This window comes from Dioscorea cayenensis, chromosome 5, assembly GCF_009730915.1.
Source record: "Dioscorea cayenensis subsp. rotundata cultivar TDr96_F1 chromosome 5, TDr96_F1_v2_PseudoChromosome.rev07_lg8_w22 25.fasta, whole genome shotgun sequence".
In the NCBI taxonomy this organism is placed as follows: Eukaryota; Viridiplantae; Streptophyta; class Magnoliopsida; order Dioscoreales; family Dioscoreaceae; genus Dioscorea; species Dioscorea cayenensis.
In genome coordinates this window covers 24,340,193-24,410,338 of record NC_052475.1, presented here as the reverse complement: position 1 = coordinate 24,410,338, position 70,146 = coordinate 24,340,193, and the positions used below count along the sequence as shown (strand labels likewise).

The 70,146-nt window shown below is 35.8% G+C and overlaps 9 protein-coding genes across 11 annotated transcripts; 4 read left to right on the top strand and 5 right to left on the bottom strand.

The window, feature by feature from the left end:
- Window positions 1–448: 448 nt before the first annotated feature.
- On the bottom strand, window positions 449–2,417 carry LOC120262106 (metal tolerance protein 7-like). Its single transcript, XM_039270164.1, has 6 exons — window positions 2,199–2,417; window positions 1,983–2,095; window positions 1,650–1,895; window positions 1,461–1,541; window positions 1,037–1,267; window positions 449–903 (listed from the first exon to the last, which is right to left on the bottom strand). Exons 1-6 carry the CDS (start codon window positions 2,386–2,388, stop codon window positions 559–561), a joined length of 1,206 nt encoding a protein of 401 aa, XP_039126098.1. The 5' UTR covers window positions 2,389–2,417; the 3' UTR covers window positions 449–558.
- A 7,162-nt stretch (window positions 2,418–9,579) lies between these two features.
- On the top strand, window positions 9,580–10,887 carry LOC120260550. The gene is made up of 3 exons (XM_039268043.1): window positions 9,580–9,708; window positions 9,937–10,157; window positions 10,270–10,887. Exons 2-3 carry the CDS (start codon window positions 9,984–9,986, stop codon window positions 10,543–10,545), a joined length of 450 nt encoding a protein of 149 aa, XP_039123977.1. The 5' UTR covers window positions 9,580–9,708; window positions 9,937–9,983; the 3' UTR covers window positions 10,546–10,887.
- Window positions 10,888–28,779: 17,892 nt separating this feature from the next.
- LOC120260152 (protein NEGATIVE REGULATOR OF RESISTANCE-like) lies at window positions 28,780–29,172 on the bottom strand. Its single transcript, XM_039267592.1, has one exon. The coding sequence runs from the start codon at window positions 29,170–29,172 to the stop codon at window positions 28,780–28,782; it is 393 nt and encodes a 130-aa protein (XP_039123526.1).
- A 5,877-nt stretch (window positions 29,173–35,049) lies between these two features.
- Window positions 35,050–38,881, top strand: LOC120261165 (alpha-xylosidase 1-like). The gene is made up of 3 exons (XM_039268921.1): window positions 35,050–35,468; window positions 35,554–36,242; window positions 36,837–38,881. The coding sequence occupies exons 1-3, from the start codon at window positions 35,245–35,247 to the stop codon at window positions 38,714–38,716; spliced, it is 2,793 nt and encodes a 930-aa protein (XP_039124855.1). The 5' UTR covers window positions 35,050–35,244; the 3' UTR covers window positions 38,717–38,881.
- Window positions 38,882–46,834: 7,953 nt separating this feature from the next.
- Window positions 46,835–47,717, top strand: LOC120260391. Its single transcript, XM_039267865.1, has one exon. The coding sequence runs from the start codon at window positions 46,946–46,948 to the stop codon at window positions 47,516–47,518; it is 573 nt and encodes a 190-aa protein (XP_039123799.1). The 5' UTR covers window positions 46,835–46,945; the 3' UTR covers window positions 47,519–47,717.
- A 3,312-nt stretch (window positions 47,718–51,029) lies between these two features.
- On the top strand, window positions 51,030–52,826 carry LOC120262354 (ethylene-responsive transcription factor CRF4-like). 2 transcript variants are annotated; one of them, XM_039270454.1, is made up of 2 exons: window positions 51,030–51,397; window positions 51,494–52,826. In XM_039270454.1, the coding sequence occupies exon 2, from the start codon at window positions 51,707–51,709 to the stop codon at window positions 52,601–52,603; it is 897 nt and encodes a 298-aa protein (XP_039126388.1). In that variant the 5' UTR covers window positions 51,030–51,397; window positions 51,494–51,706; the 3' UTR covers window positions 52,604–52,826. The 2 variants fall into 2 exon arrangements, with proteins under 2 accessions (XP_039126388.1, XP_039126387.1); XM_039270453.1 differs by having other exon boundaries at window positions 51,488–52,826.
- A 1,401-nt stretch (window positions 52,827–54,227) lies between these two features.
- Window positions 54,228–56,434, bottom strand: LOC120261023 (stem-specific protein TSJT1-like). Of its 2 annotated transcripts, none has more exons than XR_005536540.1 (6): window positions 56,352–56,434; window positions 55,476–55,682; window positions 55,154–55,394; window positions 54,941–55,030; window positions 54,745–54,851; window positions 54,228–54,625 (listed from the first exon to the last, which is right to left on the bottom strand). XR_005536540.1 is itself a non-coding variant. In XM_039268679.1 (6 exons), exons 2-6 carry the CDS (start codon window positions 55,676–55,678, stop codon window positions 54,599–54,601), a joined length of 699 nt encoding a protein of 232 aa, XP_039124613.1. In that variant the 5' UTR covers window positions 55,679–55,682; window positions 56,352–56,434; the 3' UTR covers window positions 54,229–54,598. The 2 variants fall into 2 exon arrangements, 1 of the variants encoding a protein (XP_039124613.1); XM_039268679.1 differs by having other exon boundaries at window positions 54,229–54,625; window positions 54,941–55,061.
- LOC120261021 (carbon catabolite repressor protein 4 homolog 5) lies at window positions 56,133–61,290 on the bottom strand. The gene is made up of 15 exons (XM_039268678.1): window positions 61,033–61,290; window positions 60,678–60,841; window positions 60,462–60,527; window positions 60,337–60,389; window positions 59,874–59,955; window positions 59,000–59,058; window positions 58,714–58,795; window positions 58,267–58,359; window positions 58,133–58,165; window positions 57,955–58,046; window positions 57,722–57,857; window positions 57,194–57,279; window positions 56,966–57,050; window positions 56,717–56,813; window positions 56,133–56,452 (listed from the first exon to the last, which is right to left on the bottom strand). Exons 1-14 carry the CDS (start codon window positions 61,199–61,201, stop codon window positions 56,748–56,750), a joined length of 1,266 nt encoding a protein of 421 aa, XP_039124612.1. The 5' UTR covers window positions 61,202–61,290; the 3' UTR covers window positions 56,133–56,452; window positions 56,717–56,747.
- Window positions 61,291–67,388: 6,098 nt separating this feature from the next.
- Window positions 67,389–69,632, bottom strand: LOC120261770 (heavy metal-associated isoprenylated plant protein 37). Its single transcript, XM_039269753.1, has 3 exons — window positions 69,249–69,632; window positions 69,063–69,138; window positions 67,389–68,741 (listed from the first exon to the last, which is right to left on the bottom strand). Exons 1-3 carry the CDS (start codon window positions 69,285–69,287, stop codon window positions 67,606–67,608), a joined length of 1,251 nt encoding a protein of 416 aa, XP_039125687.1. The 5' UTR covers window positions 69,288–69,632; the 3' UTR covers window positions 67,389–67,605.
- Window positions 69,633–70,146: the final 514 nt, after the last annotated feature.

The following is a 70,146-nucleotide window of genomic DNA, read 5'->3' as shown; positions in this document are numbered from 1 at the left end:
GCTTCATTTTCCAAGTCGCGAGTCTTCTTCTTACCTTGATTATAACCCCTTCCCAATCTTGACGCCTCGGTCTTCTCCCCAAAATTGGGATGCCCAGATAAGTAACCGGCAAGAGGCCCACCTTACACTGGATGGTCGCCGCCGCCACCTGATCCGGAAGCTCACCCGAAATCGGGATGCCCAGATAAGTAACCCCCTAAAGTACCCTATTATGATTTTTTTTCTTAATTTTCCAAATAATCCCTCAAATTTATCAATTTTGTGAACCATATAAAATCATATATATATATATATATATAACAAGACGGTTTAAACGTTGCCTTTCAGTAAAGGGATAAATAAATAGATTGATGTGCTAATTACGGTGACTTATTAATTTTTTAAATATTGATTAACTTAGCCAAATATTGGGAAGTTATATACAAAGAGAGACAATTTGTGTAAATAATTCATGGTTCATTTCATCCATTCATCATAACAAGAAGAAAAAAGACAGGAAGAAAGAAAGGAAAATTATGGGAAAGCTAAAACAGTTGTTATTGTTAACATAAAGGAAACTTAGAGCATGGCTTTGTGTTCTGGCCTGTGAGTGCACTCAAAATCAATGTGAACAAAGGCACGTTCAACTTCAGGGAGGTTCTCTAGCTTGACTTGAAGAGTCTCACCAATGTCATGAGCTTGGCTTAAGGGCATGTCCCCAGGAAGGACAATGTCCACTTCCACGAAGTAATGAGACCCAAATGTGTAGGCCCTCACTGTGTCTATCTGCTTGATTTCTTCATGGTGGTTCCATATCACATATATCAGCTTCGTTAGGTACTCTGGTGGTGCTGTTTGCCCTATCAATGACCATACATTCTCCAGCACTGTCCGTGCCCATGTGCTTATTGTGTATATCGCAATCTGTGTTAATTATTATTAGTGTTATTATACAATGCACAATGGAATATATTAATTAGATTTAATAAAACAGTCATTGTATTCAATTAATTGTAAATTTCTGTCTTTATATATATATATATATATGCATATATACCAGAATGGCTCCGAGAGGATCAATCCACCAAATAAATTTGATGCCGAGGACTGCGGTGATTAGACCGATCGAGTTCGTCACAACATCGAAGAAATGGTCTTGTGCGTATGCTTTTACAATCTCATTTTTGTACATTCTGCAATACACCATAAGGATGAACTTCACCACTGTAACTGATGCCATAATTCCTATCATCCATATCTCTTTCTCTGGGTCCGAATTCGGGTGTGACTGTGTTCAATATCAATCATGATCAAGTTGAATCTTGTACAAATTAAGATCACAAGAAAATATGTTTAATTTTATTTATGTTGTTTAATGGAAATCGGCAAAGATAATATACTTAAATGGTGACATCATTTATAAACAATATGCATACATATAATTAATGATAAATATATATAGTTTTATATAACATATATACCTGCTCCATGATCTGCCGACCAGATTCAAATATTACTTGAAATCCAAGAGTAGCCATCACTGAGGCAAATACTATAATGCCCTGAAAGGAAAGGAGCACTTAATTAATAACAATATACGTAATTATTTATATATATATATATGATGGTTTAGTTACATATATATCATGCGTAAATATATAATATTTTACCACTGGTTGCATGCGTTTCTTTCCAATTGGGTAGCTATACTGATTTGGTTTTCTCATTGCGTATGATGTGATCAAGAGAATAAGACCAGAAAGAAGATCCAAGAATGAGTCCAATGTGGAGGCTATCACTGCCATGGATTGGCTTACAACTGATGCATAGACTTTAGCCACAAAGAGAACCAAGTTTGCAATGTTTGAGATGTTGATTGCCATTCTTTCACTCCTGGCAACTGCTTTCAGCTCTTCCTAAACATCATTATTAAATTAAAAAAAAAAATGTGATTTACGAAATTAAATAATTAAATCTCAAATATATGAGAGAAATAATTAAACCTCTGATGGAGCTCCTGATAGACAACCCAACTCTGAAAAGCTCTCCAATTCACTGAATTCTTTGAGAAGCTCCTCTTGCTTCCTATAATACCTTGCTATTTTCCTTTGTTTTCCTGAGAGATCAAGAGACATGTATATAATAAACACTAAACAGTTGTATATATAAATAAATACGTATGTATATACATGTAGATATATATATATATATACATATACCATAAGAACAGAGGAAAACTCTTGAAGCCAAAGAAGGATCTTTAGGTCTCTCAGGAATGCAAAAGTCACTGAAGTTGAGCCTCCATGAAGATTGCTCTGTTGAAGAAACTGGCTCGACGGAGACTCCGGCCAGCCTCATCGGAGACAAAAGCTCCGTTCTATAGTCCATAGACTCACTCTGAAGATCCATTAACCCTAGTTTCACCTTCACTTCCAAGTTTCAACCCTTCTCCTGCTCCTCCTTCTTCTTGACAAGTTCCATATTAATATGTTTATGAAACAAATATCTTAATAATATGTGGAGTTGTTACATGATAAATGCGTGTCAAACTTTTCATTAAAAACTTTTTTTAACCGATCGAGTTTTCTTTTCAACTGACACTAATTCCTTTGTGCTAAAATTAGGGTTGATGGTGCTTAACACGCATGCAGACGTAGTATTTTATATGATATGAATAGTTATATATCATGCCGCTTTGCATGTTGTGACTAAAAAGGAGTTACCAGTTCAACCTAATTCATTGGTTTTTAATTTTTTGAAACGTCATTGCATGGCTCATGGAACATGAAGGTGTTGGATATGCTGGAGTTGTAATTTCATTGATTTAGTTCTTTTCACATGGTGAATGTTAAAAAGAGGACATATATAGAACCGCATTTTGATTTCTATTGGTTGTCTTATCTAATTATTTATCTATCATCTAACACTAACACTTGAACCATGTGAAAGGAATTACTTAGGAAAAAAAAAAAATATATATATATATATATATAAAGGGGAATGGATATATATCCGGTATCTCAACATTTAGTTTATATATGCAAGAGTTTAAACCATTTAAGTATGATTAATTGGAGAAGTTTACTTGCAATCAACTAACTAAGTTGTTATACATACTGAAAGTTGAAGGATTAGTGGTCATGTTTTGGGCTTGCCCACCATCTAAGTATTAGGACAGCCCAAGACAATTACAATGTATGGGTCTTATGAATTTTTAATTGTTTTTTTTTTTTTTTGGGTATAATAAGATAATTTAAAACCACTGGTTTTTCTAGAAAACATTTTTTTCCATTACATCCAAAATTTTCTTAAATAGTAGTTCAGGAATTTATAAGATTAATTAGAACGATAAATGATTAGTCAAAACAAAAGAAAAATAATACTAAAGATTAAAAAAATGGAAATGAGAACTTGCATCTATCATATATATATATATATATATAAAAGGTTGTGAAACATTGGATAGCGCAGTGGTTTCTCAGTTTGAGAGTTGGTGGACAAGCTCTAGTTAAAACCTCTTACTCATGTATTGTATATTACTATTCATTATGACTAGATATTGTCCATTAGGTAAAAATCAGAGGTTTGCAAATATATAAAAACATATATATAAGGCTCAATCTAACAGTTCTGTAATGTTACACGAACATAATACCATATGTAGCACAGTAATGAATCATTTTCATATATCCAAATCTATTTCTACTAGATTTAAAGTTGAGAACACCAAAACTTTAACTCAAGACATAAAACACCACATCAACCCATTTAAAATAAGTACCATGGTCAGTCATTGTTCATTATATTGTTCATATACCAAGTTGATTATATCTCTCCTCTCAATTCCCTCTTACTTTAAATAATCTGAGGCCTTTTTTGGTCTAGGGCCTTTTCTGGACGTCCAGATTATGTTTTTTATATATATATATTTGTAAAATAGATAGCATTAGACTATACATTGAACGCATGCTTGGAACTTCGGAGTTCAAACTTAGGCCTAGGGCTATGTGTATATATTATAAGATATTATAAAAAATATTTCCCTTACAAAAATAAAAACCAAAAAATCTGCAAAATGCAAATAAAATAAAATTAAAATACAAAATTGTGAAGTATTTGTGAAAATTAGGCTGGGGAGACAAGTAACAAACTTTTTTTGTCAAGAGGTACAAATCACGCTCACCATTTACAATATTTTATATATATAGCTTTTTTTATTTTTAACAATAAAAAACACATTCCATGATGTTCAAATGTAAAAAACATAAAAAAAAATTAAAATTAAAATTAATTAATTAATTGTCTATTTTTTTTACTTTCTTATTTGTTTATTATTTTTAATTTTTTTATATAATAAAAATAGATAAATCATAACTATTATCTCATAGTAGCATAAAAATTTTCAATCTAAAAGTTGATTAATAAAAAAATAATTAAATCATAAATAAATAAATAAATAAATAAAGATTCTCAAGGAGCTTTGGTAGTGTTTTCCCTTCAATCTTAAATTTAATGAAAAAGAACAGCACTAAAACAGTAGATCACATTTGATTAATCTCCAAATAAATGGAATGACATAATTATAAATTTGATCTGATCCCATTGCGTACATGGACCCGACAAAAGCAGAACAAGTAGCTAGACGCGCATAATATTGCTTCTAATTAAATCATTTTAATTTTTTATTAGGTCACATGACCCACTAATTAATTCTTTATTCTTAATTTTTAACTAATTAATAGCACACTTAATTAAATCGTTACTTAATTTTGTAATTTAAAAAAAAAAGTCTGTGATGAAGAGGCCACGATTACGAATTAATGAGTGGAATCCAGCAAATCACAAGGAATTAGGCACAAAATGTCCAAATTCTTAAGTTTGGTGGCTCCCAAGAAAACAAATTTAAATAGACATGCACCCAATTGTAATGAAAGGGACTAATGAACCTGTTTGGTATGCTCCCTTGTTTATTGCATGCATGGCTCTTTATCCTTGGACCTTAGCCCTACCAAGGGAGCAACACCATGTGCTTCTCATATGCCCAACTCTCAATCATGCATCTTCTACTCGGATCCGGATCCAATCTAAATCTATTATTATTATTATTATTATTATTATTAAAAATTTAAAATAATTCATAATGCATTCAAAATATATAATTAACCATTTAATGTGTATATATGATGGTTCTGGTGTGTAGCGTGGTAGGATAATTCACTCAAAAATTCACTTGAAGATTGGACACACACATAATCAAATAAGAGAAAGGAGACACGCAAGTTAGTAACCTAGTTCGGCACAACCTTCCCTACATCTGGGGTCAGGCCCGGAGAAACAATCCACTAAAAGAGATTATCGAATAAAGATTACAACACTCCATTACTCTCTCAAGACAAAGAATACCCTCTTAAGATTAACCGTTGCCACTCTCCTCAACCCTCACCAAAAGGTCTCTCACTCCATGGCTAATCGTAAATCTTCAAACAGGATATCTTATATAGGCGCACTGGAGTCCAAATAAACCTTTTTCTTTTAGAATTCTCCGCAGCTTTCTAACTTGGACACCTTCCAAAGTTAGATGTTGCAACACTCAGTTGTAATATGGCCCACTGTACTAAACATGACTAAGTTGTAGTTAGTTGCACCCGAATCTGCGACCTTCAACCTTCCCGGTTCCTTTAGTCCGTCTCGTAGCAATTAACTTGACACAAGCTCCTCCTACCTGTAGTTGCTTCTTTCCTCACGCCACTTCAGTAGGTCACCTTCTCCAGAGGGACGTGCCAACTAAGGCACACGCAACCATCTCACCAAAGATGGTCACCGAAGATCTCCCGATCTTCTTTCCAAACTTGGTCCTAAGGCACACGCAGCCATCTCACCAAAGATGATCACCGAAGATCTCCCGATCTTCTTTCCAAACTTGGTCCAAGTTTGGTCTTCTCAAATGAGCATGATCTTCAATCATACATGCTTGGATCTTCAAATCTCTAATCATATCTCATGTAATTTTCAATCAATCTCCATATCTGATTAGACTCCTTGAATAACCCCGTTCCATAATTAGCTCTTAAATCATCATTCAAATTGTGTTGCTAAATATGGTCTTAATAATCTCATTGGCTTATTCTTGCCTAACTTAATTTGTGTCTTTAAATAGCTCTAGACCAAACTAAGATTTGTGTCTTCTAATAGCTTCACACCAAACTAAGTTCCATACAATCTTCATGATCTTGAATTATTGCCAATGATAGAATATTCCTCTCCCTCTTTAAGATAGATATTTCCTAAAAGGAATTCTATCAAAGATATAGTTTATCATCCCGAATCTTACCAAGGATAGATCAAACCATACCGTAAATAAAACTTACCCGTCTTGAACAAATCTTTTTAACTTGATGCACTTTTCAAAAATAGTTGATCATCACATAACTTTATTGCGAAGAATATTTTCTAAACATCATCTTCATCATGATCTTCTAACCCTTGTAGCTTCACATATCATGACATCAACATTTCGCCACATCATTATCCTAGTCATTACTTCCTTTGCTGAGTCATCATTGCCACGCCACTTTCCTCTTACCATGTCATAATTTGGCTTGTCAAATAATGACAATCCACGATGTCAGATCTAAGAGTATATATATAATCAAATAATTTGTAGCGTACCACTGCCACCAATGTAATACAATATTTGGTATTTCAGTCCAATTCTATTCAAATGTTAAGGATGTCAATATTATTAGTAGTTTATCTATGCTTCACAAAAAACGAAAAGTTTAAATTTACATTTATTTTTGAATTTATCATGCTTGACAAATAATTGTATTTAAGACAAATAATGCTTGCTTTATTCCTTCTGGCTGCATGCCTACAAGTGCATGTATGTTTTCTTAAAGGTCTTTTTGTTTTTTTTTTTTTTAAATGGTAATCATTTTGTCTTGTATATTTATAAGTATATTTGATGTATGTTTTATGTTGAGTGTGATATTCGCAAAATCACATTGAAAGAGGAAACAAAAGGAACAAACATACAAAAGCATTCAAATGATTATTGGAATTAATGGTTAAATCAATCATGTCATCTCTGCAAAAATATAATTATAATTCATTATGTGAGTAAATAAAAAAAAAAGGTTATAACATAAGAAATTCTAAGTGCTAAAAGCACACTTATTCTCAACTATGGATTATATGGGATTTTTGTATTAATAATAGTTGGGTGATAAATAAGTGGGGGAAGTTATTATTATTTTCAGCCGAATTAGGAGAGGATTTTTTTTTTCTTTAAGCTGGCCTGATTTAAATCTATTAATACTAATAAAAACTTAAATTTTAATTTAATTTGTTAATTTAATAAATACTTTTTAATATTTAATATTTTTAAATTCATTATAAATATATTTATCTAAAACAATTAAAATATTTTTATAAAAAAAAAAATTAAACTTTATCCCAACGTGTTTGGTTAAAGCAATAATATTTATCCCTCAATCAAATAGTAGTAGACTTCTAGAGTGTAAAAATAAATTTTCAATAAACTATATTTTATAAAAATACTTTAATGGGATCAATTGTAAATCAAATCCCACATATATCATTTTAGTGTGATATACTCATTGAAAATTGTCTTTCATGGTCCTTTAATGTTATTCTCTCAAATATGTTGCACATGTTCACAAAATAAACACAAATTGAAAATGAATTGTATTACATGTGTGTGTATATGTCTTTGGCTTTTTCACTCAGCGGTTACAACCTTCAGTTAAAATCAACCTATCTCATGAAAGCACCAAAGTCATTGCATCAAATTGCACTATAAAACAACATATAAGTCTTTTTTTTAATCTCATTAATTGATTTTGATTAAAAATCTCATTGTTTATTTGTTATAAAAAATAAATTGTAAAATATAAAAAAATCTTTGTAGTTTTTTACTTTTGTAAAATAAATATAGAGGTTTTAACAGTGTTAAGTTATATTTACAAAATCATCACTTTGTTTATTATGTGACATAAATATATTTTTTAAAAATTTATTAATTTTTCTCAAAATTTCATTTAAAAAATCTTTAAAATCAAATAAAATTATGTTGAAAAATAATATTTTTTTATGTCACACATCATGGTTGATTTTATATTTATAAGAAAAAAAGTTAAATATCATTTACAGTTTTTTATTTTTATAAAGGGGAGAAATCACGGTGGCATCGAATTGAAAAAAAAATTATAATTTTTTCAAAAATAAATAATAGAAACATTAGAACGTGACAAAGGGGATGAAAAAGAACCAAAAAAAAAAGTTATGGCAATGTTGACAGTGGTGCTAATGGATCACCCTTCTATTCATGTTTATTATTTCTTGAAAAATAAAAAGAAAAAAAAAACCATAACATAATAATCATTTTCAATATGTATATATATCTAAAATAAATAAATAAAAAACTGATATTTGAAGAGAGAGAGAGAGAGAGAGAGAGAGAGACAGTTCCAACTTCCCAAGTCCATTAATGTCGATCATGTCATGTGCTTCCAGATATTATTTTTATTTTTAAATTATTAGTTTTCCTGCAGTTTGTTAAGAAGGTTTTATTATAGTACGAATATGAAGACAAGTGGTTGAGTAAAATTTAAGAAAGAAATTAAAAAGATACTCCGCATTTCATTCATTTGCATAGAGATCCACGCTTTGTATGTGTGTTTGCAGTATGGAAAAATGAAAAGAAAGAGAGAAAGAGGGAATGGTAGCCACTACCACTAGGCGGTGGTGCAAATGCAATGTAGCGGTGGTTGTGAAGAAGATATTTATTAAGCCCAAAGCCAAGAGTAGTACTCCATGCACCGTTGGCGCACGTGCCGTACAGTATGCAATTAAACGTGTGGTCACCTCCTCCTCAAATCTAATATATCATTTCACGCTTGCATGCTCATAGTCATTGCTCACAGTCACAACAATTTTTAATGTATATATATATACTTTTTTTAGTATTTTCATATTAGATGAACTTATGTTTAATATTATTCTAAATTTGAAAAAGATTCCGATTGTTTTTTCTATGGTCATCTGTCATCCATTTTAGGACACACCACTGTGATATGTTTTTTTTTTTAACAAATTAGTTTAAACATATGTTTATCAAGACGATTTTAAAGTAATTTACATTTGATTCAAATTTGATTATTAAACTAATCTTTAATAAAATAAAAATTAAACTTACTTATATATTATAAAAGTGAGGACAGATGAACATTAATACTCCGACACCAAAGCATGCAGTTAGAATATTCAACGATTTATTTTTATTATCTTATTAAAAATTTATCTATATATAACCAAATTTATGGAAAATACCAAATAATTATGTGAAGAAAATTATAAAGTAAGCATATTTTGGGAAATCATTAGACTGTACATAACTTAATTTAAGTTAAATATTCAAATGAATTTTTAAATAGAATTTATTTTATATAGATACACATAGAATATATATATATATAAAAAAATAAAGTAAAAAAAAAAAAAAGTCAAATTGGCTGGCACTTACTTACCATCCTCTATTTTATCGCGTGGCCACTAACTTTTCTGAAAATTAAATCCAAGTCCTTCACCCTCGCTTTATATATAATCTCTCAACTATTGCATCTCATCTGCTTCAACTCCGTCTCATCCTCCACTCCTTTCCCTTTCCCTTTCCTTTCTCCAATCACAAAGCAGCAGCATCTTCCTACGGTAAGCCATCTCCTCTCATCTCTCCTCTCCCCTCCGCCTTTGTTTTTTTCTCATGTTTTTCACCCTTTTTTTCTTTTTTCCTGGTGAAAATATTCTTCTTCTCACCAGATCTGAAGTTTTCCGACTTTCGCCTTCAATGAATCTCATAAATCTATCAGATCTGCAAAAATAAAAGCAAAAGAGGAATGAATGATCTGAAAAAACTGTTCTTTTTTGCTTCAATTTCAGCTGCTGTAGCTATAGACACTTGTAGGACTCACAAGATCGGATCCAAGATGAGCCGGTTCGCTATGCATCCCAACTCCGAGCGCCCCATCTTTTGCCCCAAACCTCGCCGGCTCTCCCAACTCTCCATCCCCGCAGCTACCGACCTCGACGGATGCCGCCTCCGACCGACGCCGTTCGACACCATAGCCGGCGCTGAGCTCCTTGATATTTTCCTCTCTAAGGTATTTTTTCTCTTTTATTTTATGGAAAAAGTATCCTGCCGTTGGATCAACAACCTACGGCCCTGATCGTTAGATCTAATTAATTTTTATTTATTTATTTATTTATTAAAAGGGAGGTGAGCAAAACAACGCGACACCCTCATCGCCGCCGTTCTTTACCGGATCCCCGCCGAGTAGATCCGCTAACCCGTTAATACACGACGCCCGTTTCCGCGAACCCAAACTGGGTCCGATCCAAACTAACCCGGCTGGTTCACCTATGTCTCCAACCCGAAAGGGTTGCGCCCCGACCAAGTATGGGTTCAAACCGGCTCCGGTCCGCATCGAGGGTTTTGATTGCCTCGAGCGCCGTGACCGCCCATCCCGAAGCATCACAGCCGTTGCTTGAAACCAAGCGATCTCCACCGTACATAGATAACCAGATCAAGAGGCGAAAGAGATTGTTATAAATTAACAGCCACCAACCATTATGTGAATATAATTTGTCTTGATGGAGGGTCTTTTTTTTTGTAATTAAGTTCGCTATGTATGTAGATATTTTTGTCATTAAATAATTGGGGGGGAAAACCGGGAGGGACCTTCTTTCTTTATTTTTATTTTATTTTATTTTCTTTTCCAGAATTTAAATTTCTGCGCGGAATTTGTAAAAAAAAGGAATATAGGGAAAGGTCTACTTTTGAGTCCGATGAATGTATGATGTATATATATATATATATTTCATTTTGGATTTTATTAGTGTTAATTATGAATTTATGACCAGTATAATTTGCCATTTTGTTAAAACTCTTATTTTATATATTTATGTATTTGTTTAATTTTGATAATTTTTGTGGGATGGGTGTTTTGAAAATGTGGATAAACCACTGTCATTAAAATAACAAGAGAAGGGATACAAACAGGGCGCAAGCGCCAATCAAAGATTAACAAAACACCACGAGAAGTGGAAGAACAAACGGCGCCGGGTGAGAATCAACGCAGGATTTTCATTCCAACACAATACAATAACAGACTAGCCCGATATAGGCACAAGATCAACCCCGGGGAGTGGATCACCGTCAGACTCCACTCCACTGGTCCCTAGGGCCTCCGTGCTCTGCCGAAGCATGGCATTAGGATCCTCCATCGTCTTTCGCGAACCTTCGACAACTGAAGAGAGCCAAGATATCAACATACGATCAATCTTCAAAACAAGGGCATCCGTAGACAAACAGTTGGCATTAAATACAATCATTTATAACAAGCCAAATATTACACACAATAGCCTTACCAACTAAGCCCCCAATCTCCCTAAAGTTAGCCCGAATCGAGGTTCTCCAACCCCGCCAGATCTCCTGCATAGACCCAGGAGGATCTGGGAGATGCAGTAAATGCACGAAATACCCCCACACCTTTCTAGCAACCAAACAATGTAAGAAGAGATGATCAGCCGACTCTATATCCGAATTGCATAGGACGCAGGTAGTCGTAGGGAGGCGATTACAACCCCTTTTCGCGAGGACATCCATGGTGAGAATCTTATTCTTCTCAGCTAACCAGTTAAAAAGGCTAACTTTCTTCGGACATGGCTTCCTCCAGTAGAACCGGGCAATAGGGCAACACACACCTCCATCAATTAGAAACAAGTAGAAAGATTTGACCGTGAAGATACCATTTCCGTTCAACCTCCACATTTTTCTGTCTCCTTCAGCCCCGTCAAAATCCATTAGTCTATCCCTGTAGTTCCGACTCTCATCCTCACCAGAGAAAGGGGATTGATTTAGGAGGGAACTCATCTCGCGCACCGATCCGTTGGGCTCACTAGCCCTTTTTAATTCCTCCGGCCAGATGAACATAGGTGCCCTCCCCTAAAAGCCGGCAGACAGCTCAAAACGCCTTTCCAGAAGTAGGAAATCCTACCCGTTTTCCTGGGGAACATATTCCAACGAATAACACCGTAGTTAAATTGTAAGATATCAGCAACACACCAAGTAGCATCCGTCAATAACTTCCACCACCATTTGCCCAAGAGCGCGAGATTAAAATTTGATAACTCAAGAATACCCCAACCAGCTTGTTCCCTTGGACGACAAAGAGTATCCCAACTTGCTAATCTCCACCGCGGGTGCTCAATGTCCGGTCCAGACCAAAGAAAATCCCTTCTAATTCTGTTAATCTCCTTGATAACCCAACCAGGTAAACGAAACAACGACATCCAATATGTAGGGATCGCAGATAGGACCGAATTAACGAGCGTAAGTCGCCCCCCCCATGGATAGTTGTCTCGTTTTCCAGGTGGATAATCTTCTACGAATTTTAGTGATAAGACCCTCCCAATCTTGCTTCCTAGGTCTCCTGCCCGCAATAGGAATACCCAAATAGGTAACATGTAACAAACCCCTAGCACAGCATAAGGTTTCCGCCGCCTCCCTATCTGGTAGCACATCCAGCTCAGTCGAGTAAAGGCATGTTTTTGAAAAATTAACAGCTAACCCCGACAGACCTTCGAAAATTAGCAAAATTAGCTTGACTATGCGCAAGTCTTGAAGACCACCAGTTGTAATGACAAGCAAATCATCCGCATAGTGAAGGTGACATTTACTACCCCAAACCCCCAGGGGCACACCCACTAAAACCTTAGATCTCAGAGCGTGCGAAAGCATCGTACTAACAACGTCCGTGACTAGCACGAAAAGTAAGGGGGAAAGTGGATCTCCCTGACGTAACCCGCTAAGATAACGAACATAGCCGTTAGGCGAACCATTGACTAGGATGGAAGCCTTAGAAGATTCTAGAATGCATTTGATCCATCCGATCCATCGGTCCCCAAAACCCCTGGCTTTTAGCAACTCAAATAAGAAGTCCCAATCCTCCCTATCAAAGGCCTTGGAAAAGTCCACTTTTAAGATATGACCCGGGAGCCTCCTCTTGTGGACACTAAAAATAAGCTCCTCAGCGGTGGCGATATTATCTAGAATACAACGTCCTTTCAAGAACGCCGATTGCTCCACATCCACAAGAGAATTGATCACCGTGCTCAGACGAGACGCCAGCAGCTTAGATAGAATTTTTAGAGATGAACTTAATAAACTGATTGGTCTGAAATCCCCAGGTGACTCAGGCGTATCTACCTTAGGAATAAGAGCAATGTTGGCCCAATTAATCCTTTCGATATTTGCTCTATTCCAATAGAAGTTCTCACACAGGTGCGTAAGATCAACTTTAATCAAATCCCAGAAATGCTTAAAGAATTGCAGGGGGAAGCCATCAGGTCCTGGGGCTTTGTCCCCTCCTAGATCAAACACCGCTTTCTTGATTTCATCCTCGGTAAAAGGTCGTTCCAGCATTGAAATGTCCACAGGAATCTTGAATCGCAAGAGGTTCAAAATCGATTTTGGGTGTTTCTTACCTGCTTTTAATGAAAGGTTGAATTAGTATTACCATCTTTTCATAGAAAAGGTAAGAGGATTAATGAAAGGTGGAATTAGTATTACGACCTTTTCTTTTGTAAAAAAAAAAGAAAAAGAAAATTAGTATTGCTACTTAATGAGACTATAAAGTCGGCAGCGGAAAATCCGATTTTCATTCATTCGTGTTAATTACATTGGTCATATATGTATTTTTCTTTTTTTCTTTTTTTTGTCTTTTTTTGTCCCCTGTAGTTTCATATAGGTGACCCTTTTGCACAATTAAGATATCGTTAAAAAAATGTGCCCTTTTAACCGATTGCAGTTTAAGAAAATTTATTAAAACTAATGGAAAATTTTAAATTTATAGAAATTAAAATCCATTTGTAAATTATTAGTTTTTCTAGCTCTCTATGTGAATTATTATCTTTTATTCCTTCTATCAATTCATTATCTTATATATATATAATTAGATGAACATATAAAAAAACAACAAAAACATTTTAAAAAGTACATGTATATAGTTTATATTATGTGTCCAAATTTATTTAAATTAATATAAATGGCTTGAAAATAAAACGCCAACCAAAATGGTAGGTTTCATAAAATGGGTTCTAAACTCATGTTAAAAATGCAAAATACCAAAATGAAAGTTACCGACATCAAATAGTATTAGACAATTAAAATAAATAAATATGGAGAATTTAAATAATAGTGTACATTGATATGGTATCAATAGTAGTGCCAGGCTGACAGCTATGTGTGCAATTTGGGTAGCACGTTCCGGATATGAATACACTGATCTGAGTTGTCCGTGAAGAGACATCTCACCAGCATAAATGATAAATCCCTGCCATTGCTTATCTTTCCTTGGTTCTATTGGGCCATTAATAACACTGTAAATTAATTGTTTTAAAAAGCGAAGAAGAAAAGAATATGAAAATGCAACGTCAGAAAAAGAGTGATCACTTGATCGATAAGAAGAAATCTATACATAATGTTATCATAATATGGTAAGTGGGGCACAAAAAATGGTGGATATGAAAATGCTCGTCATATCATAGACATGTTTAATTCAGTCAGCTATACAATAATAATAATAATAATAATAATAATAATAATGTTTGTCAGTCAACATATGGATCGAGTATCTTTTCTTTAACAAGTTATGTGCTTTCAACAATAAGAATAAGAACAAATCTTACATCACTTGCACTTAAAAGTGTGTTCTTTTAATTTTTTTAATTTTTTTAATTTTTTTAATTTTTTTAATTTTTTTAATTTTTTTAATTTTTTTAATGATAAGAACAAAAGGGTGCATGATTTAGTGTGATCGGATTTGAAATTATTTGTTTACTCATCCACTTGAATGGTTGGTTATTCACGGTTTAGGAACGAGAGCAGGAGAAAGCCTTTTCTTGTTTTTACAGTGAGAAAATTTATTTTATCAGTGAGTGAGTATATATATATATACAACTCTTTGATTTTTACATAGCTACAAATAATTCTCTCAAATTTTTATCCTTATCGCCAATAAGAAGCTTTTAGAATTTTGAAGAAGAAGAAGAAGAAGAAGAAGAAGAAGGACACACAAAGGTATTGAAAAGGTTTATCATGTGTTGAAGATAGGAGAAAGTCCTAATATACAGTTAACAATGGAGGAGTTGATATGTATATTCATTAACATTTGAAACATACACATAAAGATACAACACATATAAGCATCCTAATTTTTAGGCTTGAAACTTATTGTATTTTTTTTTGACAGAGACAACAAGCGTCGCCCCATAAAGGGGTATTAAAAGGACTGACAGATATGGTGATGCATTAGTTACGATAGTTTAACGATACCCTAAGAATTTATTATGTGGGGGATTAATTCACGGGGCAATCAGAGTCTGCCACATGCAACCAAAATTATATCTCAATAATTACAATTCGACAAAAGTAAATCTCCTCTGTCTTGCAATTTTAGAAGAGTAAAGAATAAGGCTTTTTCCACATATGACTTTATAAATAGTATTAATACAATATTCAATTGTTTATTTACATATCACTACATCAAAGATATTTAACTTTGCACTGCTTATTCACTATTCTTGGTGGCTTTTACTAACCTATCTAACTAAGCACAAGAGATTTTTTTTTATTTTTTATTTTTTTATTTTTTTTTATGGGATATGAATCAAATAAAACAAATAAGAAATGGAAAACATAAATATAAAGCTAATGCATTATGAATCACTATCATAGTATTGTTTTCACATCTTTTTTCAAGGGGAAATTCTCACAAAATTATATATGTTGTTTAAAAAAAATGAATTTTTTTTTTTTTGAAAAGGTGGATAAACCACTGCATTACATAAAAAGGGAAGGGATACAAACCGGGCGCCAGCGCTAACCAAAGACCAACAAAACACCACGAGAAGTGAAAGAACAAACGGCGTCGGGTGAGAATCAACGCAGGATTCTCAGTCCAACATAATACAATAACAGACTAGCCAGAAATAGACACAAGATCAACCCCGGGGAGTGGATCACCACCAGACTCCACTCCACTGGTCCCTAGGGCTTCCGTGCTCTGCCGCAGCATGGCAATAGGATCCTCCATCGTCTCTCGCGAACCTTCGACAACTGAAGAGAGCCAAGATATCAACATACGATCAATCTTCAAAACAAGGGCATGCGTAGACAAACAGCTGGCATTAAATATACAATCATTTCTAACAAGCCAAATATTCCACACAATAGCCTTAACAACTAAGCCCCCAAACTCCCTAAAGTTAGCCCGAATCGAAGTTCTCCAACCTCGCCAGATCTCCTGCATAGACCCAGGAGGATCTGGGAGATGCAGTAAGTGCACGAAATACCCCCACACCTTTCTAGCAACCAAACAATGTAAGAAGAGATGATCCGCCGACTCTATATCCGAATTGCATAGGACGCAGGTCGTCGTAGGGAGGCGATTACAACCCCTTTTCGCGAGGACATCCATGGTGAGAATCTTATACTTCTCAGCTAACCAGTTAAACAGGCTAACTTTCTTCGGACATGGCTTCCTCCAGAAGAACCGGGCAATAGGGCAACACACACCTCCATCAATTAGAAACAAGTAGAAAGATTTGACCGTGAAGATACCATTTCCATTCATCCTATACCTTTTTTTGTCTCCTTCAGCCCATCAAAATCCATTAGTCTATCCCTGTAGTTCCGACACTCATCCTCCCCAGAGAAAGGGGCCTGATTTAGGAGGGAACACATCTCGCGCACCTCCGTTGAGCTCACTAGCCCTTTTGAATTCCTCCGGCCAGATGAACATAGGTGCCCGCCCCGCGAACCAACTATCCTTCCAGAATAATGTTTCAGTTCCAGAGTTAACCTCGTGCAGCACGCACCCCCTAAAAGCCGGCAGACAGCTCAAAACGCCATACCAGAAGTAGGAAATCCTACCCGTTTTCCTGGGAAACATATTCCAACGAGTAACACCGTAGTTAAATTGTAAGATATCAGCACCACACCACGTAGCATCCGTCAATAACTTCCACCACCATTTGCCCAAGAGCGTGAGATTAAAATTTGATAACTCAAGAATACCCCAACCACCTTGTTCCCTAGGACGACAAAGAGTACCCCAACTTGCTATTCTCCACCGCGGGTGCTCAATGTCCGGTCCAGACCAAAGAAAATCCCTTTCTGTTAATCTCTTTGATAACCCAACCAGGTAAACGAAACAACGACATCCAATATGTAGGGATCGCAGATAGGACCGAATTAACGAGCGTAAGTCGCCCCCCATGGATAGTTGTCTCGCTTTCCAGGTGGATAATCTTCTACGAATTTTAGTGATAAGACCCTCCCAGTCTTGCTTCCTAGGTCTCCTGCCCGCAATAGGAATACCCAAATAGGTAACAGGTAACAAACCCCTAGCACAGCATAGGGTTTCCGCCGCCTCCCTATCTGGTAGCACATCCAGCTCAGTCGAGTAAAATCAAGTTTTTGAAAAATTAACAGCTAACCCCGACAGACCTTCGAAAATTAGCAAAATTAGCTTGACTATGCGCAAGTCTTGAAGACCACCAGTTGTAATGACAAGCAAATCATCCACATAGTGAAGGTGACATTTACTACCCCAAACCCCCAGGGGTACACACACTAAAACCCTAGATTTCAGAGCGTGCGAAAACATCGTACTAAGAACATCCGTGACTAGCACGAAAAGTAAGGGGGAAAGTGGATCTCCCTGACGTAACCCGCTAAGATAACGAACATAGCCGTTAGGCGAACCATTGACCAGGATGGAAGCCTTAGAAGATTCTATAATGCATTTGATCCATCCGATCCAACGGTCCCCAAAGCCCCTCGCTTTTAGCAACTCAAATAAGAAGTTCCAATCCACCCTATCAAAGGCCTTGGAAAAGTGCACTTTTAAGATATGACCCGGGACCCTCCTCTTGTGGACACTAAAAATAAGCTCCTCAGCGGTGGCGATATTATCTAGAATACAACGTCCTTTCAAGAACGCCGATTGCTTCACATCCACAAGAGAATTGATCACCGTGCTCAGACGAGACGCCAGCAGCTTAGATAGAATCTTTAGAGATGAATTTAATAAACTGATTGGTCTGAAATCCCCAGGTGTCTCAGGCGTATCCACCTTTGGAATAAGAGCAATGTTGGCCCAATTCTTTCGATATTCGTTCTATTCCTGTAGAAGTCCTCACACAGATGCGTAAGATCGACTTTAATCAAGTCCCAGAAATGCTTAAAGAATTGCAGGGGGAAGCCATCAGGTCCCGGGGCTTTGTCCCCTCCTAGATCAAACACCGCTTTCTTGATTTCATCCTCGATTAAAGGTCGTTCCAGCATTGAAAGGTCCACAGGAGTCTTGAATCGCAAGAGATTCTAAAAATCGATCTTGAGCCTCCTAGGGCGCTTGTTACCAAACAGCTGCTTAAAGTGCTCAGTGAAGACCTTCCCGATCTCACGAGACTCCAACAGTATATTTCCATTCTGTGTAAGACTAGGGATGAAGTTGCGATTTTTTCGTCCGTTGGCTACCGCATGAAAGAATTTCCTATTTTCATCACCCTCCTGCAACCATTGTAATCTAGATAGGAACCAAGTCTAGGTAAGCTAGATTGAATGACCCTAGAAAACCGCTCTAGCCAACAATCATTCACCAGGAACCGATCAAGTTTGACCCAAATAGGTGAATCTTGCCCATTTGTCCAAGTGAATTTCCTACCCACCGTGGGTGGCTCCTGTAAACTCAAAGACCTCAACAGATTATTGGCATAGCGGATATCCTCCAAATTAGGATTGCCCGAGGGTTTATCGCTGATATCAAAAATCGCATTAAAGTCCCCACAAATAACCCACGGTCCGTGGAAATCCCCTTTGCTATTGAGAAGTTCCGTCCAGAAGGCATGCTTACGTACCCGCTCATTAGGACCATAAACCGCCGTGCAACGCCATTTAAGGTTGTCCCTTTTGGACAGAAACTCAACAGATAAACTAAAAACACCCACTTGTGTTACCGTCCCGGTAAACAACAAGCTGTTCCATCCAATCACAATTCCCCCTGCCGAACCTTTCGCTGCCAAGACAGCGAAATGGTCCAGTCTAGTTCCCCTAATTTCCCGCCAGATAGCGGCAGAGAGCACCTCCAGTTTTGTTTCTTGCAAGCAACAAACATCCGCAAAATTGAAATTAAGAAAGTCTCTAACTAAATTCCTCATAGCTGGCCTACCTAAGCCCCTAACATTCCAATTTAAAATATTCATTAAACAACCAACTAGTTCTCGCGGGCCTCTGAAGAGGCATCCGCCTGGCCCAAAGTGGCTCTTAATCGAGGCTCATCTAGGGACCGAATTTGATTAATACAATCATGCACAGAATCAAAAAAAAAAAAATTAATTGTGTACAAAATAAAACAAAAACTTATTTTTTATAATATAAATATTATTTTAATGGTTAAAAACATCAAATGAAATATCGGGTGAAAGTAACTATTATTATGATTTAAATAGAAAACAACAGCTGCTTGCATTTTTGTTGGAGAAAAGCGATAAGCGCCGGAACCCAGGGTCGAACATGTGGGGGAGCAGCGCTCACCACCGAACCGTACCCTCACTTTGCGTGAGATGGGGATCGAACTCGGAGAGCCACGCTCGACACTCGAAACGAACACCCTACGCAAAGGACTCTATGCCAATAGACCAAATGGTCATTGGCAGCCGCTTGCATATTAGAAAAATAATTTTTTTGATTTAAAGTGAGAAATTGAAAAATGAACCTAATCACAGTTTTGATTAAAATGAGTTGTTTGTCAATTTTATCAGAAAAAAAAAATCAAAATAAAACAAAATGAAAAGTAATTTTTTCAAGTATTTCATAATTTCTAAAATCAAAATAAAACAAAAAGCAAAAGTAATTTTTTCTCTACTCTACTTTGTTTTCACATCTTTTTCAAGGGGGAAATTCTCACATGATGCAGTATCTTTTCCCAAGAAAAGTCTTACGTCCATATGCTTCTACTTTTACTCATTTTTCATCCTCAAAAGACCAAGTAATTTACACAATCCGCAAGGAAAAAAGCCTTATGAAGAGCTACAAATGTAGCCATTTATTTATTTAGAGATAGCAACTAAGAATATGGTTGGTAATGCATTGTTAAAGTCAAAGCACACTCAAAAGAAATTTTGGAATTTTCTTCCATTTTGATGCTCATGTCCTGATAGTGACCTTGTTTCCCTTCTTTCTTTCTTTTTAATTTTTCGCTTTTTGGTTTTTTTACCTATATATACACATACACATGATGTGTGAATATAATCTTTTGATGTCATGAAGAGGTGTGACCATTATTCCTATGGACCGCCACAACCACCAACTGGCCTAATGGACTCGCTTTAACACAAGACAAAAATAAAGAAGGCCGATGATGACTTTTTTTACTTTGCATCATGTTTAATTTGATTTCATATTGAATTTTATACAAAAGAATTTTATATTAGTTATTTATTGTGGGCTCTTTTCTTTCCATCCGGCCTTTGATTAGGATTGACCGGATAAAAAGCATAGATCACAAATCAAATTTTAATATTTTGTAGACTTCAAGGGATTATGGGTTCATGACTTCAATTAGGGGCAAGCCCTAATGTTAATTACCCTGGACATTGTCACAGGAACCTCCGATTAAGAAAATAAGTGTGAAAAAAGAAACAAACTCTAACAAATAAATTTTTATTCATGAATTCATAGTCTTCGTTAAAAGTACAAGAAATTTGGAATTTAATCATCTTGACACAACAATAATTGTAGCCTTTTATCTCCTTCCGACTATTTTGCCGAAAATCGCGCTTTGACTTTTGTCGACTTTTGGTCTTCGTCAACGGTCGAAATATGCATCTTGAACATGACTTAAAAAACTGGTGAAGTTGTGTCTTCGATATTTGAATTTGCATCTTGGACTTGATTTGGAACTTGATTTGAATTTTCACAAGCTTCGGCTTTCAGGCTTATGAAACTTTTTGCAACTTGTGAACTCTCCAACCCTTTATCCTTGAGGTTGTTGAATTCATTTGTTGACTTGTTCGAAACTTGGATCTTTGATTTTGAACTTGCATCTTAGATTTTGATTTGGAACTTGATTTGATTTTTCATAAGCTTCGCCATTCATGCTTGTAAAGCGTTTGGCAACTTGTGAACTCCCCAACACTTTATCCATGAAGTTGTTGAGCTCATTTGTTGATTCATTTGAAATTTGTATCTTGAACTTTGAACTTGCATCTTGGATTTCATTTGAAACTTGATTTGATTTTTTTTATAGCTTCGGCCTTCGGCCTTGTGAGGCTTTTTGCAACTTGTGAACTCTTCAACACTTTAATTTTGATGTTGTTGAGCTCATTTGTTGATTTGTTTGAAACTTGGAACTTGGACTTTTTAGTTTGCATCTTGAATTTGATTTGGAACTTGATTTGATTTTTTCTTTATAAGCTTCGGCTTTCATGCTTGTGAAGCTTTTTTTTGCAACTTGTGAACTCTTCAACGCCTTAGCTTTGAGGTTGTTGAACTCATTTATTGACTTGTTTGAAACTTGGAACTTGGACTTTTCAGTTATCATCTTGAATTTGATTTGGAACTTAATTTGAATTTTTTTATAGGCTTCGGCCTTCAGGCTTGTGAGGCTTTTTGTAACTTGTGAACTCTTTAACTCTTCACCCTTGAGGTTGTTGGGTTCATTTGTTGAATTTGAATTCTTTGATTTGATTTGAAACTTCATTTGACTTTTCATAAGCTTCGGCCTTCAGGCTTGTGAAACTTTTTGCAACTTGTGAACTCTTCAACACTTCAACTTTGAGGTTGTTGAGCTCATTTGTTGATTTGTTTGAAACTTGAAACTTGGGTCTTAGACTTTGAACTTGCTCCTTGGGAATTTGATTACGTATCTTAAACTTTGATTTGGATTTCAAGTTGTGGATTCTTTGTATTGATGAATCACAAACTTGGTTTGACTTTTCATGAGTTTCGGCTTTTATGCTTGTGAAGCTTTTTACAACTTGTGAACTCTTCAACTCTTCATCCTTGAGGTCGTTGAGCTCATTTGTTGATTTATTTGAAACTTGAAATTTGGACATTTGATCTTTTGTATCTTGGATTTGATTTGGAACTTGACTTGACTTTCCATAAGCTTCGGCTCTTGGGCTTGTGAAACTTTTGTGCAACTTATGAACTCCTCAACGCTTCAACTCTGAGGTTGTTGAGCTCGTTTATCTTGAATGTTTTGAGTTTTTCTTGAATTTGATCTGGACTTTAAGTTATAGATTCTCTGCATTGAGGAATCGCAAATATGGTTTGGCTTTTCATGAACTTCGGCTTTTATCCTTGTGAAGCTTTCTACAACTTGTGAACTCTTCAACTCTTCATCCTTGAGGTTGTTGGGTTCATTTGTTGAATTTGCATTCTTTGATTTGATTTGGAACTTGATTTGGAACTTCATTTGACTTTTCATAAGCTTCGGCTTTTAAGCTTGTGAAACTTTTTGCAACTTGTGAACTCTTCAACACTGTAATCTTGAGGTTGTTGAGCTCATTTGTCCATTCATCATTTTTTTAATGCCTTGATTTTGATTTTTTTTTTTTTCTTCTTCTTTTTTTTTTGTTTTAGAATGCTTCGCTTTTGAAGGTCTTGAAATTTCTTTGTCACTGTAAAGAGAGTCAATGACCTCAAAAACGGTCCATGAGCTCAAAAAAGAATTTTATGGGTTTTGAAATTTTTCATCCCTTCTAAGTGAGTCAATGGCCCTCAAACGAGTCCATGAGCTCAAAGAGAGTTTTAAGGGTTTTTTTGGAATGTTTCATTACTCGAGAGAGTCAATGGCCCTCAAACAGGGGTCCATGAGCTCAAGAAGAGTTTTAAGGGTTTTTTTGGAATTTTTTTCAGTCACTCGAAAGAGAGTCAATGGCCTCAAACAGGGTCCATCAGCTCAAAGAGAGTTTTAAGGGTTTTGGAATTTTTTATCACTCCTAAGAGAGTTAATGGCCTCAAACAAGGTCCATTAGCTCAAAGAGATTTGTCATCACTCCAAAGAGAGTTAATGGCCTCAAACCGTGTCCAAGAGCTCAAAGAGAGTTTTAAAAGGATTTTCAATAGCCCATCTGCTTCCGTGACTATTAAGAGGCAATGAAGAGGCCCTCCAAAAGAGAGCAGTCGACATGCATTAGACATCACGGTAAGCTTAAGGGGGTCTTGTGAAATTACCAAAACACCCCTCATCTTCGCTAAAAACCCTTTTTTTCTTCTTTTCTTTTTCTTTTTTTTTTTTTGCATTTAGATCCTCTAATTTTTCATTTTTTCACATTTTATCAAATTTTGCCAATAAACCCCAAACTTTCATATTTTTTTAAATTTTTTTCATGGATTTTTGCAATTAAACCCTCGAGCTTTTCATATTTTTCACACATTTTTCACATTTTTTTGCATATATGTCCTCAATTATTTCATCATTTTTATTCCATGGATTTTGCATAAAAGTCCAACTTTTGTACAAATGTATTTTTTTTACCACAACCGAACCCTCTTTTTTTCTTCTTTCTTTGATTGAGAAAACATGCTGGCATGTGATACATAAAAGTATGCTACCACATCTACAATTAATCACTCACTTAATCAAGGAGTGCATGGTTCGTAAAAGCAATCCAAGGTGCGGGTCCTACCATGGCATGGATTAACATGGGAATGAATGAAGATTTTTTTTTTTTGTAAAATAAAATCCAGACATTTTTTATGGCATAGATGCAACTAGAACATGTATAAGTATATATATATATATATTGGATGGAATTTTGTAAGAACATCTACCTTTTTCAAGCTATAAGCACTTGACGAGCTTCTCAAGCATGCCTCGAGATTTGTGCTAGGGTTATGAACGGTGGAGCAATTGATTTTTTTCCTTTTTGTTTAGGGAAACATTTTTTGATGAAGTCGATGATTTTTTGTATGATCGAATGTTGTCTCTCGCCGTTGATCTTCTCACTGCCTCGGGATGGTGATCGAGATCTGGGATCGGAGAAGAGAACCATCAACAAAGCTTCTTGGATTCTGCCAGGGTGGTGACGGCGGCAAAAGCCATATACGTCATCACCACCACCACTAAGTTGTCCTCTATCTTGTCCTTGGCTTCCTTTAGCTCATTACGTGGTAGTGTTTGGAGAGAGAAAAAAAAGTGTGGGAGAGGAACTAATAGAGCCGAAGGTGACCTCCTCAACCCCTTGGAATGAAGATCGGAACCTAGAATCAGAGAAAAGAGATAAAAACGATGAAGAGTAAGATCTCCGATGACACCACGGCCATCACCACACCAATTCTCTTCGTGTTCTTCTCTTTCTTTTTCTTCTTCTTTCCTCTTCTCTTCCTTCTCAGTCTCTCCTTCTTCTCTTATGTCTTTCTTCTTTTTTTTTGTTTTTTTCCTTTTTTTCTCTGTCTTTTTTCTGTTTTACCAAATCGCCAACTCCCCGTCATACTCGGAGATTTTTCAAACTTTTTTTCTTCAAATTTCAAATTTTTTTGTTTCAAAAATATCTTCCTTATCCACTTTTTTTATTATTTTTTTAAACTCAAAAAAATTCAATATATATATTCTCACTTTTTAAAAATTTTTAATTATTATTATTATCTTTTATGCTATAATTCAAAGCGTGACACCACTTTTTTTATTTTTTTTATTTTGGTCCTCCTATATTTTTTTATTTGATCCTTTCCTTTTTTTAATTATTTTTTTTTTCAAAGTCTATATAAACATTTATCAATAAAGGACATATTAGGGGAAGAATCATTATAATACATACCATGAGTACATACACATGTCATCAACATGATTTATGTCACACAGATGTCATATATTTATTGTAAAGTTCTAATATGCTTTTCCTTCTCTCAATATTTTACCACCCCTCTGTTTTAGTGGCATGAATTGATATATTAATATCATAATAATTATTTAATGATCGGATAAACAACGGATTTATTAAAAAAAATTGTTTAAAAACAAACAACACACCAAATTAAGCAATCTATTTAAGGTTTCTCAGAAAAAGAAAATCATCCATCATAACAACACACCAAATTTTATTTTATTTTATTTTTTTTTAGAAAGGTGAAAAGCACCAAAATCACATGAGGAGAACAAACCTCAACATTGACTCACATACCCTCACCTTGTGCAAACCATGAGATTCAATATTGGTATAACACACCAAATTAAACAATCAATTTATTCTTAAAATTTCTTTGTAGTTTGCTTGCCAAGAGTTGAGACAACTTTATAATGAAATGAAATATATAATTCCACCCTCTAATGTTATTTGTTTTGTTGTAGTCAAATCATAATTTTAAAAATCGTCATAATAAAATAAAAACAAGAATTTTTATTTATATAATATAGACAAACAAACCTACAGTAAATAATTTTAATTTTAATTTTTAATAATAAATAGATTATAAAAAATACTGATTTATTATAAAACTAGATAAAAAAAACAAACAACCGATAAAAATAACTATAATCACAAACTATTAAACACTAACTAGATGTGGCGTTGATCATCATGCAATGGTTTAAACAGTGTAATTACCTGACACTGAGTCAGAGACAACGAGAGAGATTGAGAAGCATTGGATTCACCGTCCATTTAAAAACATATGAGCCGGGATTCCATTGAAGTCCACTTCGTCAATGTAAAACGGCAGCATTGTTTATGGACCCCACCAGCTTTGCTAACTTTCAAACGTACTCATCAATTATTTCTCTCATTTTGCTTTTAAATTATTAAATTAAAAGGACCGCAACCTCCTCCATTCCTTTATTTTTATTTTTATTTTTATAAATCGACTAACAAGCACTATTTTTTTTTATTATATTTAAGAGGTTTTGAAATTCAAAACTCCCAAATACAAACAAGATAAAAAAACCATTAAACTATATTTAATTCATTTTTATTTTTTATTTTTTATTTTCAAAACATGCTTGTTTAAATAAAATTAGGGGTCATTTTGTTCGCGGTTATGATATATTACCACGTAACGAGATTAATAAGATTGGGAATGTTATATGCCAAGAAATGTTGTGGTAATTCATGATAACCATGTTTGGTTGGAAACTCATGTTACATAGTAATAAACTTGGTAATATTCTAAATTTCGAAAAATACCCTCGTGTCTACTATTTTTATGAAAGTTTAAATTTAAAATAAAATAAAATTTTTGGATAAAAAAATTAAATTTTTTTGAAGCTAAACATATTCAAAAAAATAATGTTATTTAAATTTAATTTTTTTATCCAACAAATAAAAGTATGAAAAATTATTATATTTAAACAAAGGCGTATTTATTCAAAAAAATATTTCGGATTACCACCCATTTTAGTAATCCAACATAGTCACATATTTTTGGTGGTAATGGGATTCACGAGTTTTTTTGTAATCTTCAGGCTAATGAATCATGGGATTACCATCAATATTACTACCACCAATAATCCAAACACTGGTAATGTGAAAAAGATTGCTGACGTAATGACGGTAATGTTTGCACATTACCGCCAACCAAACGGCCCCTTAAGAACATCATACATATATATATATATATACATACTTTGAAAATAACAACAACAACTTAAAAATTATAATAACCCAAACTCTTAAAATTTTCTTTTTATTTATTTTCCACAAACTAATAAAAGTCCAGTTTAGAAAAACAAGATTGCATAATAATAATAATAATAATAATAATAATAATAGCTAATTAATAACACAGCATAGAAAAATAAAAGTACCGGGCTAAACGGATTCGGGTGCGGGTGTCTCTAAGGCTCCGGATCCGCGTTTAGATCAATAATCAGCCTCGGGATCGGATCTGAAGCTGCGATCGGAGGATCGACTTTATCGTTCTGGAAATCCTCCATCTCGAAAGCAGGACGCCACCATGCGGCGGCGTGTTCGTCGCTGCGCTGGCGCCGTCGCAAATAAGCGTCCCTCAAACGCTGTAGGATGGCGAAGAACTCCTCCACCTCCTTATCCGGCACCGTCCGATCTTGTTTCCCTTCTTCTCGCTCGTTTCCCTCCACTTTTTTCCGCTTCCGGTTCCGATCCATTCGCTCCGCTCAAGCCTCTCTTTCTTTTGAGGGTCTGGACATTGGTCATAATGGAGGCCGTTCGGTTTTTTTTCTTTGGCTCTTTTACTTTTAAGCCCCTTGATATTATTCAAATTACTTGTTTTTTATGTTTTTGGTCTCAATCTTGAATAGACCAACCAACAGTCGATCTGTTGATAACAACAAATATAAGGGGTGGAATGTAAAAGTAATACAATAAGAAAGTTGTGTGGGTTTATTATTAATTTACTCACCGTCAAATTGTATATATATTTTATATATATATATATCTTAATACAAGATGTTAATTTTGAGAATTTCAAAGTCCTTCCTCTTTGATTTATATGTTGAATAGGATATATGATTAGTTCTGAACATGTTTTTTATTTTGTCATTTTTTTAAGTAAATTTTGAGGCATTAGAGAGTATTGGACGAGGTTTTTGAGGCAAGGGTCTAGTCTTTGTGATTAAGAAATGCTTTTTAATGAATTGATCTTTTTAAAATAAATAATAAAATATAAGACCTTGTTTGTCAAACAATATACTCCATATTTTAATGTATGGAGAAAATCAAAGATTAATTGACCTGCTAGAAAAGTAGTATATTAAGTTTCAATCGGCCTTAAAGTCATTAACAATGTTTTATTTTGAATTAACGGAAATACTACAAAATACTACTCTAGTTGAACAAGCAAGGATGAGGAGTTTTGGAGAATTGGAATTCATTACAGGGGTTTTTACAAAATTTTCAATTAAAAAGATAAATATTTATCATTACGCATCTACCATGACTTCATCACCGATCGAGACATTTACCAAAACCCCCCATTATAAAACCAATTATTCATTCATATCTACGTCATTATTTCCACTCAAAGTCAATATTTTTGTAGTTGCGTGGGTTGGAATTTTCATATTGTTATTTTTTGTAATATGTATATATTAAAATGAAATTGTTGGATAAGTTTCGATAGTCCTCATGAGATATATTTATTTTATAAAAATATAACAAACACTACTTTTAAAGTATTTTACACAGAATGATAGAATTAATATATCAATGTATTTGTGTATTCAATTTGTGTGGAGTTTAGTTCAATCTGGGGATTTATATGAAATGAACATTTTATATAAAACACACTAATATATATATTTTTTTATTTATTGTGTCACAAATCTAATAAGAGAAGGAAATTAAACAATTCCATCGTTTCCAAGGGTTTAAACGTAAAAACAAACAAATAAAAAACAATGACCCTACCTTCAAAAATAATCAATGACTCAAAGAAAGTCACGGGCCATTGCGTAAATAAATTAATAATCAACCGGTCAATGTCTTGGTCACACCGAATGCTTGCCAAACGTCACACATCGGTGATGCCGCTGCCACATTGCACCAAATTTCTTACGTCATACTCCATACGAAATATTTTTTTTCCTTTTAAATTGTCATTTTCCGATGTACTTATCCATTTTAGGTTGCTTTAATAATACAACATCTTGAAAGAACAATATCAGTAAACTAAAATTAATTTTCATTGTTAAAAAAACAAAAACACATTTCTTAGCAGTTTCATTACATCAAATGGTCAAGTTAGGCATGATACCGCGGTACAGACACCGCAACAGTGCGGTTACCGGCGGAATTGGAGGTCATAACACTAGGGCCAGGCTCAGGTTCAGCGTTCAAATCAAAGGACTCAAGGATCGGGTTCTTCGCCGCCGTCCTCAGCCTCTTCCTTCCGTTATCACTGACGGAGGTTGTCGTCTGGAAATCTTCCCACTTGAACGTCGGTTTCCATCTCCACTCGCTGACGTCACCGTTTCGTCTCACGTGATTTGCGCGTGACTCGGCGAGGCGCTTCTTGGCGTCGCGCACACGGCTGAGGATTTCGAAAAACTCGTCAACCTCGTCCTTGGTCACTTCACGCGTTTCCCCTCCGACTACTCCGGCGTTGCTCCGTCGTTCCTCCTTTGTCGTTTCCATCACGGTCATGAGATACGTTTGCTTTACGAGGGGCTGGTGCAGTGGTGTGTATATATATATATAGAGATCGAGAAGGAGGTGAATATGGTGGGTGACGTCATGAAGATATTAGTGAATGATGTCATCGTTTGTGTGACACGCGCGAACTGTTGTAAGGAACGACTTGCAGTCTTCCTTTGGGGTTTTTTTTAAGTATTATAATAATATTCTTCAAAACACGTGGTTGGCACGTGTGCATTATTATGTAGAGAAATAGTTCAATTATTTAATTTTTTTTTAATAAATAAAAAATTACGCATTCACCGAATTGGAAAGAGAGAGAAAGAGAGAGGAATCAACCTTTAACTGCCTTTAATTTTTTAATAAATAAAAAATTACGCAACCTCACGGAAGCTCCTGTTGAATATTTGTCCACCAATTCCTTTAGATTTCTTTTTCAAAGTTGTACCCGGTACATATTAATTTATAGCAGAGCAGGTAAAGTTTACCCCATTTGAAGAAGTAAGATTCGTCTTACCACCGCTTGTTTAGTGCACCGGTGGGCTTGGGATCAAAACTTCATGCTTGATTGTTTATTATATTAGTATTGTTTTATTTAATATTTACGGCATGTATTTATTACTTTGTATCAATTAGATGGAATACACCCAAAATTAGCCCAAATGACAGCTACTTGGTTTGATTCTCAACTTAAATTAAGACTTGATTTGATTCTCAACTAAATACCAGCTTATTAATTCAGACAACAAAAACGCGGAACCTCATCTATATGGGTAGTCTAATAATGTGAGGTATTGCACAGGTAAATGCATCATATCAATGGCAATATATAATACCTAACTCCCAGCATGACTTGATGCAAACTTTAATTTTAGGATTCTGAATGTAGAAGTGATCTTCAGTATAACAAACGAAGGTTAGTTTTTTTCATTATCCAACAATTAACGACAACTACAAGGTGGAAGAATAAAAAAAACATCTATATATCATTTTTAACATGCTATAGACTGATTTAAATTGGTTATAAAAAATAATTTTTTAATCAAACGTCAGATGAACTTATTTGGGACTGAGTCAACTTTTGTTATCACCCGACGTTGAAGACCAAAATTTTGTTAAATAATAATTGATAAGCGAGATAATATACCGAGTTATATAAAAGGGGAGGAAACAGGTGAACAAAATGATGCATGGAGTTTTGTAATAAATTCATGATCAAGAGTGTGTTAAAGCAATCTATGACTATCAATCAATTAAGCATTTAATATATTGAGAAAACTATCCTCAAATCAACAGAACATGAAATAAATCTCCAAATAAGCACCAAATGAATGTACTAAGCTCATATAGCTATAGATATGATGCATGGAGTTTTGTAATAAATTCATGATCAAGAGTGTGTTAAAGCAATCTATGACTATCAATCAATTAAGCATTTAATATATTGAGAAAACTATCCTCAAATCAACAGAACATGAAATAAATCTCCAAATAAGCACCAAATGAATGTACTAAGCTCATATAGCTATAGATATGATGCATGGAGTTTTGTAATAAATTCATGATCAAGAGTGTGTTAAAGCAATCTATGACTATCAATCAATTAAGCATTTAATATATTGAGAAAACTATCCTCAAATCAACAGAACATGAAATAAATCTCCAAATAAGCACCAAATGAATGTACTAAGCTCATATAGCTATAGATATGATGAAAATAAGTTGAGAACAGTAAAAATAAGTGCAAATCACTTCCCTCCCAACAAAGCACCGGAGAAGCTCGCTGCAGAATCAACGTCAGACACACATACTCTTCTGTTTTTCCTCCTCTCCCTATTTTCTTCACTTTTTTTTCTCTTTTTATCCTTTTTGTTTTGGGATACGCTCACGTAATCAAATTTTCATGAGTTCTAATTAACATATCTTTCTGTCCCGGGATTCTCTCTTGTGATCAAATTTTTAAAGTGGATAAACCACATTCATTAAACTAAAAAGGAACCAGGACAAAAGGGGCAAAGATGGAGCCGAGGCTCTACAAAAGAACCACAAGGAGTGGTGAACAAGGACTAAAACAAGAGAGAACAACAAGGAAGAAAAACACGAGAACAACCCCTACAGGAAAAGGATCTCAGAGGGGTACATCATCCAGAGACTAAATCTCACCTGAACTAGGGGGGCGCTCCAAAGGTGCCTCCTGCTCCGCATTGCTGGCAGACAAAAACTCAAGGCTACGCTTGACCTTTGCTAGTGGCTCCTCAATCTTTACCCTCTTAGCTTCTGGAGCTGCAGAAAACCACAAAAGAACCATACGCTCAATTTTAAGAATCAGAGTAACAGTCGAAAGACAATTAGCAGTGAAAATGCGTGCATTTCTTTCTAGCCAAATGTTCCAATTGATAGCACTCACAAGCAAATCCCAGAAAGGGAGCAAGGATTTAGGAACGGCGCGTCGCCAATCTCCCCATAAGTCAATAAGAGACCTAGGAGTGTGGCGGGCACCTAATAAATGAGCGAAGAAGGTCCAAATATGAGTAGCCAAAGGGCAGTGGAGCAAGAGGTGTTCAGCAGTCTCAACATCCGCATGGCACATAACACAAGTAGTCGTAGGCAAAACATTGCAACCACGCAAGGCAAGGTTGTCCAGTGTCAAGATTTTATTGTCCAACGCAAGCCAGTTGAAGAGATTAACTTTTTTGGGGCAATCTCCTTTAAGGATGACTTTGGTCTTATCACAGCGGAGACCTCCATCGTTCAGAAGTTATAAAAAAAGTTTTTGATCGAGAACTTTCCATTTTGAAGATAGCTTCAGCGCCTTTCATCAATCCCGAAGAGGGTTGAGAATGGAGAGTGTTGAGAACGGTACTCACCGTAGACAAGTAATAAAGCAGTGGGATCGGGGACCCCTGCTCGAAAAAAATCTACAATAGTTTCTTCCTTAGATTGAGCTAAAAGGAAGAGGTGAGGACAAATGTCAGCAAGAGCACATCCCTCCACCTAGTTGTCAAGCCAAAACAGAGTGGAGGACCCGTTTTTGACGATAGAGATAGAATTTTTTTTAAACGCCGGTAGTGAGTGCAAGATACCATTCCAGAAGAAGGATTTTTGTCTACATTGCTTGTGGTATAAGTTCCAAGAGGGGACTCTTTTAAAGTAATTTTCACGAATGATATTCTCCCCACACCAGTGCCTACCGGAGCTAATTTTCCACCACCATTTTCCCAGGAGGGCATTGTTAAAAGTTTGAAGATTCAAAATCCCCCAACCACCTTGCTCAGGTGACCTGCATAGTCTAGCCCAGCTAACCAGTCTGATTTTGAAATGTTGGGTGTCTGGTCCCGACCACAGAAAATCTCTTCTAATCTTGTCGATACGCTTGATCACCCAAACTGGAAGTTTAAAAATTGACATCCAGTAAGTAGAGATAGCAGTTAGAACAGAGTTCACCAGAGTTAGACGACCACCCAAGGAGAGTAATCTAGATTTCCAAGAAGCAAGTCTTGAACGGATTTTGCTTAAAAGTATGTCCCAATCTTGTCTACGTGGACGTCTCCCTGAAATAGGTATCCCAAGATAAGTAATTGGAAGGGAGCCAGAGTTGCAGTGAATTGTTCTTGTAAGAGCAGTATGGGGTTCGAGGTTTCTTTGGGTGGTAATTAAGCAAGTTTTCTCCGAGTTAACTTTAAGACCCAATCTTGTGATCATATCTAACACGTTTACTAATGTATGTTTTTTTTACTGTGCATAAAAAAAAAATATGTAATTTTACAATCATCGGTGGTTGAACATCTATCTGAAATAGCACCTGAGAAGAAAGAAAAATGAACTCTTTAACTAGATCCAAGGTTGCGCGTCATGTCAATCGGATAGGTCAGTAAGGTTCTCAAATCTGAGCTGTTTCACAAATAAAACTGGTTACTTAATATTAATTATGTTGCAAAATATTATTTATTAAAAACTTAATAAAAATCAACTAACAATAATGAAATACAAAGTATATAATGGGGTAAATTTTTCTAGTGAGTACTTAAGTTTGGCCATATATCAGTTTGAGCACTAACTTTCAATTTGTATTAAAATGAGCACCAAGTTTTAATTTCATTTCTCTAGCTGGGTAATTAGGGATTTTCGGTGGATTTTTGGTGATGTGGATGCCTGAAAACTTGCGTGGATGCCCTGAGTTCACGTCACCGACTCACCAACTCAGCCACTTAACTAATGTAGTCTTTTTTTGTTCATGTAGGACGTACACATCAGCTTCTCTTCCATCATTCTTTTTCTTTTCCCCTCTCTCTAGAATACTGTAGCCCTGGTGATGTGGACCCAGAGCATCCACAAAAGCTTTCTGATGTCCACGTCACCAAAACTCCACCGGAAATCCCCAATTACACTGCCGAAAAAATGAAATTAAACTTTGATATTCATTTTGATACAAATTGAAAGTTAATACTTAAACTGATATAAGGCCAAACTTAAATACTCATTAGAAAAATTTACCCTATATAATGTGTTGATGTGAAAGGTGGGGATGAGCATGGGACGCCATAGAGACGTGGATGTGAGGTGCCTCAACTTTGGTGTCCCACTGATTGACATCCATTCATGAATTCAAATTTGAAGTTAGATCCATTAAGCTTGTTTGAACTCGACAAACTATAATCTATGTTTGAGAGGCCCATGGTTTTTCTAGATTTATTCTTTTTTTATCTCCTTTTTATATAAATCTGATCGGAATTGAACTGACCCAATTTGTCTTTTAAAATTAAAGCCAAAGTAGGACTTGTCATGACAATTTGAATAGTGAGTCCCACCACACCCACTCATGTACATTGGATTCTACATTATCAATGAAATCATGAAAAAAAAGAACATCATGCATTTATGCATGAAAAACTTGAATTTCATTATGCTATACTAAATGATTACCTTTATCAAATGGCATCCCATGGGGACATGGATAAATAAATAAATAAATAAATAACTAAAAATGGAGCCGTTATTCATGTGGATATGGATATATTTCATTCTTTGTTATTTTGTTTAGCTCTAACCGGACTTGGTTGCATGCGCATGCTGGAGTGGAGATCATCAATCAAACAATTGCGCATGCTTTTGTAGCCATAGACAGGGACCAATTGGGTTAGATCTATAAAAGTGAGATGGTTGGACCAAGAGATTGAGACTTATCAACCAGACTACAACAACCACGTGCTTTCACTTAATATTCATATATATTTATATATATATATTAACATAGTTGGCGTCTTGGTGTGGTTACACTTGCACATTACACACCCGTCGAATAAATGAGACATAATATCAAAGATGGCATTTTATGAACTAACATGGGGATAAGAAATTAAATTAAAAAAAAAAAAATTGGAGGATAAATGGAATGGGATACAGAGGATTGGGTCTGGTTCACAAGAGACATTCCCCATGATACACTTGTAAAAGAAAAGGGCATTTCTAATCCCGAATCCCAACCAAAGTATATTTTATTATTATCTAATAAATATCATGATGACGATGATGATCACAAGAGAACAAGCACGGCTGTGATTGAAAGAGGTGAGCAATGCTGACACGTAGCACTGGTTCACGTGAAGATGTTAGACTTTTGGAACTATAAGCTCTTCCGTGGATTTCCTCACACGTGTCCTCCAACACATTGATATTTTCACTAATACCCAAAAAAGGACAGTATCAAAGCCATGATTCAAGGCTAAAAAAAAGATAAAAACAATCAAACCAAAATCATCCCAAACCGAACTTATATACACCCAAATAAGATGACAAATTTTTAATTTTTATTTATAAGTTTATAATTCTTTTTTTATTTATTTATTTTATATGAAGGGAAAACAGAACATTGAAGAGATATTAATGGTGGCAAGCAGATATGGTGTGGCCCTAACAGAGGACAAAGGCACATGCACAAGGATGAATCCGCATTCACATGAAGAAAATGGGTCATGGTGCAACGGTTCACTCACAACTTCTATATCAGTGTGTGTACAACACTGACCGCTTTTAGCTCAACACACCAGAGCTGGACTGGAGAAGAAGATAACCATGAAGGTGAACAAACTAAAGCTCTTCATGCTCTGCTTGTGCTTTCTCTTGTTCATGTCCTTCCAGCACTGTGCTTCTGCTGGAAACCAGAAGATAGGCTCAGGGTATCGTTTGGTGTCTTTAGAGGAGAACTCTAATGGAGGTGGCCTTCTTGGGAAGCTGGAACTCAAACAGAAAACCTCTGTTTATGGCCCCGATGTTCCACATTTGTGCCTTTTTGTCAAGTAAGTCTTGCATTTTTCTTGTTTTAAAAATAAAAGCCCCAATTTTTGCCATGAAAATTTAGTATGAAACATTTCTCAAGTGCAGACATGAAAGTGAGGATCGTTTGAGAGTTCATATAACTGATGCTAGTGAGGAAAGATGGGAGGTTCCTTATAATTTGTTGCCTAGAGAGCAACCCCCAACAGTGAAGGGATCTACTACTACTACTACAACTAGTAGTGTTCCATTCACAGCTACTGAGTATTCTGGTGATGAGTTGCTTTTTAGCTATAAAGCTGACCCTTTTAGTTTTTCTGTAAAAAGGAAATCAAATGGAGATGTTTTGTTTGATTCAACTGCAAAAGATGATGATCCTTATTCAAGCCTTGTGTTCAAAGATCAGTATCTTGAGATCTCTACCAGGTTGCCTGAGACTGCTGCATTGTATGGTCTCGGTGAGAATACACAACCGGGAGGCATTCGGTTGCGGCCTAATGATCCATACACTCTGTATACCACTGATGCTTCAGCTATTAATCTGAATATGGATTTATATGGATCACATCCTGTTTATATGGACTTGAGGAATGCTAATGGAGAGGCCAATGCTCATGCTGTTTTGTTGCTTAACAGCAATGGGATGGACATTGTTTACAGGGGAAGTTCTCTAACGTACAAAGTCATTGGTGGAGTGTTTGATTTCTACTTCTTTAAAGGACCGACACCACTAGCTGTGGTCGATCAATATACTACTTTAATCGGTCGTCCTGCACCCATGCCTTACTGGGCTCTAGGTATTGCTCCTCTTTCATTATTTTGTCTCCGCAACTGTTTACAATGGCTCTCTTTTTGTACTTTATATTATATTGGTTCAATGATGCTATTCCTGGATTAATTAATCAATCAATATTCTGATCTGGATAGTTGAAATTTATGTTGTAATGTATAAGAAATGGCTTTTATATGGAGTAGAGTTAGAGTAGACTAGAGTAGAGTAGAGTGGAAAGATTGTCACTGGACACAAGACGGATAGTCTTGTTTATTGAATGTTTTGTCTGCATGTCATTGTTAATATAAAAAATGAGCGTTAGACATTGTTTATTATTCTATTGATAGTGAGAGGATCAAAGTCTCGTGAATACTTGTAAAAATCTAATTAACTATTTAGCCATAATAAGTTCATATGTAGAGGAAGAGGACTGCTGCTTTATTGTTTAAATTCTGTGGTCCTAATGTCCCACATCATCACTGGTTTGATTTATTTTTTTCTGATTCATTTCAATCATATGTCACTGCTTTTCATAGTTCATGATAAAACTAATTGACTAGAAACAGATTCAAAAAGCACAGAGTAATGAGTAATGGTTGGTGTCTGTATGATTGTGTAGGATTCCACCAATGCAGATGGGGTTATCGGAATCTGTCTGTGGTGGAAGGGGTTGTGGAGGGTTATAAGAAGGCGCAAATCCCACTTGACGTGATTTGGAATGATGATGATCACATGGATGCAGCCAAGGACTTCACCCTCGACCCAGTGAACTATCCAAGGCCCAAGCTGCTCGCGTTCCTTGATAAAATCCATTCTCAAGGCATGAAATACATTGTCCTCATTGATCCCGGCATTGCTGTTAATTCCAGTTATGGTGTCTATCAGAGGGGAATGGCCAAAGATGTCTACATTAAGTACCAAGGAAAACCTTATTTAGCTCAAGTCTGGCCAGGGCCTGTCTACTTCCCTGACTACCTGAACCCTCAAGGTGTTTCATGGTGGGTCGATGAGATAGCTCGCTTTCATGAGCTTGTCCCCGTAGACGGTCTGTGGATTGATATGAATGAAGCTTCAAACTTTTGCACCGGCAAATGTGAACTTCCAAAAGATCATCCGTGTCCAATTCCTAATAGCACGGAACCTTGGGTTTGTTGCTTAGATTGCAAGAACATAACGAGCACTCGATGGGATGAGCCACCATATAAGATCAATGCATCAGGAACTCACGTCGCCTTGGGCTTTAAGACCATTGCAACCAGCGCTGAGCATTACAACGGAGTACTGGAGTATAATGCTCACAGCATCTATGGTTTCTCTCAAGCTGTAGCTACTCATAAGGCGCTTCTAGGGCTCGAGGGGAAGCGCCCATTCATCCTAACTCGATCCACGTTCGTTGGATCAGGAGCATATGCAGCTCATTGGACTGGCGATAACAAGGGAACATGGAATGATATACGCTACTCGATTTCAACAATACTGAATTTTGGCCTATTCGGAATGCCTATGGTTGGTTCAGATATATGTGGGTTTTATCCGGCACCAACAGAAGAGCTTTGCAACCGATGGATTCAGCTCGGCGCATTCTATCCATTCTCAAGGGATCATGCAAACTTTTACTCACCTAGACAGGAACTCTACGTGTGGGATTCAGTAGCAAAATCAGCTCGGAATGCACTTGGATTACGATACAAGCTGCTACCATATCTCTACACATTGAACTATGAAGCTCATACAAGGGGAGCCCCGATAGCGAGGCCGGTTTTCTTCTCGTTCCCTAACTTCACAGCATGCTATGGACTAAGCACTCAATTCTTGCTAGGAAGCAGTGTAATGGTGTCACCGGTGTTGAAGAAAGCTGCAAGGTCCGTCAAGGTGATATTCCCTCCGGGAACTTGGTACAACTTGTTCGACATGACCAAAGCTGTTTTTTCCAAGGACGAGCGATATATCACTCTTGAAGCCTCTCTGAATGAGATCAATGTACATGTGTATCAGAACACTATACTTCCAATGCAGCAAGGGGGATTGATTTCCAAGGAGGCAAGAACAACACCATTCACCCTTGTAGTCACTTTCCCGTTAGGCGCAACTCAAGCCGATGCCAAGGGTAATGTGTTTGTAGACGATGATGAGAGACCGGAGATGAAACTAGTCGACGGGGAGTCCTCGTATGTTGAGTTCTACGCCTGCGTTCGAGGAAAGACTGTCACTGTATGGTCTGAGGTGCAGATGGGTAGTTTTAGTATAGAGAAGCAGTTGATGATTGAAAAGGTGAGAGTGCTGGGACTGCAGGGAAGTGGACATGGACTGGCCATTGAAGTGGATGGAGAAGCTGTGACTGATGTCTCTGGAGTTCATTTCAGTGATCCTGCTCAAATGAACATGGAAAAACTGGAAGGAGGGAACAAAAAGAACGGTATGATGGTTGAAATTGGAGGACTTGGTTTGCCTCTTGGGAAGAAGTTCTCCATTTCTTGGAAAATGGGCATCAAAGGATGATGAGTTTCTTATTGCTTCAAATTATGATCTTTGATTTGCTACTTCTCTTTCTCATCTTGTATTAGTTTCTGTTTTCCTCTTTAGTGATCATGAGAGAAGAGATCCAGAGGTTTGCTGAAACATTGTTGTTTACTTTTCTTCCATTGAAACAAGTAATTTTCTTTACTGAAATTCTCTTGGCAAACTTAATTTGTTTCTCTTTGTTGAATTGAAGTTAGTAGAAACATAGTGTAATGTTTAGCTTTAAGAAGAGTTTCATGGTATTATTTATATATCAAGTTAACATTTGGCATTATGGCAATCATGTTTTCCCATAATTTTTTTTGTTTAGCTTTTAATAACTTAAAAGTTTTCATTAACAACAGACTTTTGAGCTCCATCCATCAAGACACGAAAAAAAAAACCTTCCTATGATTTTTTCTGGAATATTATAATTTATTTAGTTTCAAACAGCAAGAAAAACATTATTGATAAAAATCACATGAGAATTTCAAGGGCCGGCAAATCTCCCATGCAATGAATACTTTGAATATGCAAATGCTCAAATTTATCAGAGATCATAATTTCAAAAAGTTTCATAAAAAAATATTCCATGAGGTCGGCTGAGAAACGTGGACAGAATGATATTATTATTATTATTATTATTATTTGTTCAAGAACAAAAGAACAACACGAATTAGCTAATCTTAGTTTGACAATTAACTTTAATTAATCACATCATTTGTCAACCATTCCTTGTCTCATTGGGATCACCTACCTGAGATGAGTTCTAGCATTTGTGCAGACATATTTATAATTACATAAACAACCCTCTTAAACCAAGATCCTCACATAATATATTACAACATTTGCATTATATATATAACTTGGAAAACCGAAAGCAAAAAGGAACGAAGAGAAGGAAGAGTGTAACTCAGAGGCAAAGAAGAAGAAATGCAGGGAAGAGAGCATTGCAATGGAGTAGGAGTTGGATGCAGAGCAGGAGGAAGAGGTGTGGGAGATGAGGTGGTTGTGGTTGTGGGGAAGTGGAGGATGAAGTGCTGTTGGGGTGGTTTCCTTTTGAGGATAAGGACTTTGTGTTTCCAGAAGTGGCTGCATGCATTCTGGGATGAGTGTTTTGATATTTGGCATCTTCAGCACATCTTTGAAATCCCCCACTCCTGCCTATAATTTTGATCAATTGTTTCTCTTTTCTTCATGTTACATACTTACATTTAATAATCATGCACAATGTTAAATTTAATAATTTAGCACTAACTGAAGCTTGTCGCTTTTTGTTCACTGTAATCATTCAATTCATTTCTGGCCATCATCTATATCAACACATATATCACTTTTTCATTGGAAGAACGGTAATTTTTCTTTTCAACTCCCGTTTGTAATAAAAGTTGAGGTGAGTGGTTTACCGTTCTTTTCAACTCCCTCTCATAATAAAAGTTGATGTGAGTGATTTATCAGCATTATTAATTAAAAAAAAACACTCACACACAAAAGTATATTTTATAATCATAGGTTATGTTTTCTAAAAATACCAATCACTGCTAGTATTTTTTTCTATTATTTTATTTTGTTATATTTTTTATTGTACTTTGTTTATTAATAAATTTATAATTTATCTTTTTTTTTATAAAAAAAACAATGTTTTATATTAATTTAGAGATACTAGTGGTGTATAAAAAATGTTTGTTAGGTGTTTTGTTTTTCCAATCACACACATATATATATATATAATATTCATTTAATCCATGAGCTAAATGGATTTGTTTGTTTGTTGATAAACTCGGAATCTAATAGTTTTATAAAAACAATTGCTAAAAAAAAATATTTATCTATTTCAAAATTAAAATTAATATGTTTTTATTTAATGGAGCAAAAGGAAAATAACTTTCATGAAAATTTATATAATATAAATGTTCTACTCGCTTCTTTTGTAATATATATATATATATAGAGAGAGAGAGAGAGAGAGATAAAATATCAAGGTAGAGAGAGATAAAAACAAGATATGAAAGTCACCAATGCTATAAAGCGCGCCAATTAAAAAAATCAAACGCCTAGATCTTCTCTATTAAGTATTAACCTTTGGAATTTAAAGGGTGTGATCTCATTTTTCATCTTAATTGCCCACCAAGGCTTAATTCCCTTTTGAATGTGGGAAAAAATTTAAATATATCATCTGATACTTTTAACCATGATGTTTATTACATTACAGTACTACTTTTTTTCAAAAAATGTAAATTCTCAATATTTAAAATCTTTTTTTACATAATATTATTTTGCTGACCCACTCATCTCCAGATCTTTCACTTGTGAGTAGTTAGGTGAACAAAGTAGTCTTTTTTGACACCTACCTTTTTTTTTTTTTGGGCATTAAAACTATGGAATGGTTTAAGAATAAAAATTTCAAAATGAAAAGATGGTTTTGGGAATAAAGATAGTTGAATAGATTAGGCAGAGGCTAAACGATGTCCTCGTCTTAGGGGTTTAAGCTATTGGATCAGGCCAAATATTATAATATGCTAGTAAAATGGAATATTTAAATAAATGGTGGACTTATTTCAACATTTATTAAAAAACAAGAAAACTTATTCCATGCTTTTTCGGTGTCATATCAACCACGAAACAAATAAGCAAACAAGGAATATATGAAGGAAAAAATAGAAAAACTTCAAAATTACATTTTTCCATAAAACTTAAGACTATTATGGAAAAAAAATTATAAATGGTTTTAGATGCTTTTAGTTTATTTTTCCTTTTTGTTACGTACTCATACGGGCTTTTAATGACTATTTTTGAATAATTTTAAAATTTGACTGCTGAGCAACCCATTCCATAATTGTTTACATAAACACGGAGATATCTTTACAAATCATGCATATTACTTTCTAAATAGACTTTAGAATCTCTTGGAAAAAGCATTGAAACGATTTTCTTCAAAGCAAATTTATTAATATAAAATACATTATAATAATGAGATAAATGCAAAGAAAGCACATCGAGAATAAAGTCCTTTTCATGTAAAATGATTTAGAAATTGAGAAGCTAGTTCCTAAACATGCATTATATTCCAACAAGGATTTTAGAGCAACAAAGTAAATAAAGATACCCAGCACAACATGTGGATTACTATGAAACAAAAGTACAAAACCAAGGCGTGAAGAAGGACGAGAGAAAATGTCTCAATTCCACATTTAATTGCACATAATCCAAGCAAATACAAATTGAAATTTCCTTGGAATTGACACACCACCAAGAAACCAAATTAGGCATGGAAAACAATCTATAAAAATCACAAAAATAATAATTACATAATTGATAATGAAAGCAGTTTTGTCTTGTGAGGCATGTTGCACAAGTTTTTTTTTAACATATATAAAATAGAAAAAATTGCATAGCCACTATTTCATTAAAAAAAAAACATGTTGTATAAGTTTAAGAGGTCATTAGTTTTTTTTCTATAATTCTAAAATAGTTGTTTATTAAAAAAGAGACAGAGACCTTTGAAAGGAGAGCCAGATACTTCAAAAAATATTATGGAGTGTATGTATAAGAAAGAGTTTTATTGATATTTTCATGAGTTGTTTGGAATTTTTTGATCTTATCTAAGTGATTTTAATCCTAAAATATAAGAGATAAAAAATATATATTCTCTTTCTAAGGTCTTTCATTTGAAACAAATATATATATATATAGAGAGAGAGAGATTATATTCATTAATTAATTATGTCCATAAAGAAGACAAAGAAGGATGATGGGCCATAGCAATAGACAATAGTGAGATGAAATTAAAGGAGGAAGATAGGAATTGGATGGTCCAACCTTTCCACCACCTCAAACCACAAAACACAAACCACAACCACCATTTCCACTTTCAAAAAATCACATGATGTGATCAAGAGAAAGTTAAAACCAAATCTCACCAAAAGAGTGGAATTAGGAACCCCATGAGATTTCATTCCTCCTTTATCCTCAATCCTCAATCCTCAATCATCCACTTCTCATAGTGCTCCCATTATTGTACTTTTTGAACTAAAAAAACTAAACATTATGTCCTAAGATGGTGACAAGCCAAACCAATCAAAGACAATAACACATGCTCCACAATTTTAAGGTTAGAACAAATATATATATGTGAAAAATAAAAGGTACCAATTTCAACCTAGTTAACATGCTATATGAAGCAACAAGTTAAACTAACAGGATGGTGTTCAGTTTTGGCCAAAGTTCTCTTTCTTTAGTGAGGAATAATTAAAGAGGAATGCAAGCAATGGAATCCAAGGAAAGAAATGGCTTCTGTTAAGAGTCCATTTGCTTTTGTCTCCTCATGAGTGTGACTCCATGGCATCTCCTCACAAATAACCTTTTCCAATACGTTTGCTACCTTTACTCTTTTTTCCAACCAAATCAAACAAATTTATTTTGATTTCCATGAAGTTTATTTATTAAAAAGAAACACTAGGAAAGCTTGAACCATTAAATGAAAAAAAAAAAACCTAATTAAGATATAAATATATCTTTGTATTCATTAATCAAGACATACATGAGGCCGGCCGGCTGGCTGGCTTTCTTGGGCGTCACATATTTACAGTATAATAATTCCAAACTGATTAAATATATTAAATTGTTATTAAAGCAAGATTAGTCAGAATCTCTAGATGTAGCTCACTGATGTTATGATTGGGGATCTAATAACTTTTATTTTAACATTAGCTTAGGTCTAATACCATATTGAGATTAGATGAACTGTTACCAATCTTAATCACCGTTTGGACTATAGTGGGTCTGATAATACCATATATAGCATTTAAGTCACATGGCTTGGGTTACTGGTAACCCAATAAATCTAAATCCAATTAGCATTAAAACGTTGGGTTATTGGCAGCCAAAAGAGCTGGTAAACCATTTGCTAATGTTTCTTTGGCGTATGGGTTGCCGACCAATTAAGATATTGAATGATTGATAAAAAACAAAAAAATAACTAATTAATTAAACAAGGAAAGCAAGCAGAGTTAGGCAATTAAGCCTGGCATTCAACCATTTGTTCACTTGAGCAAAACAATGAAAGAGGTTTTGGCTCAATTATTTTGTCCACTTGAGCCTTGTCAACCTAAAAAAACAAGTCATCCACCTCAGCTGATATTCTAATCACATAATAATTATCTTGGCAAAATGTTGATTAACATTGGGTTAATTGTTTTCTAAGAGAAAGACTGTATGATTGAAGTCAAAGGCAAATTATTTATTAATTTATTTGTAATTGCCCTTACTGTTTCTTAGAAGTTGGCACTCTATTAAGATTGTTATGTATACAATAACATTATCATTATTTGGGTTATTAAACATTGAATAATTGTTCTTTTTATATAATGTCATGTTTCTTGCTGTTTGTTGTCCCACACTCACAGTCGTTGCATTGTTGATATAAATATCACCACCAAACAACATGAGACCTAGGGAAAATTTCACATTGGTCCTCTCTCTTATAGAATCCAACCTTTACTTTTTACTTTAGCCCATATAATTGGTTCAATAATATTTTAAAATAATTATTTAAATTTTAAAAATTATATACCTCGTATTATAGCACAATTAATTTTTTTTTAGTAAAATAAAATATTTAATATAAATATTTTGTTAATTTTTAAAAAATAATAAATTTTGAAACTTGTCCAACAAGAAACAAAAAATCAAGTTTTACAAGGGGTTAGCTGGAAAAGATGTCGGATCGAGAAGCAGTAAAATGACGAAACAAACCCAAAACATGACTCCCAGTCCTCACCATCAATACACTTTCGTGGCAAAAACAGCCCACGTGGTCCTCGCATTTGTTTTGTTTCCATTACTACATTCCACGGCCCAAATGACGAAAATAGCCTCGCTCGCTATTCCAGTTTCTTCTACGTATCCAAGGACTTTCTAATAACTTCATGCCCGTTCTGGAATCGGGATCTCTGGTCTCCAATGTAGCGAAGAATCCCACGCAACCCAAAATTATCAAAAATACGTTTCCATCCTTCTCGGTGAGAATAAAGCAACTCGTACCGCTGGTTTATTCCTAGATGCTTCGCTTCCAGAGACCACAGTTTTTTTTAAAAAAAAATTTTTACACATGGCATTTTGTTTATTTGGAGGCGGTGAACTCACCGGGGTATGAAGTTAATGGGTCCTACGAGAGCCCCGAAGAGCAAGGCATGAATCACCTCACCATCACGTGAGAGTGACCTCCACGTGCCAAGCCGCTCGCCCTAATGGTCAGCGTGCGCCGGGTAAGCCGGTGATCACACACGTGTCCTCATCAAGGAACGAGATCAGATTGGGTCGGCACTTAGTCAAGCCAAGCCAGCCGTTAGATCGGCTTACCAAGTTCTCCATCGTTTTTGGTCACGGGATTCGGCACCACACGCCGCGAGATAAAGCCTATATACCTAACCCTTACCTTTGGCCGTGAAAATTCGTAGCTACCCGTACTCAAACAGCTAACACCAGACCAGCGAGTCACTTTCCTACACGTGTCCTTGGAAATTCACAAGAAGATGATAGCGAATCGGATCACTTTTGGTTGATTTTTCAAAGTACCGCAAAAGAGAAACATGAAAAACAACCAGTTGCTTGTGAGGGAAGGGAACTTAAGGAAGGGAAGACGTGCGGGGCCGTTGATGTGGACTGGAATAGATTGAGTCCATTCAATCAAGTTGGTAATCAAAGGCAACAAGATAGAACTTTGATTAGCCAAATAAGATGGTTGCTTAGTTTTATTCAAAAGGTTTTAAAGGGGTGTGTGTATATCATTCAAGCTTCTAATTGGACTAACTACACCACCACTGCTTCGGTTGATGGTGACTTAAAGGAATTTAGCCATTTTGATGAGTCACGGCAATGCTTTGGACATTGCAAAATGCATAGTCTTGCTCCCATTTGGTCATTATATAGAAAAAAAAAAAGCTATCTTTATTATTTAGACAAAAAAAAAAAAGGCTTGGTCATCTTGTCACTTTCTTTGTTGTTTACTACTCCTATAACATCACATCCACGCTATTTCAAAAATCGAGGTTCAATTAGTGATATCATTTGCACGAAGGGGGATTTTTTTTTTAAACAAAAGAAAAAAAAAACAAGAAACTATAATTAAAAATGTAGTGGTACAAATATCAATGGAAAGTCAATTCCAAAACCAACAATTTATTGCTTAGAGTTTCTCAATGAATAAGATAACACAAGAATTATTCAATTGGTTGGTTCAAATCAGGGTGATTGAATAAGCATACCAATTCTACGTTTTATCTCCTAAATATAACATCACAGATGAGCATTGAATGGCGATCATGAAGCAAACCAACTAACTAAAACCACTAAATTAGTTCGACCGGTCATCTTCCAGAAAAGAGGTTTGTCCTGGTAAACCTAACCTTCAAGCATTTGACAAGATACTACTTGTGTTTCTAAGACCATTTAAACAATATTTTCAATAAATTAATTGCAGTCTATAATTAGTTTTGATAAGAAAAGATAAAAACAATACGTCAATATTTTTTTTTTTAAAAAAATAACTTGGTTGAATTTTAGTTATTCATACCTTCAACTTGCTGAATTAATTGAATATGATAGATCTGAGCCGTCCATATATGGGACTCATATTATAAACCCAATCTGAAAGCAAAAGGGACATTAGATTGGCTTTTATTAAAAGCATTACCAAATAAGTCCGCATATTTAGATCACCACCCACCTGAATCGCGTTTCCGTGGGAACCAATAAAGCCGCCAGCCGAGCCGACGACTGAGTCGGTCTCGGACTCCAAACTTCGGATTCCAAATCCAATTTAATACCTGACCCCAAAATTAATAAATAAAAATTAAAAAAACACCACAAGAATTAAATAATTCGGGAAAATAATAAAAAGAAAAAGAGCCACTCGTGATTGATGGGCGCGAAGCATCCGGATCTCCACGCTCCCCCCCCTCCCCTTTCACTGGACCCCCACCACAAAAAAATTCTTTTGAAAAAAATATATAAGTATATTTATTTTTTTAAAAAATAATAAAAATAATAAATTACCCTCCAAAAATTATCAAATCCCTGAAAGCCCCCTCCCCCTATATAGACCCCGCCCAACCACAACCCATCCCCAAAACACCCCCATACTTTACCTTCTTCCCGTTATAGCCTTGTCGTTTGTTGTTTTAATTCCCACTCTGACCAAAAACTTCTCTCTCTCTCTTCGCCTTAGAAATGGAGGATGCTTTGAGTGCCAAACGAGGCCGTGAGGAGACCGACGAGTCGTTTGAGTCGCCGGAGCCCAAGAGGCTCCGAGAAAGCCTTTTTCTTGATATTTTTGAGGACGATGGGGATTCCGGCGAGCGAGATCCGGCGATTCAGGACCTTGCTACGGTGATGAAAAGCCTTGAGGAGGAAATCGGGCTTCCATCGACGGTACCACCGCCAAAGTCCTTAAGTCCAGTAGTGGAGGTGGACCCTGGGCAGCCTGACTTAGGGTTTCTACTAGAAGCGTCGGATGATGAGCTGGGGTTGCCGCCGACCGTGCTTTCATCTTCGGAGGACGGTGGCGAAGTCGACGCGGCGGCGGAGACTGCCGTCGCCGAGGAGGATAGGGGATTTGGTGCCCAGATCTGGGGATTTGACGATGAGATCTTTGATAATGGGTTGGCCTTCGGTGGTGGTCGGATGGAGGATGAGGACGCTGTTTGGTATGACGGTGGTTTATTTGATTACTCTGATGAACAATCTCGGCCGTCCGATCTCCCTGATGTTTCCTGGAGATCGGAGTCATTGCCGGCCGTTTGATCGTTGTTGTCCCTTGCGGACCCCCCCACCATCTCTTCACCCTTTTTATTTTTACTTTTATTTTTATTTTTTTAAAAAGAAATATTATTTTTCCTAACACGCAGGTTGTAAAGGTTTAGGAAGTTAAAAAAAAAAAAAAATAAAGGATAAAAAGAAAACGAAAGTAAGGAAAATACATTTCATTCTGGCCGTTTTCTCAGGACAGTGAGTGTTGGATATAAATTGGACTGTTGGTTGTTTGGTTAAATAATGTTAAGAATAATAATTAAGGATTTCTTTTATTAAATAGCTTAATTTTATAAAGCTATTAAGAACTAGGACTCATCACGCCTTCATGGCCATTTAATGGGTTTTCTTCTCTGGTGAGGATATGGAAAAAACGGTGGGGATATCTTACTGATGTTATGTTACTGTCTTTTCTCTGCAAACTTTAAATATCTTGGGCCGGGCCAAAATGTAATTAACGGGAAAGAAAGGACGGCAGGGTAATTTCATGTTTTTGCTAGAACCCTATATAAATTGCTAAGGTGAAGAAGATTCACGTGTGTTTGCTGAGCGAGCGCACCCAATTTCCTATTAAATTTTGATAAAATAAAAAAATGATTTAATTTCTAAAGCTCTGGTTGGTTCATTATTATGTATGGAATTAAACTAATCATAAAAATAAAGATGGGTGAACGAGCTCAATGCAGTGGCGTGGATATGAAGTAGATGCAGTTGTGAATTCATATTAATTGAGAATACCAGATTAAGCACTGAAGAGTAACAGCAACCATTGTATGTATCAACTGGAAAATGCCAAGCGCCTATTTTCATTAACTACATAAAAACCTTTAATTCAATTTTAAAAATATTATTGAAATATTATTATTGGTAGATAAATTTCATTGCTCCAAGTTTAAAATTTTTCCGTTAAACTCAGTGAAAGGCATATAGGTGGATCATAGATCTCGTTTGTGCATTTCCATAATAAATTGTGTTTTTCGCATTCATAGTTCCTTGATTAAAAAAAATAATAATGTTATTTTTAAAATGTTAAAGCTGAGACATGTCTGTGCGATGGTACAAGTACTTTTTCTTAGGTGATATTCTCCATTGAAAAAAAAAAGATATATCACAACGTCATGATGAGAGAAGTAGATGAGTTTTCCAGGCCAGAGTATGCGACCTTGGCCTATTAGCAAGTGGATCCATTACTGTCACCTTCCGCAACAAAATGGGGAGCTCTGACTTTGAGTAACTACAAATCACTAAGGGTGTTTGTTTGGCTGGATGTAAAACTATATGTAATTAAAATTATAATTTTTTTTTAAATCTAGTATTTGTTTAGTTGAATTTAAGAACTTCAAAAAAAATTTACAAATGCAGTATAAATGGATTATGTTAAATTTGTAAGTACGATCTCTTGCACTTCGTGATTTAATAGAAAGTCTCACACGTGGTATCACGTGAGACTGAATGATTAATAGAAAATCTTCTACACTTTGTGATTTAAAAGTGTTATAATTTTTAATGTATTAAAAAGATAAGATTTACATCATAATATCAAAGAGTAAATAAAAATATTTGTGAAAATATTGAGAAAATAAAACAATCAAATAACTTAAGTGAAACAATTTAAAAATTAAAAGATCTCCAAAAAGATAAAATTAGGTTTGAAATATATAATACATTTAAAAGTCGGACATTTAATTTTATTTATTTATTTATTTTGAAGATAAGTATTTGTAATTAATCATTTAAATTTATTTTAATATTTATTTTAATACAGTCCCTGGTCTATATAAAAATTTAATGATGACCTAAGGTGAGGCAATCTAATTAAAAGTGTTTATATTTTAAAATACATTCAACACATGTTTTCAAAATCCAGATTTACTAATACTTCCAAACAAATATAAAATTTTGAAATGTAGCATTTTTAATCACAGTCAACCAAACGATAAATTTAACTTTCTGCATTTTCAACTTCAGCGTTTACAACTATATTGTAATTAAAAATATATTACATTTTCAACCACATCTAATCAAACATTGCCTAAGTGTTCATTGGATTTGATCATGACTCCAACTAACTAAAGTTAGACAAACCCTTAAACCATATAACTAGTACGAATAATATACACACGAATTACTTCAATTGTGTGTTGTATTATTTGCGAAATTATTTTGGGCTTCCAGTATTCCCTAACACAATGTAGCTTGGGCTGTGCTGGGCTATTGTTGACCCATTTTTTTCCATTATTTAAAAAAAAAAATAGTTTTAATAAAATTAGGAGTTAAATTGGTTAACAAATATTTATTATAATTATTTCTTAATTCATATTCTGGTACAATGTTCTCTGGCCGCCAAATAATCCCTTAAAATCCGAACCTTCTACCCAATCAGTGATCTCCAGCACAGCACTGCCCAACATCAAACGGTCAGTCTATTCCCAAAGATCCCGGTCAAAAGATACCCTATTTCCAGCTTGCCAAGGGTACAACATATTCGGCGTCACTGTGTACTGATCTCACCAATAGATAATCCCCACGTCAGCACTAATTTTGTAAAACGCTGTTATGAGCTGTGTACTCCATCCCCAAATCAATTGGCGGGAATTTAGGCAGTTATGGCGGGAATGAAGAGACACCTTCCCGGGCTTTTTTTTTTAGGCTACTCGTTGCAGTAGCAACGGGCGATTTTGGCGCGAAACTGAGGCCATGCTCCTAGTCGTGGCGGGAAAAACGGATCTTGCGTGATCTACGCAACGCGTTTCTTGAGCCCCATAAATGCGTTTCCCAACGAGACATTTATTAAATGTGGACGTGAAACGCCAGGACCCACTATTTAAAATTAATTAATAAAAGAGTTATTCAATTTAAATACGATATTTAAGAAAAGGCAAGCTCAAGGAGTCACGCGTGTGAGGAAAGGAGTTTACACATGTGAGATTTGGTCACGTGGTGAAGCATGGCCTCATTCATGTTAGAACTATACATTATTATTATTTATTATTATTTATAATAAATCATTAAATCTTAGTCTTAGATCTCGAAAAAGGAATTAATAATTTCGCCCCCACCTTGATGCATTGTTGCCGTAAGGGGGTCGTACAATGCACTCACGTGATAGGGCATGTGACTACAGATAAGAACAAGCTTCATAGCATCTCAATTTTTTTAAAAAAATAATTGCAAATAGTATTTTATATTAAACATGGAAACAAAAAAAAAAAGGCTAGAAAAAAAAAGAGAGATAATTTTATAGTAGCAAAATGCAGAGAGGATTAGAGTTATAAATAAGTGAAAATAAATAGACAGAAAAGAAGAAGAGAGGAACAAAGGGTAGGTAAGCCAGGTCATCGCGAGTCTTTATTCAGGTCGAGTTTGGAGGTGCCGAGAAGACATGAAATGCATGAGTGTGGCATACAGCCAGTGCCAGTGGCAGTACCAGTGGCAGGGGGCACTGCCAGCTCATCCATTAAAAAATTTACCATTTAAATGGGTTGATGACCACCGGTGAATAACCGCCTTAGCGAAACGCAAAAGATAGAAATATAGAGAGACACAATGAAGCTGGCGAGGCGATAGAAAGAGAGAATGACAGCGCTTTGAGATCCGCGCCCGAATTATCTATCGACCAAGAAAACCATAAGCGGCGCTCGAGGCCGGCACGAGCACTCCATTTTAAGAGGCAAACAAACATTAAGCTCTTATTATAGCTTTCTATCTATTGTTCTTTCGCTTTTTTCGTCTGCGGATCTCGTTGGGGGGTTTTGGTAGCCGGAGTTCGCCGGGATTTATGTCGGCTGGGTTCACTGAGTCCTTTTCTTTCTCTTCTCTATCCCGCATGCGGAGAGGCTTCTTGTCTGACTCTATGCCCTTTAAATCCTTTCGGTATGGATCTGTTTCTTCTACTGTTCTTTTGATTTTTTGACAACTAGATCTCATTTTTTTTTTTGGTTTATTTTTTGGTGGTGGTCTTAGTTGCAGAACTGGTGATGGTGTGAAGTATTTGGGATTTCTACATTTAGAGGCGTTTCCTCTTCTGTTTCTCTTTCTCAGAGGAGCACTCACTTGATCCAGAAACAATCGTTTCTTCTCCTTTATTTTTTTTTTTTTGGTTTTTTCCTATTTTAAAAATTATTTCTTTCCTTCGATTTTGGTGATTTTTCTGAGGGGAGGGTTAAGAAAGTGGGGGAGAAAATGCCGGGTCCGCAGCGGCAGCTGCTGAATCAGGATCCGATGACGAGGAAACCTAGGAAAACCCCATTGAGAAGCAAATCGGATCCGAAATCAACACTGAAGCGGATCCGGATCGTCTTCTCTGACCCCGACGCCACTGACTCCTCCAGCGACGAGGATTCTGTCCCTGAACCCCGAATCAAGCAAACGCGACGGGTCCTGCGTGAAATTCCCATTTCGCCCTTCTCCACTCCACTCCCCGACTCCTCTTCCTGTTCTAAACCCCGTAAAACCCTAGCAACCCTGAGGGCAAAGAATACCGGTTCTTCAACCTCAACCGGATCCTCTAAGCACAAGGGAGTCCGATACCGACCTTGGGGGAAGTGGGCGGCGGAGATCCGCGACCCGATAAGAGGCGTTCGTGTCTGGCTCGGTACTTACGCAACCGAGGAGGAAGCCGCCCTCGCTTACCAGACGGCCTCCCGCCGCATCGAGGCCGAAAAGCGAGGCTTTGTCGCTTCCGATGCCTTCTCCGGCGGCGCAAGCAGCGACTCCGGGTTATCGGACCCGGAAACAGACCCGAATCCGAATGCTTTCTCGGTCCCTTCGCCTTCATCGGTTCTCGACGTTTCAACCGATGGATTTCCCATCGACGGCCAGGATCATCCCGTCAAAGAAGCGGATGCGAATGTGATGCCTGTTACGGACTTTTTCAGTAAAGATGAGTCCGAGATGTTGTTGTCGGACTTTGGGTTGGAATCCGAACCCGATCCGTTAATGGGGCTGGTAGCAGTGGAGGACTTTGTTGTGCTGGGGGACCTACCGGTGCTGACACTGTGGGATGACCGAACCAACGGCTCTGATCCCATCGCCTTGGAGTTTGCTGATCTCGATGACTGGATGAATTTTGATCCATAAGATGATGTTGGAGATTTTTGCAGAATTAGGATTAATATGATATATATAAAATTATATTTTATATATAAATATTATTTTAAGTGTCTTTAAAAGTTGTTTTAAGGTTATATAGTTTGATGTTGTTACAGTGAGTGTGAAGCGTTGTTTTGTTTAGTGTGGGCATTTCTTGGGTTTTTCAGGAGCTTGAGAGCCGTCCAAGAAGGAGGTTTTGTTTGTTCTTAAATTCTCTCTCACTAAACACTATTTTAACGCTCTCTGTTTGTCTTACTGTCTCTTGGTCTCTCTCTCTTAATGTTTGACAAAGACTAATATTGTTCTATGCTTTTGAGTTTTGTGTTTGTTTTTCATCTCTTGTTTATACATAGTGTGACTGTTTATAGTGATGTTTATCAACCCACTCAAAGAAGAGTATGATGTGGTTGGAGTTGGTCATGAATGAAAAGACTACAAAGCAAGCACTATCTCATTAATGGCTTTTTTTGGGTACAGTGTTTGATTGGATGATATCACAATTGATTTATGAAAAACATCTTCAAAGCTTTAAAGACAAGGTCTTGTTTATGGTTTGAGCACATGATCACCCTTCTCAAATATCTCAATGTAATCAACCTACCAAATTAGATGCCCTGCTGCGTCTCTTTCTGTAACATCTTTAATTTGTTCGTTTGGACAAAGAATGGTAGATGGGGCAAAAGCTGATTCAACCATAGTCCTCTTGTGTTTTTTTTTTTTCTCTTTATTTTTTCATCTTGATTTGGTTTGAAGAATGTATCTTAAACCAGGTAAAAAAAGTATGTCACTGTCCAAAGGTGAAGAATAGCTTGTCCTTTGGTACATCCTTTTATTTTTCGTTTATGCAATGCCTAGTTCTAATGAAATAAAGCAATTTCTTAGAATGTGAAAGTTTGATATGATATATGTGCTGCCATCTGAGGATTAAGATTTAATTTTAGTGAATGAAGGTAGATCTTATCCACTAAAGCTAAATTAACCTTTCTATTACTTTGTTCTCAAAATTTTTTAAAAGGTTCAGAGTATACTCACTTAATACTAATAATTTTTTGTTCAGTATTTATTTATTATTATTTTAATTATATAATTGAGATGGGTGTCCTTGATTTAGACTGTTTTTCTGTCTAGATGACTATTACTGAATAAAAAGATAAAAAAATCACAAAATATTTTCATTTGTCAAAAAAAAAAAATCTCATAAAGTAAAATTTGGAAGGGTATTTTTGGATACTTCACAAAAAAGTTTTAATTCTTAAGAAAAAAAAAAAAACCCAATTCAATAATTGGCATGAAGATGAGGACTTGGTCTATCTTGTGAAAATAGTAGAAATTTTGAATCTTGGTTAATAAAATAACCCTAAAAAAGATCAATTCAATATATATATATATATATCTTTATGTCTGTCAAGCATTTTGGGAGTAAAAAAAGTCTATTATAGTATGCTTTAAGGTTACATCAAAAAAGAGATGTTTGAAAATGATGATTATTTATCCATGCTCTTTGGTCTATACAATGAAAAGATGCATCAAGCTCAACCTTCCCCTGTCCTTCCGGGACACAACCCTCTTTATGGCCATCACTATCATCACTCTATTTATTTAATTAGCATCATAAAGAAAAAAACAACACTTAATTAGAAGATGACACAAACTTAAATATAGATTCAAAGAATCTGACCAAGCAGATGGGATAAGTAGTAGTACTACTTTGCCATGTCACTTCAGTGACAAATATCATTAAAAATAATACAAATATGGACAAAAGGCAACATACACTACATCGTACTTTTATGTCTAATTCCAGCACTAACAGTCATAAGCGATAAACACAAGAAGAGGACTTTGAAGGCATCCAAAGCCATGCGGTGATCCACTGATAGAAGCATGAAGAAGGCCCCCCAAACCTTAACCCTAACCCTAAAATCACCACACAACCTTATCCAACTTCTATGCTACTTTTTCACATGAAACTTTTTATTCTATTCAGCAGTTTGCATTTGGCCTCTCAATCTGCAAACAAAAAAGAACGTTAACCAAGAGGATGAATACTGAATACTATCCATGATCATATCCATCTCCACAATCTATATATATATATATATATATAAGTTTTAAGCTTGCTTGTGTACCTTGAAAGTTGCACCCAAGACATCTTCTTCCATTGCTGGAACAGCAGTGATTTTGTTCTTAGGATGCTCATAACTTTTCAGCCCAGTGGATGACGAGAAGAAGCACCCTTTTATCCAAATCACATTATACATAATAAATCAAAAAAGACTAACAAAATTTATTCAAAAATATATATATATATATATATATATATACCTGAAGGGAAAGATGCAAGTGATTTGCCACAAGCTCCTCTAAGTCTCTCAGAATCATTAGAGAAAGCAAGATATCCATCTGAAGTGATCCCTAAAAATAAAGGAACTCTACCATCTTGATCCTTCCACCATTGTAAACACAAGTTAATTACTATCAACAAAGAAAACTAAATAATATATACATATATATAATCAGCATTAATAAAGATCTCACTGAAGCAACAAAGACAGTAGATGTAGTCTTATCAAAGATGATGAAGGAGAAGCCACCGGAGAGATGACCGAGCATGCTGCTCGTCGGATACGGTGCTCGGTCTCTCAGAGCACGGTAAGCTTCCATCACTAACACAACCTCATTCTCCTTCTTTCCTAACCCATACTGTTGTCTTAAGCTTGTTAAATTTTCTAAAGAACCTTCAAACATGCAAAAGATCTCATCTTTCACTGCAAATAACCTGCATGCAAAACAACATTTAATAAAACCATGAAAGCATGATCTTTTGCTTATGAAATTAAAAGAGAGGAAATTTTTAAACCTTGGATGCAATGAAGATTCACTATCGTGTGTGTAGGATATATAAGCAAGAGAGTTTATGCTCATATAGACTGAGGAAGGAAAGGTGGTGAGAAAAGCATGGAGGAGATCAAGAGCTGGTTTTTTAGGTGTTGGAGTCCGGATTCCGGCATGGATGAGCTCCTCTGGAGCTCTGATGATTGCATTGCTGAAGATGGCGAGCATCTTGCTTGGAAATGAAAAAACACAATAAAGACTATGAAAGATGAAGATGATTATATATAGAAAGAAGAAAGGGGTTGTTTTTCTTTTTCTTTTTTTTTTGAGAAATGAAGAAGTTTATATTGGCTAGACGTTAAGAAATTTATGAACAGCTTTGCTCATATCGATGGGCATCTAGACAGAACAAATAGTAAGGTTCCAAGTGGATCTAATTAATTGTTTGTTCTTTTAATTTATTGTTAATAAATAAATTTAAAAAGTTATGTTAATATTTTCAAGTTCCTCTGATTATATTAATAATTCTGTTCAGGAGTTTATAAATAAAAGAAACGGGAAACTACTGGTTTGCTTCTATTGATTGAAAAGTTGCTTGACTTATACATTCGGCTCTTGTGCACATCTCTTTCATGAAAATTACCACCTTTATGAGCGAATGGACATTGTAGTATTATACTTGTTTTTATTCAAGAGAAAAATGATTTCTCGTCCATCATGGGGCATTAAATGACATTATTTTGATTGCTAACGTTAGTGCTAGTCTTGATCAAAACAATGTTTACAAGAATGTGCAAAAAATTTCTAACCAATTTTCAACCAAAACTTTTAAATGGTTGATTAACTACATGATCCACTACATGGAAGTCAACAAATAAAGTAAATAAATTGGCTTTAAAAACCTCTCTTGGTTTTCAAGCTTCTTTCAGTCTGACTAGAAAATGCTATGCTCCCCACGACTCCCAGTGAGTTCCACTACAGTTTCCAAGTTACAAAAGATATCTGAAACCAAAGATTAAATTAAAGTGAAATTTAATCGAAGAATCAGCTTATAACAAACAGAGAGATTCATGGCCATTGGCTCTTTCAATCCTCTGCACAGACTTGACAACAGGAATTCACTCAACTTTGTGATTAGCCTGGCACAATATCAATAGTTTCAAATGTCCCCATCTGTGTATTCAATTATTTTGTATGAATTGCAAGTATATGACAGTTGGAATTAAAAGTCATATATCAGGAATAAGTCAAAAAATAAGATTTTACCTGAAAATTTTATCAGAAAAATGAGTGAGCATTATGAGGATTCCTCATCTACAAAGGCCAGTTCACAAACTAAAGAGAGATGATCGCTGCCCCATTTCTGCAAACATAACCATGACAAAGCTTGAGGAGCATAAATCTTGTTAAGGAGGAAAAAAAAACCAGTTTATCCATTAATGAATTTGAATACAAACAGTTGTCTATTCATAAAACCATATGGAAGCATGCAAAACAAAAAGATTCGACCATTACCAAACTAGGAAGTCCTCTCAATTTTCTTAAACTATTGACGGGCAAGGTTTCTATGACCCCCACAGGAACAAGTCCAGCAGAATGCCTGGACAAGATAAAAGAAAGCTGTTCACAGAGAGTACCAAATCATTGAACCACTACTACAACAGCAGACTCTATCTGAGCCGCCTATGCCACAAACTAGACATAAACTTGTAGCCTTCATTCTAGGGTAAAGCATTTGTATACCAGATATAATCAACTGTTCCCAGAAACTTGGAGTGGAAGGAAGTTGCAAGAGGTTCCCCATGTTGATCTCTGATTTTGAGATCCCCCTGCGACATGAGAATTGCATTGTCATTACACACTATAACACTAGCTGGATATATACATTCATCTGCTCAGAAAATATGTAGCATTTTTTTTTCTTGTCTAAAGAAAATACTTTGCATTCATTGCAATCCTTTAAGTCCATTATACATCAATGGAACTTTCTGCACCAGAACCATGAAAACACAAATGCATAAATATGTTTTTGGTTTCGGCAAAAAGAAAGCATGTGCGAGGTAGCACAATCCAACTTTCAACAAATGTCTGGCATAAGAAACAGTAAGTCAACAGCGAAAACTGTGTACATAAAACAAAAAATAAAACCTCCCCATTAAGTATAAACACTACAAAAACTGGTCAGAAACCAAAGTAATGATGGGTATTGAATAAGAAAGGTGATATGACAGGAGATATTGCTTAGCAGGGCACAAAGGAAAAGAAAGTTACAGGAACTCCTTTATATGCACTTGAAAGCCTTAGTGGGTTCTGAAGATAGGTGCACTTTGAAGTGCCAGCAGCAAGGAAAATGTCCTCCTTACTCCAGTAATAAGTCATCAACTTTGGCTTGACCACCGGAAGAGATCTGAAAACCAACTTATGTCACGTAATACTGAATGCAGTACTTGCTATAGGCCTAAGAAATTAGTTAACAACAGAAAACCTGGGTTAGCAGAAAATACCTAAAGGCACCAATTTGGGCAAAGGGTATCTGGTTTGATGGAAATTCAATTTGACCAGAAACTTTCTTACGGTCATAGGTAAGAATGTTAAGCTGCCAAAATTCAAATGTCAACATGAGGCACTAAAAATAGATAGGTTCCTATTAGGTAAAAGAGAACCAACTCCCAAATTATTCACCTGTGAAGAAGATAAAAACTGATAGACTGCACTCTGGATCACATAGGCACAGGCATGAATGCAATCAGCCAAAGAAAATGAGTTATTCACAAAAGTAATACAAAAGAAAAAATATTAATGTTGCATGATCGCACCTGTGGCAAACTATTCAGATCACCAGCAATCACAACAGGACAATTTCCTCTTTCCTGTAATATGGCATGTGCTCTCTCCAAAAGCACACGGATCTAAGAGTAAAATAGATGAATGGAATTAGAACAATATTGGAAAATCAAAGCCACTTTCCATAAATTCAACCACTCTTTAAAAATCTTAAGAAGCATCTTTTGAGTGGATTTTTCCTAATTTTGGACAGGCAGTTCAGAATATCTTCAATTCTGTCCACATTTGTTTGACAAAAAAAATAATAAATAAAAAATAAAAAAGAAGAAGACCACTTTTATCAACTGGCACCAGCGCTCGAATTCAAAAAGAGTCACATGATTCGCAATATGTAACTTCCTTATAAAGCAGTTCATACTATAACAAAATTCTTGAGGGAAGCAAGTGATTTTTTTTTTTCTTTTTTCTTTTGCTTATACCTGCCCAAGCTTGATATCTCCACGATTTGGATTGAACAACACATGTGTGTTTCCAACAAGTAAGGTTTGCTGCATCATTGACCTGAATAAGTTCAATTTTTTAGTTCTCAAATGTGGTGATGTGTTTGTATAGTCATAAAATGTTGCCTAAATGCAATAAAGCATGACCACTATGGGCATTATGCAACACTTACGTGTGACTCATATATTCAATCTTAGTTCAATACAATTGACAAAAGAAAGGCTCTACTTGTTGTAGATGTTTTTTTAGCAAATAGAAACTTACTCTGGTATTTCAGAATCTGAATCTTCACCGGTTGAAGCATTTGAATGTTTGCGGCCAACCTAGATAGGACAAATTTTACTGAGAAAACATCCATGAAGAAAACATGTTTTCCATCACTAGTAAGAATAGCAAAACATCGACAATCCACATATTCAGAACACTGCACTGCAGTTATGTAATACTTAACTATAGAATCCCATTTCTAGATCTACCAATAACACACAGCAGCGAAATGGGTTTCATAACAAGTGCTGGTACAATGACAAAAGAGAGATTGAGAAAGAAAAAATTGTTGTTACTTCTCACAAATACAGAATCAACAGAAATTATAGCCTGAAGGATCAGGGAGAGGGAGCAATAGGGTTAGAATAAGTGCTTTACATCAGAAACATTATTATTAAAGGGTTGACTTTGGACTTAGATGTATATGTATATGATGTGAGTAAAAGATGAAAATTGGATTTGGTAAGAAGAGCAATGCTGAAGTAAGGAACAAAAGTGCAACATAAAATTTAAGTTAACAAGACTTCCATCGATAGCATGAAACTACTTCTGAGAACCTTATGATAAAGGAAAAGCGAACTTAGAAGGAATCACAAATAAAAGTTCATTAGAATGACAGACAGTAGGGAGATGAGGACATAGTTATGTACTTATGTTTATGAAATCATTGCTGTACTGTAAGTGGCATAAGACACACACACAGTCTCATATAAACAAGAAATGCCAAGCAACATCAATTGAGCCACACCAGCAATATCTTGTAATGAATATCATTTCTAGAAATGCCAGATAAAATTTTGATTTACATTTAGAACAGATATGAAAAATCAAATCCTAAAGGAAAGCTAAACAATAACAATTATATTCATACCTTAAAAAGACAAAGCTGGGCAACATTCTCCCTAAGTCCATATTTACAAAATTCGATGCTTTCTTGATGTATAAGAGAAAATCTGTGTTCAAATGATAGTTAAAAATCTGAGAGGAGGATGGATTGCAATAACTTAGCATAGAAAAGCACAGAGAAACGAAGTCATGCAGTCCATACTAACTTGTGTAAAAAATAAAAAGAAAGCACTTATGTCAAACCACAATATGCTAAGATTCAAACAGGTGCCCAATTAGCCAGTGACATCTTGGAGGATAGCACATTCAATGTTACATCTAATAAGCAACATAAGAAACAAAAGGTAGCAGGAGGGCTTTATAAAAATAAATGCCAACACACTTCCTTAATGGTAGATAGAAAAAACCATAGCCAACAGCCAAAGCCTGTAGATTTATAATAAGTTCCTTCAATTCAAATTATTGTAGAAAGATTTTCAAAAGCTTACTGTTCTTCTTTCCAAAATACGGCACAACCATCTTCTGCTCCCCCAGTGCGTCGCTAATAGAAAAATAAAATACAATACTTACCATAACATTATCTAAACTTTTACACTTTAGAAGTAAATGATACCTTATAAACACCAGTATAACCATCTTTCTGAAGAAGCTTTTCCAAATCATTAAATCGATCAACTTCCTGCCAATGACTAGACCTTAATCCATCAAATCATTCCAATTTCACAAATCATTATCTTAAATTATCCTTACAATTTCAGGCAGGCAAGCAGGCATACATACATACATACAAACATATATAGAAACCAAACTTTAGGGATGAAGCTTATACTTGCAAGCATAGAATGCCGGCATTATAATGACGGAGTTCTTTGCATATTTTCTTCCTTCTTCTTTCCCAGCTCAAGTAATGTGGATCAACTCCGGTGTATAGGTCTAAATGGTTTGAAGCGTTCTCAACACCCAAAATATTGTAAGAAACGATCCTAAACCTATCTGTAACATTGAAGATGAAAATCAGAACAAACTACTGTAAAAAAAACAATCACTTTACGAAATTCCAAAGCGCATTCCTCCCGAATCAATCAAAAACGAATCAGAAAAATTCCAAAGATAATTAAAACTACAGGATTTGAAAGGGAACTTCTTGTTGAATCCAAAGAGTAACAGACATAGAAACAGGTTACCCTTGAGAGCGGAGAGATCGCGGGGGGAATAGACCCAGCGACGAGACTCGTCGATCTGCCGCCTCTCCCTCCGCTTGAACACACGCCGATGCCCGTGCCATGGCTCCAGTCTCCGCCTCCGGTTGTCCAAAGCCCCGTAGCGGGATTCTCCAGGCACCGACGTTCCCATCGCCGCCGGCAATCTCGAATCCCCACGCTTCTTCGATTCCTCGGCAGAGCGCCAACGAAGAAGCAGCGCCCCTCTTTCTCTCTCGAAAGGTAAAATTATTACTAGAATTTTCTTTTGAGAAAATATCTATTTCCAAAATTAATTATCCACATGCTCTTCCAAGCATGTCTCCTTTTAATTTGTAGCTGCTTTTGTTTTTTCTTTTTATCAAGCTTTTGCTTCTGTTTCTCAAAAAAAAAAATTTAATTAATTAATTAATTAATTAATTCTTTTCAAAATAAAATACAAAATTAAGAAAAAGAAATAAAAAATTCCAAAACTTTTCCCGGCACATAATAAATCCCTAAATTTTTATTGGAAATCTTTATATTCAACCAACGGTACATATAAATAAATATATTATAATTTTTTTTATTCCTAATCAATAGCAAACTATGAGAATGACATTTGTTTGTTCTTGTAAAAATTAGTTATATAATATCATAACTCAACAGATGCTATAATGATTAATACAGAACTGTATCATCATCCATAATATTTATTTTTATTTGTGAAAACAAATTCTAAGCAAAATAATAATAATTATTATAATTAAACAAAAGGTAAATAAACAGTAAAATAGATTAGTTTTGAAAAAAAAATTAAAAAAAAGGAATATTATACTTTATAGTTTTTAAAAATAAACAAATGTTCATAATAAGTCGTTTCAGACTCCGTTGTCTTCTCGCCTCTTCGAAGAGATGCATACCTCCGTGCAACGCCTCAATACCCTTGTCACCTTCGCTGCCGTCCTTCTCGCCGTCCTCTGCGGCGTCGCCTCCTTCTTCGACGGCTTCAACACCCACTCTGTTCATGGCACCGTCGAGGTACTCTAGAGATTTGTTACTTTCTTGCTTTCTTTCGATCGAAACCATCGCATTTTGCTGCAGTATAAAAGAGCTTTGGATATTCTGAGTGGGATGAGCATATGATCAGCTTGCGTATCTGTGTCTTTAATTTTCTGTTTCGAAATGTGGATCTTGTTTTTCCCCAATTGGTTTGTAGTTATTTTTTAAAATTTGAGGATTTTTCGAACAATTTACTGATTACTTGCGATGCAATGTTTCGTGTTTTGGTGTAGTGTGAGAAAGCTTTGGACTTGCTGGTTAAAATTTGTCTTTTCTCACTTTGCATTTTCGTACCTTTAATTTTCTGTTTTTATCCTGTTGTTTATCAAGTGGTTTGTAGTCATTTTTGAAGGAGTAAAGAGGTTCTATTTGTTGCATTTGATATCACTTGGCGAATTCAGTATGTGATCTTTAGAGGTAAAAGGTGATTTTTTATGCATATAAATGAATATGGCTTTCCCGATTGGGAAAGTAATGGGTGGTACTTACTGGTTTGAGCAGAAAGCAGATGTTATGTATACTGTAAAACGTTTTACAAAAATGCACAAATTTCTAATATTATTTGGTGTTTTGTGTTTCAGGTAGTGAAGATCAGAAAATTCCGCAAGCAACTGAATGGAAATGAGGAGGTATGCTATTTCTCATTTTGACTTGTATGGTTGGCGTAGAAAAAAAGTTGGCTGAGATGGTGATGTCTTTCTCTGGTGAATGTAGTTGCTGGGCTTAGAATATTAAAAGTCCACATAGTGTTCGTCAGCTGTCTGGGGAAATCACTCCCTGCCATTTTGTGGTCAATCACATCCCAAACAGTCTTCGCATTGAAGAACTGTTTTATAAAATTGAGTATTTACCTTGGACTAGTTCTATGTTTGTTAAAATAGATGGCAACATGTTGCTGGTCATCAAGTATTTGAATATGACTCAGGTTGGAAGGTTGAGAAAGCAACTGTTAGGGATTTTTGGAGGAATTTGGTTAAAAGGATACCATTTTGTTTTGGATTTATAGAAAGTTCATTTGACCCCTTTTGCCTCATAATCAGCTTTTAGGAAGCGGCAGATTGGGCTATCATGATATTTCCCTTGGGCATTGTGTTATTTGACTGTAATTTTATGGAGAAATGTTGATATATTCTCCTTTGTTCCATGGGAGTAGGTTTAGTTTTTCCCTCCTTGTAGTGCTCATTGTTATCCTAACCTGACTTTGTACCTCCTTCTATGCATGCATACAGTTAACCTTAGAGTAACTGAACCAGAGGCACTTTCAAGTGTTTTCTGTTTCTTATGCTATCTGTTATTTCACACTTCCAGGGGATCCCTAGTTTTAGCTGAATGCAAACTTTTCTATGCACTGATAACTTCTACTCCTGTCAATTCCACATTTGCATCACAATATATTGTTAGTGTCAAAGCACTTATGCTCGATTTCTGTTATCTTTTATCCTATGTCTGTTGTGTTGCGGCTCCTCTTATCAGAACTTCCAGAATCTTGTTTTCCTAGAATTAAATCTTGTTAAGCTTCTAAAACATGCATATTATTTGATATGTAGAAGTGTTTATTTTCCATGTACACCATTGGTTTTACTGTCAATATTATCTCTACACAGTGATGTATCTAACGTTTTCCTCATGTATTAATATTGCACACCATTTTAGAGCATTTGTGGCCAATTTTATTGATGTATGGTTAAGTAAGCTGTGAAAATGTTCTAGTGAGTATGGAAATTTATTTACTAGTTTTGTATGATAGGGTCTGTTATTATTTGCATTATGTAAGATCCATTTTGTGATTTGTGCCACTTAAGTGTGCTTTTCCATTTAGTCAAATGTAGATTTTCAGTATAATCCTTTCTTCATCTGCAGTCTCACTCATACATCTCTTTCTTAATCATACAAATATGAGAAAGTCTTATTGGGCTTGATTGTGCAACAGGTAACTATGAATTTGAATATATCCTTGGACTTGCAATCAACATTCACATGGAACACAAAGCAGGTAGATTTTCATTTCCTCATCTTGTTTTCAGGATTTCTTTTTCCAAATGCATACAGATGAAGGCTTGCAAAACTAAAGTTGCTTGACAGATGATAATAATTTAGATGTTCTTCACATGATTTTCTTTTTTCAATTTCTCCTATGTCATTTTTAGCTCCTTGCGATTGCCACCGAGTGTTAAATGAAAAGGGTGGAAGTCCAATGGATCTGGTGTACATTTCTCATTCTAGCACTCTTATTGGGCTGCAATTGCTTTGATCATATTGTTTCAAATGTGCCTTGTGAAGTCTTTTATTCATCAAGTGTTTCCTTTCTCATTTTTAATCGCTGGTCAATGAAAAATCTAACATAATAGTATATCAGAAATGCTTGTAATTAAGTCTATTAGATGTAAATTTTACCTAGAAGTCAATCAGAATATTCTTGACAGGGTGTATAGAATTGGGGGAAACAATGCTTTGTCGAAAATGTAGTAAATAGTTGTGGAACTTTTCAGAACTTCTGTTAATTTTTATTACTGGGATAAAGGAGACAATACGACATTCCTTTCACATCCATCAAACAATCTTGGAAGGCCATGGCTCACTATAACAGAATTCAAGTGACCATAAAAACATGGTACTTGCTCAATATTTTCTGAAAACTCGTGTTTGCATCAGACTGCATATGATGTTTTGTCTTTGTCAAAAGATGGGTATAGATACACTCAATAAGTTTTTAACTAATTTGTATTCCCAGTCCCTTTTATTTTTATCATACATGATTCTTCTGATATATATCACTATAACTTGACTTCGTCTGCAGGTTTTTGTGTTTCTGGCGGCTGAGTTTGAGACCGACAAGAATGTGGTTAATCAGGTTGTGTGTCAATCAGTCTTGTAGCAGTTGCTTTCATTTTTATTCATCGTTCTGGTCCTCTTCCCAATATAATGATTACCCTGATAGGTAGAGATCATTGGATTAGTCTTTTGCACATTTGCTCAACAACAACTTCTTTATACTTTGAGATTGGGTGCTTTTCTGATAATAGGTTAATAATGAGCCTCTATTTGCTTCCGGTAGTGTAGTCAAAGCTGAATTTTGATCCAGTGAGTACCCTGTAAGATTGTGAAATAAATCCTTCTATAATAATGTGCTTGCTTTGCCTGCTTGACCTTGGAATGAAATCTGTAACCAGCTGCCTTGCAGCAATTAATGCTATGCCGTTTGCTAAGGTTTTGTGTTTGGCCCACACTGAGATACACTGTTGTCTCATTTAGCTACTCTTCCTGTACAACAATTGTATTAGTTTCTTACATATTCTGGGTGATTTCTGTGAGATTTTAAAGCCACCGTTGCTGCTGTGGTCATGTTTATTGTTTTATAATTTTATCAACAAAAAGAAAACTTAGCTTATTTGCTATTAATGCCTTTTTCTGCTCTTCAGATTTCCATATGGGATCATATAATCCCCGATAAGGAACATGCAAAGTTTCAAACACAAGTCCCCTCCAAATATCCCCTAACTGATCAGGTATGTTTGATTTCAGTTCTTCAATTCAAGGTGTTTGTAATATAGCAGCCTTTAATGGCCAAATTAACAAGGCGTTTTGAACTATCAATATTGATTTTAGTATTATTTGCAAGGTTGTAATTCATTGGAGTGAAATAATAATCTCCCATTTCTTTTGTTCAGGGGAGCAATCTCAAGGGAAAGAAGATAGACCTTGTTCTTCATTGGCATATCATGCCCAAATCAGGGAAAATGATCCAAGATAAGTTGCCTCTGTCCCATTTCTATCTCCCTGAAGCATACTTATAGTTTACAAAGTATAAGTGTAAGTTGGCAACTTATGGATATCATCGTAGTGTACTTTTCCCCACGCTCTGAACCAAATGACATCTTATGTTATTTTTTAATGCTTCAAATGTTGTTGTTACAAAACCACCAACACTTCATTGAATGCCATGAGTTCCTTTTCTTTTTACAAAAAAAAAAAAAAAGGTTAATAAACAGTTGTGTTTGTATACATTGAAAATCATTTTAAGGATCATTTCTTCATCCACTCAAAAATATTGACAAGATCAAACGGTACAGTCCACTGTTTGTGTGTCCTGTAGATCCATTCTTCTCTTTTGAGACCAAAACTTTTCCTTTTCTCAAGCGTGGTTTCCGCGCAACTACAATGTGTACGCCCGGTCCTCCTAACAGTCCCCACGGCCCCCCCTCTAAAAGGCTTAGCCATAGAAGAAGCCAATCAAGGATAGCCACGTCAGATTAGTAGCATACCCTTTGGTTGCAAAGGAGGTGGACTGAAGTGGTGATTAGTAAAAAGTAAGCGCCCGGACCCCGCGTGCCTCACCGGGCGGTGCCCGGATCCCAAGAAAACTCAACACAAACACATTTCATCTCTTGTGGCAAAAGCGAGTGACATCAAAAAGAAGTTCCTTCTCTCTCTCTATTTCTCTATTGTGTTGTAGGGTTGGGAATGGAATGGAATGGTTGGAGAGACTTTATTAGGGTTCCAAGCAAACTGCTGAGAAGCAGCTTTTCCATAGCTCCTCTGCATGTGTCTTAAAAGTGCATGTCTTCTTTTACTTGTTTCTCTGTTTGATGATGTGCCATGACTCATGAGATGTTTTGGCAGACAGGGCCCTTTGTTTCATACTTGGTGACTTTAGGAATAAGGTTGACTGACTGATTGACTGGTTGAATGAGAAGAAGATCAGATGGATGGATACACATTACACATTCAAATAAGTTTTATATTGATTATGAGTGTAGTAGGATAAATATCTCAGAATGAAAGAAAGTTGGCACTGGCAGCAGGGAGAAGTAGGATATTTTATTTATAAATTATAAAAAAAGAGGAGTGGAACAACCATGCAAGTTCAGAGAGAAATATTAATATGTGACTGCGAAGCTGTAGCAGAAATGCAGCAATTCAGCAAAGTGTATTAGTTGACCAACTTTACATGAAAAGAAGTTTACTGCTTAGAATATAGATATGATGTTATATATCTTTGAACAACTGAAGGACTACTTGCTATTTGCAGAGCTAGAAACTAGAAAATAAAGAGGGCAGCAGTCTATTCACATGGGATGCTGGCATGATATCCATTGTAGAGAAAAGCTAGGGACAATATCTGCCAAGTAATCCTTCAAGTTGACTAAAACTCTCCAATGAACTCTCCCAAAATTCAGAGTAGTTTATTCATGCTTTCACATGGCAGCATCACATGAGCATGGATGGATACCATTAACGCTTTAAGAAGAGATTGGAAACCCAAGACCATAAAACAAAAGCAGTCAGTAATAACAAGGACAGATGATAAGACAAGCTAGTATTATAATGTCTGATACTCATGTTAACAAATAAATATATCCAAGTGCCATCAGAGTCTCAAACATTGGAAACCTCTCAACACTAACCACTTCAGAAGGAAAAGAAAAAGCAAGGAAGCAAAAGATAGAGAAAAAGGAAGAAGAAGCATAGGTTGGTCAGGACACAAACTTCAAATCCTAAAAAGACCATGTTGTTCTTTTACATCACAACACATCCATTGGTGTTCTCATCACTGAAAAGATGGGTCCCATAATCACCTCCATTGTCTGAGTAGTGGTTGTTGTTGTTGAGGTAGGGACTTGGGTAGTAATGGGGGTAGTAGTAGCCAGTGTAGGGTGGCATCTGGGAGGCTCTATGGTACACCATCTGGGGCTGTGGCTGTTGCTGTTGCTGTTGCTGTTGCAGCTGCTGCATCATCATATTGTTACCGTTCAACCCTCTTAGATTCATGAGTGATGGATGGTTCTGATACCCTTGCAAGTTCATCATTGACTGAAGCTGCTGCTGCTGCTGCTGCTGCTGCTGCTGCGGATGATGAAGCCCAGCACCACCAGCACCTGCATTATTGGAGAGGTGGTGAAATCCCATGGAACCTGGGAAGTTAGTGTTTCCTGGCTGCTGCTGCTGCTGCTGCTGCTGTGCATGTTGATGATGCATTCCCAGACCATTGCCCTGCCCTCCAAGACCATGGAGTCCTAAACCCATCAGGCTATTTATGTCATTCACCACTCTCTTTCCATCACCTTGATGTGGGTGATGTGCATTCATTCCAGTATTCATTCCACCAAGGTTTCCCATCTTGTTGTGGTTATTCATGTTTGCTGGCATAGACGGATGAGTGCTCTTGCCCACTAGGTTCTGGTGGTTTGGGTTGCCACCACTACCCACCTTCTTAGCATTCCCACCAGCAGCATTGTTGCCGTTCTTCTTACCATTGTTCAGTGGTCCATTGTTGCCTTGTTTCAATATATTGATGGCATTGATCTTGCCCTCAAGCAATCTGAAATCATCATCATCATCTTCATCCTCATCATCCTCACAGTCATCTTCATCAGAGCTAAACACAGCTAACTTATTGTGCTGGTTCTTCAAAGCCTTAAGACCTTGCATGAAATTTTGTTTGGATTGTTGTTCCTTGTTATTGTTGTTGTTGTTGTTGTTCTTGCCATTGGAGTGTGGGGGTTGATTCTTGTGACTTTGAGCAGTGGATTTCTGAGACCAGAGCTCTGCATGCTTGCCAGATTTGGCCAGCTTCTTGATAAGTGTAGCAGAGTCCACATTTCCTGAAACTGTGACCTTCTGGTTCTCTGCATCTAAGTTGACTGTGTACACCCCTGAATCATATGCAACAAGCATCACATTATGTGCAAAATACTACTCAAACTCTCAGAAAGTTCCTCATGTTACCCAGAATGATCACTTCCATAGACCTCAACCTTTTCAAAGCTACTTTATTTACTATTTTTTTAACAGAAAAAGGTCCCATAAGAAAGGTGGCAAGGAAATTGTGTTGCATTTTCCCATTCTTTTTCAAAAGTAAAAAGTAATAAGTTTAATAGATCTCTTGTTCCTTCACTCTTTTCTTTTTCTCAATTGCCATGAAGAAAAGCCACAAATAACAAACACACAGAATTGAAGAGTAACAAGACACATACCTTCAATTCGTTGAAGGAGCTTCTTAACTTTGTGCTTGCAACCATCACAGTGTATGTTCACTTTGAGGATGATGGTCTGCAACAAACAAACAAAGAAACAAACAAACACAATCCTTTAACTCAAAGAAAAAACTCAAAGAGACAAGAAGAAGAAGAAGAAGAAGAAGAAGAAGAAGAAAAGCAAACCTGGATCTTGAGGAGCTTAAAGTCGTCATCTTTAGTCATTTCCACCTACTGTTGAACAAACAACAGAAAACAAATAGAACTAAAGAGAGAAAGAGAGAGAAGCTGATCAAAAAAAGCCTGAACACTCTTCTAATGCCCACCTTCTCCTCCTCTTTCTCCTCCTCTTCACTAGATTCTCTCACTAGAACACTTACATAACACTCTCTTCTCTTGCAGTGTTGTGCACTCTCTCACACTATATATGTCTCATTAAAACACACCCACATGGGCTTGTTCCTGGTTCCAGTTAAAAGATTAAAATACACACTCGCCTGTCAACCTTTGCCTGTAAAAAGCCTCCTTCACTCCCCAAACAACACATATAACTAGCTGAAAGTCTCTTAAGAGTTTAAAGAGGGAGAGGGAGAGAGTGAGTGAGAGAAAGAGTGATGTGATTTGACATTAAATACTGAGTGTGGGGTAAGGAAATGGAGTAAAGCGAGCCACAGCGAGTTGACAGCGGGCCTCTTTTTTCCCCCTAGAAACGGTTGGTGAAGTGTAAACATTATAGATTGAATGGTAGATAACTAGCGCGCCAAAAATAAACAGAAAAAATAAAAGCATGCATTATAAGATCCTCACCGTTCATGTGCTTTGAGATTAGAATCTTTGTCAATGAACCGCTGTGATTCCCACGCTCTGTCCTCCTCTCTGGACTGGAACAATATATATATATATATATTATTGATTTTTAATATATTTTGTAAAAATAAGAAGATAAAAATTTGGACCATGTATTTTCTTTTTAAAATTTTAAAAATTTGTCAAAAAGGAATTAATTGCTTGCACTCTTGAATTGAACCAGGGTCCCTCATTGGCCATCATTGTTCAACTGCGCATGCGTTGGCCTCTCTCTCTC

Excerpts from the sequence above, each read along its gene's own strand:
- LOC120260391 (XM_039267865.1), top strand. The coding sequence starts at position 46,946 with ATGGAGGATGCTTTGAGTGCCAAACGAGGCCGTGAGGAGACCGACGAG.
- LOC120262106 (XM_039270164.1), bottom strand. The coding sequence starts at position 2,388 with ATGGATCTTCAGAGTGAGTCTATGGACTATAGAACGGAGCTTTTGTCT. Across the intron at positions 1,542-1,649 it reads AGAAACGCATGCAACCAGTG|GGCATTATAGTATTTGCCTC; the intron begins GTAAAATATTAT and ends CTTTCCTTTCAG. Across the intron at positions 904-1,036 it reads ATCCTCTCGGAGCCATTCTG|ATTGCGATATACACAATAAG; the intron begins GTATATATGCAT and ends TAATTAACACAG.
- LOC120261165 (XM_039268921.1), top strand. The coding sequence starts at position 35,245 with ATGAAGGTGAACAAACTAAAGCTCTTCATGCTCTGCTTGTGCTTTCTC. Across the intron at positions 35,469-35,553 it reads CATTTGTGCCTTTTTGTCAA|ACATGAAAGTGAGGATCGTT; the intron begins GTAAGTCTTGCA and ends TCTCAAGTGCAG. Across the intron at positions 36,243-36,836 it reads CATGCCTTACTGGGCTCTAG|GATTCCACCAATGCAGATGG; the intron begins GTATTGCTCCTC and ends ATGATTGTGTAG.
- LOC120261023 (XM_039268679.1), bottom strand. The coding sequence starts at position 55,678 with ATGCTCGCCATCTTCAGCAATGCAATCATCAGAGCTCCAGAGGAGCTC. Across the intron at positions 55,395-55,475 it reads GAATCTTCATTGCATCCAAG|GTTATTTGCAGTGAAAGATG; the intron begins GTTTAAAAATTT and ends TTTTGCATGCAG. Across the intron at positions 54,852-54,940 it reads ACTTGCATCTTTCCCTTCAG|GGTGCTTCTTCTCGTCATCC; the intron begins GTATATATATAT and ends TTTGGATAAAAG.
- LOC120261770 (XM_039269753.1), bottom strand. The coding sequence starts at position 69,287 with ATGACTAAAGATGACGACTTTAAGCTCCTCAAGATCCAG. Across the intron at positions 69,139-69,248 it reads TTAAGCTCCTCAAGATCCAG|ACCATCATCCTCAAAGTGAA; the intron begins GTTTGCTTTTCT and ends TGTTTGTTGCAG. Across the intron at positions 68,742-69,062 it reads GCTCCTTCAACGAATTGAAG|GGGTGTACACAGTCAACTTA; the intron begins GTATGTGTCTTG and ends CATATGATTCAG.
- LOC120260152 (XM_039267592.1), bottom strand. The coding sequence starts at position 29,172 with ATGGAAACGACAAAGGAGGAACGACGGAGCAACGCCGGAGTAGTCGGA.
- LOC120262354 (XM_039270454.1), top strand. The coding sequence starts at position 51,707 with ATGCCGGGTCCGCAGCGGCAGCTGCTGAATCAGGATCCGATGACGAGG.
- LOC120260550 (XM_039268043.1), top strand. The coding sequence starts at position 9,984 with ATGAGCCGGTTCGCTATGCATCCCAACTCCGAGCGCCCCATCTTTTGC. Across the intron at positions 10,158-10,269 it reads TTGATATTTTCCTCTCTAAG|GGAGGTGAGCAAAACAACGC; the intron begins GTATTTTTTCTC and ends ATTTATTAAAAG.
- LOC120261021 (XM_039268678.1), bottom strand. The coding sequence starts at position 61,201 with ATGGGAACGTCGGTGCCTGGAGAATCCCGCTACGGGGCTTTGGACAAC. Across the intron at positions 58,360-58,713 it reads GAGATATCAAGCTTGGGCAG|ATCCGTGTGCTTTTGGAGAG; the intron begins GTATAAGCAAAA and ends TTTTACTCTTAG. Across the intron at positions 57,051-57,193 it reads GGAACAGTTGATTATATCTG|GCATTCTGCTGGACTTGTTC; the intron begins GTATACAAATGC and ends TATCTTGTCCAG.